This window comes from Nuphar pumila, chromosome 7 (assembly GCF_984573655.1).
Source record: "Nuphar pumila chromosome 7, dmNupPumi1.hap1.1, whole genome shotgun sequence".
NCBI lineage: Eukaryota > Viridiplantae > Streptophyta > Magnoliopsida > Nymphaeales > Nymphaeaceae > Nuphar > Nuphar pumila.
Genome location: NC_143255.1, coordinates 38,603,043 through 38,675,131, shown reverse-complemented (window position 1 = coordinate 38,675,131; position 72,089 = coordinate 38,603,043). Strand labels below are relative to the sequence as shown.

The following is a 72,089-nucleotide window of genomic DNA, read 5'->3' as shown; positions in this document are numbered from 1 at the left end:
TAGCTTTTAAGTGTGAAAGTGATATGCATATATTAACCATGCATGATATTATGAGATGATTGCATACACACGTTAGTTATGAAATACATGTTAGTTGTTGTATATCATGCATGTTTGAAAGATTATTTTGTGATAGCATATCTACGTGATAAATTTCTAATAGCATGCATTGTGACATGATTGTATTTAGACTTGAGTCTCATTTTATTCTATTTATGTTGTATGAATGAATATATTGAGATTAGCATGCATAACCTCTTAAATCCTAGAAGTGGCAACCTGTGGTAAGGGCTACCTAGTTCACGGCTAGAGTGCAACCACCATAGAGAGTAGGTCACTGCTGATTTAACGATGTGGAGACCCTACATCGTTGCATACTTATTATGAAATAAGTGTGAGTTCTAATGTCATCTTGAGATTAAAGAATTAGATCGATTATGATTATTTCATGATATCACTCATGCGAAAACAAGTAAAATATGAGTTTGAGAATGTGGTTGCATGTGTTGAACTTAGATTATAACCTAGGGTTACACTCATACAGTGTTTGGAGACTCTAGACGACCATGGATGGTTTGGATGTAGAATGAACTATACCAAGATTGAGATTGAGTCTAACCTCCTGGGTAGCTACCGGCGGGGTTTTCTTTTTGTTTCACTGTAGTGCCCAGTGGTCCAGAGATCACTGAAAGCGTATAATTCATTGTCTGACCAATATATAAAATTTGAATGTTCTACGCGGGTTGCTACGCCCATAGATGTCTATTACCAGTATAGCTGGCGTAGGATTAGTTTGGTGATAGAGTGATTGAGAGAGTTAGTGGGGGATAATTAAAACATACAAACTTGTGTGGTGTGTCAAAAACTAAACTCAGATTAGGGGCTTATAGCTCACTATAGTTGTAAGTTTAAGTATTTATTTGTTTATAATTATTTCTTACTGGGTTGTAAACTCACCCCTCTATTTAATTACAACTGTAAGTTCCAGAAACACTAGTACAGACAAGACTTGATCAACTACTTTGGCAGAGCACTTGGTAGTTTTTATCTTTCATGTCATTGAACATTTATATATTTATTATTTTTTTTTTGTTATGAATGATGAACATTATAAAGAAAGTGAATTATTAAAAAAAATAGCCATATTTTCTATATGTGAACTCTGTATGCTTTTCCTCTGGAAAGTAATATCAACTGAACTTGGAGTCCTGATGTTCTAGATCGGGGTGTTACACTTGTGTTGAGTTATCCAGATTAAAAAGTTGTAATAAGAGAGAAAGAAAACTGAGTCACAAACATTATTAGAATTAGTATAAACATCTTCAAATGTAAACCTATCATCATCATAATCATCTTCATCTAATAAAAAGAACAAAATACTCATAGTGAGCAAGAATCTATATTTTAGGGTTTTTATTTCCAAGATGCTTCTTGATTGCTTTTATGACAACTTTAGTGTGCCTGCAATCCAAAAAGATAATTGTGTTCAAAGATAATAAACCCATAATAGATATTTTTACTGAGAACAAAGCAATGAAAGTGCAAAAAAATATAAGTTATTGAACAAAAGAATAGGTAGCAGTGACAAAGAAACTACCTCTAAATAATCCAAATGAAATTTTGCAAGATGTAAATGTCTAATCTCAAGCAGTACACAAAAAATAGAACAAAATAAAAATAGAAGAAATTTTAACTAACAAGTGCAACACCCCCACCCTATTATGTTTTTTTATTTTATATGTGTCGACATTAATGTTATGCCATGTGAGGTAGCATGGCTATTATCTGAAAGTACACCAAGGAACAATGTGTTGACACATATGGCATAGGTTCATCAATAGAATCATGTATCCTTTGACTCGCTCCACCTGAAATTATTTCAAACTACATGTGATTCCACCACAAATGTGCTTGGCGTAGTGGGATGGGACCTATGCCCCTAGGCTAGTGGTCTAGGTTTAAATCTCATGGGTGTCACCCTTTGCGCATGCCGAAGCATGGTGACTCTCTGAAAAAAGGGTAATCCCATAGAGTTTTATGTTGTCAGGACATCGATCAAAGTAAGTCTGGCAGAGCGACTTGGTCTTTGATCCTAGAAGGTGGTTCATGTAAATGAAAAAAACTATATGTGAATCCCAATCATGTGATTGGAATCACAAGGGACCCTTGAGATCTTGTTTCTCTTGCACAAGTGGGCGTGTAAGTACTTACCACAAGTGAATAAGAGTTCTCGGGGTGTTTTTTGGTTTTTGAAATTCTGAACGGATAGATGTGATCAGTATATTCAATTTACTTAAAAATGATACTTGAATCATGTTTTTTTTTATGAAAAACATGAATTTTTAAGTTTGAATATTTATGAAAATTTTAGACCATTGGTTTTCAAACCTTACAAAAACCTACCACATCCTAGACTAACGGTCAAAGAGTCCATTCTTATAATTTTAGGCATGTAGAATGTGTTGGTGCATGTGGCCATGCGCTACACGTTGTGCTTTTCCATGAGTAGGCCTGCTCATGGATAAGCTAAGTCTATTTTACAAATCAGCCTTTTATTTAAATTTTAAAATCTAGTTTATCAAATACATTGGACTCACCGATATTCTCTCAATCGTCTGTTGAGCCGAGAGAGGAAATCTGAAGGCTATATAAACACGGGACTCAACCCCTATGGTGATATGTAATACAACACACCGTGAAGCCTTCGAAGCAAACCTCGAAGCTTCAAACTATCCTCTGCTCTTTCTTTTCCTTCTTCACTCTCTGATGTCGTACCTCAACCTCTCTACTACTGCCACCACCTGAGGACCTTTCGTTATGCCACTTCAATAGTGGTATCAGAGCTAAGGTTCGAGGATGCTCATCAGCACCTGCAGCCTTCAACCTGCAAAGAAGAAACAAACATAAAAAAAAAAGAGGGAAAGGTAAGAGCTACTACTCTTCTTACTGGTCTTTAAGCTTCCTATTTTTTGTCTCTAAAACAGAGACCTCTGTTTATTTTTGCCTGCCTCTGAAAACCCCAACAAGGAAAACAGAGACCTCTATTTATTTTGCCTGCCTCTAAAAACCCCAACCAGGAAAACAAAGACTTGCTTGTTTTTATATACTGTCTATCTCTGAAAATCAAACCAGAAAACAAAGTCGATACTTACCTGTTCATTTTTGTACACCAAAAGAAAACAAAAATGAGGGAAAACAGAGAGACAGACCGAAGAAAAAAAATAATATATAGGTTCTGTTGTCAGAAAGACATCGCTCGTCTGCCATTCTTTCTGGCAGCACCGATCTATTAGAGGTAAAAGGCCTCCCTGCCTGTTTTACTATTGCTCCCTGACTGGAAAAGAAAATCACAAACATAGAATTGAAAAAACAAAGAAAGGGAAAAATCCCAAACCATCAGAAAAAAAAAAGGGTTTGGCCTCTGGTTTGAGCGAAGGAAAAGCCTGCGTCAAAGAAAACAAACCTAAATAGGAAGTCGGCCCATCGTCGTCGGAGAATGGCCAAAAAAATTTCTAATCGTTTCATCTTCCAAAGAAGCTCCGTCGTAGAAAGAGGCCTCAAACCTGTGTCAAAGGGAGCCTGTAACGAAAACATTAAACCCAACTACAGAGTCGGGCTATCGCCACCAGAGATCGGTCGAAAAAATCAGTTTCCCATTTTTCTGGCACTCCGACAAAGAAGAGAGAGAAAACCTGATGCCCTTTTGAGTTGATTTCAACCTTTTCGGGGCTTAAATAGCTCGAGGGGCAAAAAGACCCCTTTGTCCCTAGATGTTTTACGTAATTTAAAAAGAGGGTTAAAATAAAATATTCTATAACCTGCATACCTTTTCAAAAGTATTTGCTAAAAAGGGTCTCCAACTTTGAAAATTTTGAAAAATTAATAGGAATAGTTATATTTCTCATTTAATACCTGAAATAATTTTTTAATTTTCAAAAAACTCCTTGCTCCTATTAAATTAAAAAAAAACTCGTTTAAATTCTGTTTAAGACCAAAATTAGGTTTATTTAAAATAAAGAAACTTGTTTAGTCCGAAAAGATCTTCCTTTTATTTTTTATTGTTCCTTTGTGCTAACTTGCCATAAATAAATTAAATTAAAATTGGTTAGTACAAAATGGCTAGTCGTGTTTGTGCCTCCAAATTAGCAAAAACAGACAAGCTAAATGGGACCAACTTTCTTGTCTGCAAAAGGTGGATCCCTTTAGCTCTAACCCTGGAAGGAATGAAATATGTCCTTAGTATGTTTATAGAAAAACCGAATGATGAATCATCTCAAGAAGAAGTAATCAAATTCGGAAAATTTTAAAAAGACAATCTGATGGCAAGAACCATCATGCTCACCTACATGGATGATGATTTGATCAGAGTCTTTGAAGATTATAAAACCGCTAAGGAAATGATGGAGGCCATCGCCATCAAGTATGAAACCACATCTGAAGTCCACATTCAATTGTTACTCAAACAATACAACTCATATAGGATGAAAGAGAGTGGCAGTGTGGTAGATCACATTAATAGGATGTTGGTCATGGCTAAAGACCTAGCTATTGCTGGAAATGTAATTTCAGATAGAATGCAGGTGTTCACCATACTGAATAGCCTCCCACATTCATGAAAAATGGTGACCAATGTGTTAAGATTAAATTCAAAGAATTTAAACTTGACTGAGTTTCCCCTGCAATTAGCTATAGAACAAGAACACATGGCTAAGGAGAAGAAGTTTGAATTGATGGTGGTTCAAGTCACACCATCTCATTGCCAAGTACCTGTTAAGCAAAAAGCATCATGAAAAAGAGGTCATGTGTGTTATATCTGAATGTCACTTTGAGAATGAAGAACTCTCAGGGTGGTGGGTGGACTCTGGGGCTACTCGACATATAGCCAAATCCATTGATGGAGTTGTGGATCTCAAAGAGCTAGGACCAGGAGAGCAAAAGGTCTACATGGGAAACAACTCCTACAGTGATGCTCTAGGAGTTGGGTCCTACAGACTCAATGTGGGAGGGACTAGTGTGTTACTGAAAGATGTACTTTATGCCCCTTCAATGAGGAGGAACCTGGTGTCTGTATCAGCTTTGACTGGGAAAGGTTTTGAGATTCGATTTATTCCTCGGAAGGTCACTATGGAGAAACATGGTAGAATCTTGTTTGAGGGTAAATTTGATAAAGAACATGAGATGTTTAAATTATCTGAAAAATAATCAGAACTTTTCCTCGTATATTGATTGTGCCTTAGTGATTGATGTAAATGCATGGCATAAAAAACTTGGGCATATAAGCCTAAAGAAAATAAAAAATCTAGCACAACAAGGACTAATCCCTAACTTCAATGAATCTCACTTTGAAAAATATGAATCTTGTATTTTTGGAAAGTTGGCCAAAAAAAAACCTTTCCACATAATGTTATTCGAGCCACTGAGCTATTAGAAATAATTCATACAAACATTTGTGAACCTTTTAGAGTCCAAACTCATAGTGGCATGTTATATTTTATAACATTTATTGATGATTTCTCAAGATATGGATACTTGTATCTCATCAAAAATAAATCAGAAGCACTTGAGAAATTCAAAGAATACAACAATGAAATTAAAAGACAACTTGGTAGAAACATTAAAATTATGAGATCTAATAGAGGTGGTGAATACACCTCAAATGAGTTCAACAATTATTGCAAAGTTCTTGGTATTAATAGGCAAAAAATTGTACTAAGGACACCACAACAAAATGGTGTTGCTGAAAGATGTAACAGAACTCTCCTGAACATGGTAAGATCCATGTTAGCAAGTGTTCATCTACCCAAAGTTTTTTGGGGTGAAGCTGTAAATACAACTATGTATACATTAAATAAAGTACTTTATAAGGCTGCCCCAAAGACTCCATATGAAAGATGGACTAGTATGAAACCAGACTTGAATTATCTAAAGAGATGGGGATCTGTAGCTCGTGTAAAAATCTTAGATCCAACTATGGATAAATTGGATAACAGATCAACTAGATGTATCTTTATTGGTTATCCAAAAGGGTCAAAAGGCTACATATTGTATCACTAGAGTCTGGGACTGATAGAAGGTAGAGATGTTGAGTTTCTGAAAAATCTCAACAATGAATCTGGTGATCCAACTGAGGATCCCTTTGATTTGCTAGATGATCATGATGATCAAAATGAACAGTTAGGTAATGAACCAACTGTAGAACAGTTAGGTAATGAACCAGTTGTGGAACGTCAGGCAATAAACCAACTGATTCTGAACCCTCTATCTCTCAAGGACTAAATGGTAGTAAAAGATCTAGAACTCCTCCATCCTACTTGGATGACTACTATGTGTATTTATGTGAGGAACTCTGCTATTCTGTAGATCTTGATGAGTTGACCGATAATCTCTCATATGCTAATGCAATTAATTCAAAAGAGGCATCAGAATGAAAAATTACTATGGATGAAGAAATCGAATTCATTAGAAAGAACCAAGTCTGGAACTTAACTGATCTTCCTGAGGAAGGAAAACTAGTTGGTTGTAAACAGGTTCTTAAGAAAAAATATAATGCTGATGGATCTATAGATAAATTTAAAGCAAGACTAGTAGCGAAAGGTTTTTTCCAAAAAGAGGTAATCAATTATACAGAAATCTATTCACCAATTGCTAAATTTACGTCCATCAGGATAATATTATCCATAGCTGCTCATTATGACCTGAACATATGGCAAATGAATGTAAAGACTGCCTTCCTAAACGATGACCTAAAAAAAGACATATATATGACTAAGCCAGAAGGCTATGCGATAAATGATGATAAAGTGTACAAGTTGAAAAAATCTTTATACGGATTAAAGCAATCGTCAAGACATATTTGACTTTTCACAAAGCCATAACAATGATTGGATATGAACCAAATCAGTTAGACCACTGTGTATATGTATGAAAAAGTGTGAGTCTTTTTTATATCTTGTCATTATATGTTGATGACATTCTGCTAACTGAGAATGATAATGAAAAGATAGTCAATACAAAGAAATGGTTATATACCAACTTTGAAATGAAAGATATGGGTGAAACTTTCTATATTTTGAGAATTAAAATCACCCGAAACAGAGATTCAAGGACTCTCTGTTTAAGCCAAGATAGGTACATTGACTATATTCTTAAGAGATACAGAATGCATGACTCTAAACCTATTAAAACTCATGTTGAAAAAGGAGTAAACTTAAGCAAAAGTGATTGTCCTGGTGAGGGCCAACCAAATCTTGAAATTTCTTATGCTCAGGCTATTAGAAGCCTAATATATATGATGTTATGTACAAGACTTGACATAAGCTTCGCCGTAAGTCTTGTTAGTAGATATCAAAGTAATCTAGGATGGCTTTATTGGCAAGCCGTAAAGAGAATTTTTTGATACCTATAAGGTTCTAAAGGCTTACAACTGAGCTTTCAAGCTGACAACCTTGATTTAATTGGATACTCTGATGCTAACTTTGCAAGGTGCAAAGATGACAACAAATCTATTTCTGGCTACATCTTCCTCTTTGAAGGAGGAGGAGTTGCATGGTCCTGTAAAAAATAGGGTTGTGTGACTCAGCATACTTAAGAGGCTGAATATATCGCGTGTAATGCAATCACGATATTTGCAATATGGATCAACAAGTTCATTAAAGATTTAAAGATAAAAATATTATGTGAGCCTGTAAAGATATACTGTGATAATCAAGCTGCTATTGATCTAATGAAAAGTGAAGCTAATAGCTTCAAGAGCAAGCACATAATGGTGAAATACCACTACATACATGATATGATTAAAAATAATGAAATATTTGTAGACTACCTTCCTACATTGGATATGGTAGCGGATCCCTTAACTAATGGTATTGCAAAAGACTTGTTTACCAAGCATGTTGCCCGAATGAGATTAAGATATATATGATTACGAAGAAATTCCTTAATAGAAAATCCGTAATCAATTCAAGGAAGTGTACAATAGTGGGAGCAAACTGAGCAATCTCATGTCCAAGTGAGAGATGTTGGTGTGTGGCCATGCACTGCACGTTGTGCTTATCCATGAGTAGGATTGTTCATTGATAAGCTAAGCCTGTTTTACAAATCAACATTTTTATTTAAATTTCAAACTCTACTTTATCAAATACGTTGGACTCACCGATATTCTCTCAACCGTCTGTTAAACCGAGAGAGGGAATCCGAAAGCTATATAAACACGGGACTCAGCCCCTATGGTGATATGCAATATAGCACACCGTGAAACCTTCGAAGCAAACCTCCAAGCTTCAAACTATCCTCTGCTCTTTCTTTTCCCTATTCACTCACTACTTCAGCACCTCAACCTCTCTGTTGCCTCCACCACCTGAGGACCTTCCGCTACGCCACCTCAACATAATACATATGTGTAGTCAGATTTGAAAAAAAAGATATATATGAAAATAAAAAACCCTCAAAAGCTTAGTACGCTCGAGGTAGGCATAGATCGAAGTCTGCAGCTACCCCTTGTGAAATACTATGTGAAGAATTATCTAAAGTATCCATATGATCCATCTTTTGCTCAATGGTTAACAAGCCAATAATCTTAACCCGGGTTGTTTAATTGGGTATGGACTGTTTGCATGTCATGTTTTGTTCATGCTCAGCTTGTCAAGCTCGACTTCATATGAGCCAAAACCAGATGAGCCTGACCTAGTAACCAAGCTCGAGATTATATGAGCCAAAACCAGAAAAGCCGAGTTTGAGCTCTTTGAAAAACAAAAAAAGGTTTTTTAAAGTAGGGTCCACAATGAGAATGATACCTTTGGCCTGTTGGTTACAAGTATATCATACAATCAGTTCAGCTAATGTATTATTTTTTACATAAATATCGATACACAAACACTATATGCTCATCTAAACGGGTCTAAATGAGCCAAGCTAACTTCCGCATTTCTTCCATTAACCTGTATAAATTTCTGCGGCCCGTGAGCTGTGGTGGTGCTTGTAAAAACTGTCACATGAACACACCTAACAAGACACAGAACACAGGACAAAGGACACTTACCCACCCGGGCTCCACTTGTTTGGTAGGAACTGGTAGTGCACGTCAGCATGTGTTGGGACGTTGCAAGTTCAAAACCCAATGGTATGTTGTGTAACTGGTGGGGTCTGCCTAACCCCAGGTTGCCTTTCAAAAAAAAGAAAACAGGACACAGGACACGTTATTTGTCTGCAGTTTTTCATTAAGAATGATACACAAGGGGCATGACACTAGAGTAAATTGAAAAGAGCATTTGATCAGGTGCAATGTGATACCCGTCTGATTCAGCGCAATTTTCTTTTTTGAACGAAAGAAAATTAAGCATTAAAAAAGTAAGTAGTATAATCCGGAGGTGAACAATCACCTCATTAACATGGAGCTAGGGATGACATTGGAACTGAGGGGAAACGGGACCGGCCCGGCCTTGCCTCATCCTGTTTGAACCGGGGATGGAGGACATGAAACGGGGATGAAGGCGGGGATGGAGGTTAAAATCAAAGCCCATGCGGGAATCAACTTATGCTTTCTCCGTCCCGATCCCCGCCTCGCCTCGCCTCGCCCCGCTCTGTCCCAAATCCTTCTTTAGGGATGATAATGGATAAAAAAAAATGGATTTTAGCCCCACCTCGCCTCGTTTGGACTGAGGATGGAAGATATGTAACGGGGATGAAGGTTAAAATCAAAACTCGTATGGGGATGAAGGCGGGGATGACGGGCAGGATCTTGAGACGGGGCAGGGGTGGAGACCTTGTCCCCGGATCCGGTCCACTGCCATCCCTACAATAGCAATAGAAACTCCAAAAAGGAAGCCAGGTGAATAAAACACAAAATATTATCAACTTAGTCCTATAAAATTAGCTTGCCCAAACCATATTCACATGACTAGCAAAAGAATAAATTATACTTGAAGTTGACTTTTTTATGGTCCCCTGTCTGCAGTGGACAGATGTCATTGAAGGAGATTGGTCAGTACATTTTTTGGTGCTATCACATTGCACCCCATCTCTGAACGTCAGAAAAGAACCTTGCATATTCAGCAGAACATGGAAGCAAAGAGCAAAAAATAAATGATGACTTGAAGACATAATGAATCAACAGTGGTCATGATCAATAGGTTTAGTCCTTGATTTAAGAGCATAATTTTCTAATAAGCGCTTGTAAAACAAATTATTTATCTATACGGAATATTCATTAACTTTTAATTCCTTTATTTGAAGTACTTTAGGGTTGTGTTTGGAAACATTGAATCCTTGAGTTTGGTGTTGCATTATGGTTTTTCACTGCATGCCTGAGGTGTTTGGTAAGTGGTGTTGCCAAAACCATGCATTGTGGAGACTCCTTTCCCAACAAAATATTTTGACTATTTCCCAGATAGGTAGTCGTAAACGCAACGATTGGACGCAATTTCAACGTTGCTCTGGTGCAGCTCTCGAGCACTTTCAGCACTCAGGTATGGCCTCTTCTATCTCTTCCTAAAAAATCTTAACCAATCGATGCTTCTTCTTCCTCTTATTCTTTTTCTTCCTCTTCCTTTTTATCATCATCACATTCTTCTTCTGATCTCGTTGGCTTGGATAGACATTCTACTGGTTTCCCTCTTCCTCCCAGCTTGTATGCCTCTGTCAAAATGTGAAGGCACACCTGTTTGGGAGCCAACACCAATTCATCTTGGCAACACTTGAAATCCACAACGATCTCCCAATCATCTTGTGGATTTGGCAATACCATGAATCCCAACTTCTTGTTTTGGAAATACATGGAAACCATGTGTCCGTCCCAACACATGGAGCCCAAACATAGCCTTATTTGCACACACACACACCCGCACACACATTTTAGGTACTTTTACTTGTTTTCCAAATCTGTTGAATATTTACAATGTCAACAAAGATATGTGGTTTTATGTGTGACGTATCATGGTTCAGTCTTTTTTTTGGGCATATACAACCCCATCGGGTTTCGAACCAAGACCCCTTGGTTATGTTTGTGCGACCTAAACATCTGACTGTTGCATTTGACCAGGAATTAATGGGTAATTGTATACCTCGAATCTATTTTTTGACAGGGCGACTTGTGAATGTCACCAAGTTGATGAGACGCCACAAGTTCGAAACCCACTGGTGGCGTCGTTTGTTACAAGGTCGAAGTTGAGTGTACTTCTAGGTGGGGTGAGAGGATCACCTCAAGGGTTTTACCAACCAGAAGCCAGCCAATATGAAGTTGGTGATTGGGGGGGGGGGGGGGGGGAGGTTTCTTGGACTATAAAAAAAAAATCTATTTTGAGCATTATTGTTTATGAGTACTTTGTGGTTGACATTTGATATTGGGATCATGGAGTAAACTTTGTTTTGTGGATCAGACCAAGCCCACTGCTGCCCTCGGCGCCCTGTTACAGTTGCCATAGGTGTCAAATTCACAGGCACTGAATCTTCAGCTTGTGCCAAGTGTCTTCTAACCTTATAACATGGTGGCAATTAAGTTCCTGTAGTTTCAATTCTATTTATATCTATTTTTTTATGATCAAGCTGGGGGATAAGGCCACCTCCTTTCCAGTAGACAAGCCCTACTGGTGGCTATACAAACCACCAATACCAGTGGGGTTCGAACTCAACGTGGTGACTTGCACAAATTACTCCTACCAAACAAACGTGATGTTACAGCACAGTCCGGATCATCTTCTCTTTCACCTGAAATGGGTAATTAGTAGCAGGGTGCACAGAAAATGGCCGGGCAAGGACATTCCCACCCTATTTTTCAAATCTATTTTTTTTTCATGTGTTCTGTATTTTTGTCTGCGTCTTTTTGACTGTTGAACTGTGATCGGTCTCCCAGACATTCTTGTATGTTGGATTCTCGAGGTGGTGGGGGGATTGCAGTGAAAGAAGATAACGGAGGAAATTTTTGGTGATTGGGAGAAAAAACAAAGAAAAATAAAATAAAATCAAAGATTGTCTGTGAATCCGGATAACGGTGAGATCCTGAACAAAACTTGGTCAGCTCTATTAGGATCCGGGTCAAAACCGGATACTTGAATCCTGCTTAGAATCGTCTGATCCTTCCCGTTGTATCCGTTCGTATGAAAGTCAATTTTAAGTGAATTTAGTACCACAGAGTCTCATATCTCAACCATATTTGGAACTTCAGTTGAATCTTAATATCAAACTGGATCCCTCACCGAAAATGAATCCAGTGTTGAACAAGCCTGACCCGACCCATTTACAAACATAATTAAAAGCGAGAAAATTATTGCAATAAAATAAATTTTTTATAATGTGTTTGCGCTTTCCCACCCGTGCGTGTGAGAGAGAGAGAGAGGTCTATATCATAGGGACACGCTATATGGGTCACACATGTACAGGAGGACATGACATAACATGTAAACACACCATATTCGATAATAAATATATTTATGTAAATTATAATATAAAAAATACACTTTTTAATTTAAAAATTAGAAATTATGCATGCTTATCTTTATCTTTGTCTTGAAGATTTCAAAACAATTTAGCATTGGTAGGTGTGTAATGTCCATGTCTCATCATTTGACACTAGCGTAGGGAATCTAATTTGATCTTTAAAACTCCTAAGTCAAAAATTTTGGGAACAGTGTTGATTAAATACACAAAAGGACGACTTGGTTAAGATGCATGTAAAGCATCTTTGCTAACCTTATCTTATTTTGGAGAAAGTGCAGTCAGTCGCGTCCGTAACGTTACACAAAGTTTCCCCTTGTTACGAAAACAAAGACAGGAGGAACGGTCGAAAAAAAAAAAAGGTTGAGGCAGAGGGTCCCCGCTCATTCTGTCATCTCTCTTGCAGCCAGGCGTCGAAGCCACCGTCTGCAAGTGGCCGGCAACGAGAGGCCCCGATCTCTCTTTCTTTATCTCTCACAGTCGGGCGTCGAGGCAACCAGCAGCAAGTAGCCAATGATGAGAGGCCCTGTCATCTCTTTTTCTCCTGTGGGGGTGGCTAGGCGGCGAGACCAGGTCTCTCTCTCTTCTTGTTCTTCTTCTTCGGGGGAAAGCGGAGCCCAGCCCCGCCTCGCCCCGTTTGGACCGAGGATGAAGGGTATGAAACGGGAATGGAGACGGGGACGAAGGTTAAAATCCATCCCGGTTCAGGGATGGAGGCGGGGATGGACGTACCATTTTCCCCGCCCCGCCCTATCCCCACCACGTCTCATCCCTGCCACTTTTCCCCGCCCCGTCCCTGTCACTTTTCCCCGCCTCATCCCCGTTTGAACCAGGGATGGAGGACATGAAACGAATATGAAGGCGGGGGTGGAGGTTAAAATCCATCCCCGCCAGGGATGGAGGCCGGGATGGAGACCTTGTCCCCCACCCCACTGCCATCCCTATTAGGGCTCTAGGGTTTTAATTAAGGCTTTTCTTTAAATCAAATTTCTTAAATTAGGACTTTGAATCAAAAATTTTATATTATGACTTTATAGTTAATTTGATTAAGGCTTTTTATTTGTTTTTTTTTATTAGGATTTTTTTTATTTGATTAGAATTTTTTTATTAAGGCTTTAAATTAAATTTCTTAAATTAGGACTGTTTATAGTTAATTTGATTATAGTTTTTTATTTGGTTTTCTTTGATTAGGGCTTTGAATCAATTTTTTAAAATTAAGAACTTTTATAATTAATTTGATTCGGTTTTTTTATTTGATTAGAGTTTTTTCTTTGGCTTTTTTTTATTAATGGTTTGAATCAAATTTTTGTAATTAAGTTTTTTTATAGTTAATTTGATTAGGGATTTTCTTGTATTTGATTAGGGCTATTTTTTTATTTTATTTTATTAGAGTTTGAATTAGAGTTTTTTTTTTATTTAATTTTATGGTTTATTTTTCTTGTAGTTTAGGGTTTTGTTGGTTTATTTATGATTTCTTTTCTTTCATTTTAAGGTTTTATGATTTATTTATGGTTTTTAAATTTTTATATAAAACTATGAAATCTTATTTTTCTTAAATTACCCAAAATTAAATTTTTTTATACTTGGATCTAGTTTGAGATCCATATTCGAGGCTCAGATCCATAATTTTTTGATAAAATTTTATAATTAGATATAATATAATATTAATGAAAGCATTTATATATAAAAAATATCAATTATTATTTTTTCTCAAATTAAAAAAAATGATATTTAAATTCAATCCCAGATCCATATCAAAAGTTAAAATCTATAATAAACATGTTGAAACACTCATATGGCTGGGCGGATGAAGTTAAGATTTAAAACCATGTTTTCCAACCCATTATCCATGTGTGTCCATACAAATGTTGAACTTTGAAACACAACGTCTGTGTATGGTGCAATTGTGAACATATATTCTATATGTGCGTTCTATCGATTCATTTCCTTCAATCCTAGACAGGCCATCAAGCAATTCCTAAGTAACCTAAGTCAAATGTCCATTCATCGAGATGATACGTGGTTGATAAAAAAATTATTTAAATGCCTGCCTTTTGCCACTAATTTCAAATATGAGCTTCAATTTTTTGAAATTCAAAATATGGGCGAAATTTTTCCTATAAACTGCCAAACAAGGGCCTGCATTTTAATATTGTCTTAACTCGGGTTATATCACAAGCCAAATTACGGCAGTGACCAGTATTATTTTTTCTCTTTTTAATAGGATGAATGAGTATTTTTCAAATGTCAAGGATTGCACAACACAAGAAATAAAAAAGCAATCACGTTTTACAAAATGACATGTCATCTCTCTCTCAGATGACTTTTTTTATTTATTTTTTATCTGCCGTGTCTGAGACACCAAGGACATGTTTTGAGAGTTCCATTAGCGTGTGGCACACCAAAACGTGTAATATAAAATATAATGGATGAATGTAATATATTTTAATTTTTTCGTTTCATAGTGGTTTCATGCTTATTAAAACATAGAATAAACAGTTTATAAAAGGTAAAATCATGGCCAATCCAAGTTGCTGGCTGGTGCTTGGAAAAATGTAAAACACGGGAGAAATGGCATTCCTTGCATCTGATATGGTATACGATATACCTGCCCCAAGGGGGGTTTGTGTAATGGGGAGGGGCCTCAAGGTTCGATTCTCACTGGCGTCTCCCCTCTATGCAAGCCAATGCTCAGAATAAGCACCAGGGCAGGGATCTTAGCCTCGAAAATGTATGCTGCCGGCATGACAACCGTACCGTATGTAAGGCAGCTTGAGCCACCGTGATCAGGTCTTTGTGTCCGGTGCAGTTTTTTCATGTTATAAATAAATAAACTATGTGCACATACCCATATTTATTTTTGTAAACATCCCTTCCGTTTTCTTGGTGATTGTAATAAAAATGTGTGCCGACTCATCTCACACACTAGCACCTGTCTGATTAATTCCACTTGATATGCAATTTGTTGAGCAAAACCATCTCACTCGTTTGCGTGCACACAGTGGCCCAAGGCTTACCCATTAAAGGGAATTCACCCAGCTTCAACTCATAACATCCCTTCAACTTGGTGACATTACCCTGCCAGAAGAGGGGGTAACACGAAGCTTTTACATGCCATAGCAGGCAAGTGCAGTGTTACAACTGAATGAAAACAAGTGCTATTTTCTATATATGATGTCAGAGCACCTTGGCCAATTACAACTTTATTATATGTACTACCACTGAACCAAAATCTAAAGATATTAATTACGTACATCCAGCTTACTCATCATAACCTGAATTAATAGTAAGAAGAATCTAAATGCTCAGATCCCACTGCCAATATTGACCTCCCATGACATAGAGAACTTCTTCCCCAAAGGCAAAGCTAGTCCACCAACCTGGACCATCATGCTATCCTTCCTGTCCAATATCACCTCACTCTCTGCTTCAGCAACCCTCATATGTTCAATCCGAGTCTCATCGAAGGACAATGCATCTTTGGCAGGCAAAGATAGAGGCTCGCCATCAACCTCAATTTCAAGACCCTGTCCTCCTCCAGCCACACCAAGAACTACCACCTTCTCAATCACTAGACCTAGTCCCACAGCAAACTGCCCTTGGTCAACTTGTGACCAGACCTTCACCTTGCCCTTGCCCACACTAGCGTGGAAGTCCACATATGTAGACTTGCCACTTCTCAACTCCATAACCGGATCTTCATCATCATCGATAAAGACCTTTCCGGTGGCATCACCGTCTTCGGCACCGGATGGGAAGGCAATGACAAGGGTGAAGGGCGTTGCCCTGGTTTCTCTGGAAAGGAGCCCTCCACGCTGCATGGGAAGTATGGTGTTCTGGTAGACATGGACATTAACAACATTCAAAGGAGCATAAAGGGTGAAGTAGTTCCCTTTGGACACAATTTTCTTAGAGAAGTCAAATAGGCTGTACCATGTGCCCGGAGGGAAAAGGGCCCTGACCTTGGTGACATTGGCCTTGAGGACAGGTGAGACTAGCACACTGCTTCCAAGCAAGAACTGGGTGCTGAGTCCATATGACTCCACAAAATTGGGGAATGAGAAGAACACAGGGCGTGCTATGGGTGCCCCAGTGGCGTGTGCCTCATAGCTGAGGGTGTAGAGGTAAGGGAGCAGCTTGTAACGCAAGCCAAGTGCATTGCGAGCCGATTCTGCAACTGAGGCCCACTGATACAGCTCTTGGCGAGGCGAAGCAAAGTTGGCATGGTCCCTTGAGAATGGGTAGAACGCACCAAGCTGGATCCACCTGAATTCAGCAGAGTTCTCACCATTTCAATGATTGAATAAGAGAACTGTTGTAATCAAACTGAGGTGAAATTGAACAACATACTGCATTAGTTTAAGACCAACAACAAGCATACAATTCAAGCATCTTTCATGGGATCATTTTGCCTTTTCTTTGCTTATCATATCATACTATATCAACCACTTGGATTTAAAACTCACCTACCACTGGTGCAACACACCCCAATACTTCTAACACTATAATTAACCAAAAGAAATAAAAAAAAAGGGGAGCATTATAGAAAACAGGAGAAGATGATTCAGGTAATTACAAAGCATAAATGCAGAGACAGAAGAAAGTTACAGGGATGTGTAAAAAAGACAAGATCATTGTCTTAAGTATAAAATATAGCAAGTGGTGTTCAACCAACCAAATAAAGGATTGTAGGCAAGGAAGCCCCACCAAGTTTTTTGGAGCATAAAAATTCTAGCTTGAAATTTCAAAACCATCAGGCAAAATTTTAGAAAGACACGATATCATAAACTTTGTGATTTATCAAAAATGTAACAGGTCGCTTACCTGGAATTAGTACGTACTCCTATATGGCCCGGCTTTAATAAAGCCATGGATTTATAGATAAGATTAAAATTGAGAACAAAATAAACAACTAAAACCTATAAATATTTACTAATATTAAAAACACGCTAATAAAAAAAAACGAGTACATGCATTTAGAGGGTGTGTCAAACGGATAAAACATGACATGACCCCGATCCAGTGATACAGATTTAGAAATAAAGATGTCCAATTAACTATTCGCATCAGACCCACAAGGTCCAATTAGCATATGGACATGGGTATGGTTTATGGAATTTGATATCAAACCCAAGTCCAATCTTAGTTCGGATTAAGATACAATTTTTCTCATGCAAAAACAGCAAATTTTTATATTTTATTGGTTTTTTGGATCAGGTCCGGTTTATGTTATCCTTATAGCGTACCTAGGTTTGCTTTTTCATATGATAGGTAGTCAAACTCAAAGCTGATACTAATAAATCAAAGTTACATCTGGAACCATTTGTTTGATAGGGAAGAGGAGTGAATGAATTTCCACATAAAAAGTGGTAGGTGGTAAAAAATAAAATTTATGTGTCAGCACAGACACTTTCTCACCATGATGATTTGATGTTAGTTTCTTTCATTCATGGTAAAAAAGGATTAGGATTAATTGTCGGCTCAGCACTTTACCATGAAACAAACGAGGTCAAAAAGTCTAACCCATTTACCTGGGTAGGAAAAAGAAAGACGAGGAGGAAAGGGTCATTATGGTTATATCTACTGTAGATAAATTATATAAATTATTGCATTTGAAAAGGGTCTAAAATCCGAAAAAAAAAATTAAGTCACAAAGACACATAGACATGAGGGGGTGTGAGGCAGGTTTGACTCGCAAGCTCAATTATTTTTTGAAAAATAGGACACAAGGACCCATATTTTTAAATTTTAATGAATGAAAACTATTTTTTAATATTTTAATGTTAAAAAATACATTTTTATTAAAATAAAACATTATCAAATAACGAAACAATATTAAACTATTGTCCAGATGTGTTAGTATCCATGTACAAGTGTTCGTGCCACCCAAGACACGCCACCAAAAAATAGTGTCCCTGTAACATAGCAAAAAAAAGCGATTGATACATGAGTATCCAGAAGGTCCACATTTGATACATGAGACAAATCATACGTGTGGTCACTGCGGTCCCCGCACCAGCTTCTTCCGCGTTTGAAACGTGGGGACACTACAGTCCCCACGGGACAAAGCTCATCCCATGGGATGCCTTTTTAATAAAGGCATGCGGGATGCGATGTAGACCCCGAGGGACCCGAATCTCGCGTCCTGGATAAACGCCACCCAGTGTGCCCGGGCAGCGTTTGACCAGCCTAATCAAACACACCCAAAAACAACGTTTTAGGAATCAAGGGTAAGATATCATTTTATGATAATATCAAGGATACAACAAATTTAAGATTCACTAAGTCGCCTTTTGAATGTCATGTTTATATTTAGAAATGTTATCGAAGCAGCCTCTTTTGGTCATGGGATTAGTCAGCAGTCGAGTCCTATACGGGTAGTCGATACTCTTGCAAAGAAGAATTGTTCACACACACACACACACAGGTGTTAAAGTCCAGAGGTTACCTATTGCATAACTGCTCAGATGGGGCAGGATAGAAGCCGCAAATATCCGATCCAACCATTGGCATACCAAAGAGGCCAAAATTGAGAATGGTGGATATGGAGTACCGAAGATTATCCCAATCTCCCTTGTTATCACCCGTCCAATGGGCAGCGTATGCACCGGATCCAACGAAAGTCGACCGGGTGAGCACGAAAGGCCGCTTGCCGCCAGTCGACTTAAGCAATGCCTTGTTGGTGGCAATGGCTTGCAAGAAACCATACAAACTATGCGCATCGTACTCGAGAACACCTTTATAGTGAGTAGCACTAGTGGCAATGGTCTTGAACCCAATGGGTGCACCCATTCCAGAAGCATTTATCTTGTAAGGTGGGTTGTCCCATCTTGTCTGGGTGAGGTTGGTGCAATCCAAGCAACAGTCCCACGGGTGACCCTTTGGGCTTGGACAAGAATGGTCTTTGGGTACAGTACATTTTCCAGTACAGAAGTTAGATGGCTCATTCATGTCAATCCAGAGACCATCCACAGGCAGTAACTTCCTAAAAGTGGAGATCTCGTTAGACCACCAATGGACCGTCTTGGGGTTAAGAAAGTCGGGAAAATATACCATACCGGGCCAAACTTGGGCCAGGTAGGGCTGGCCATCGAGCTTAATGAAAACATCATCAGCCATTCCCCTAAGGTAAGTTTTGTAAGTTTGGTTGACGTTGATTCCTGGATCAATGAGGACTATATACTTGAGCCCTTGGCTGTGTAGTTTGTGAAGAAAGGTTGCCATCTTGTGGCGGGGGAAGTTGATGTTGCTCAGAGTGAAATCCTTGGCAGCATCCATGTGGTCATCGTCGGTCCACATTACGTCTAGTGGGATTTTGGCTTTGCTGTACCCTTCCACAACTCCTGCTACCTCTGAGACATTATGGTACCCCCATCTGCACTGATGGAATCCTGCAACCAACCCACAAGTAAATTGTGAAGTTGCATTGTAAAAAAAGAAATCATCCATAACCAAAGTTGTGCACTTCTTGTTTATTGAGCAAAAAAAGGATTTTATTTGTCGAGAGAGAGACCGTATCAAGTGAGAGGTGGCTTGGATCAATGCCCTTCATCCGAGAGATGAATGGCAACCCAAACACCACCATTTTTTCCTGTTTTTCAGCAGATCATTTGTTGTGCTTTAGATACCGTTCATCTACAAGATCAATGGCCCTGAAAACTTTTATGGGAACCATTTGAGAGGTAAACTACCCAACTAAGGTGTTTGGGTTGCCAAGATGAACGGCATCTAAGGCACCTCCGACGGCAATCTGTCACAAGTGCCTATGGTCTTTTCCCCGTCTCTTTATTGTCCTAGACACCAAGAAAAGAGAAACAGCCCATACACCGTAAAGTAACAAGAAAAGACTTTGAATGTTTAATCATAAAAGGAAAAGTTGGCAATGACATGACGTGATGCTGGGTCCATCTACTTAGAAGTTAGAATAGGAGCATGGCAGTCCTGATCCAACACCATATCATCAAGATTGAACCATAACTCTCCTGGACAGATGGTTCAGAGCAAGGGCTAAAGGAGTTGGTTGATCTTATTCAATAACTTTAGAACATGGCCATGGGTCTTGGTGCTTATTAATGAGAATCAAGAAAGAAGTCAGGAAAGCTACACATTTTGTACCTTTTTCAACCATGTAATAAATGCACCAAGCATTTATTTTGGTTCATCCTCTCTTAAATGAAGTGCAGAAAAATAGAACCTAAAGTTGGCAGGAAACACCCCTCTCTGCAACAATCTTAAAAGATAATACATAGTTCTAGTTCCTCTTCTTAGAAAAACTAGTTAAGGTGTTCATTGTTCAGTCTAATTTCTCTTTCAGAAAAAAAAAACTGCAAATTTAACTACAAAAATGTAAATAACTCGTTTGGTCTCACCCAAAATCTAGAATTTCTAAATCATGATCAGAACAGCAAAACTCCAAGCTTGCATCCATGGAAAAACTTTTACCAAACAATTCCTGGATTTTTGGTATTCACACAAACAATAAAAACCTTCTTCTAAGAATGAAAGATAAGAAAAAAAGGTGTTTTCTGCTTACCAAGAGCCCAGTAAGGCATAGGAGCAGGGCGACCAACAAAAGAGGTATACTGATCCATGAGCCCCAGAGGTGTTGGGCCAGCAAAGAAATAGAAATCAAACACCCCACCAATGACTTTGTATGTCAGTGATGAACCTCTGTAGAAGACATCCATCCCATTGCTGTTCAGCAACAGGGCTCCATGAAAGGACACCTCCCCTCCATTGTTTCTGAGCTCCACGTAGTAGGGATGATCTCCATACAAGTCTGTATTGAGGTTGATAGCAGATATATCAGTAGTGTACAGAGTGTATGCATCGTTTGGCTGAATCCGAATTCCCTTGCCCTGTGTGTTCTCTCCCAAACCATACAAGGCAGAGTTCTGGGGCAAGCGGGTGGAGATCTCCAAGTACTGGTCTTTGAACACCATGTGGCCATAAGGGCTGTGCTTATCTGCAGTGGAATTGAAGAGGGTCTCCCCATTTGATCTTCTTCTCACATAGAAACCAAATGGGTCGGCGGTGAAACCGAAAATCAGTTCGTTTCCACCATGTTCAGAGAGCATCACCTCGAAATCTCCCCTTCTTCCCATTGTGGTGACTCGGCTGGTTGATAAGAGCGGGGAAGGAGGGGCAGCTCGAGGAAGAAGGTTATAGGGCACCTCCCATCTTTGGTTTTCAGCGTCTGTGATATGTACCCTTAGCCGGTCCTGTGTCTCATGCCTGTATAAGATATGCACAATCAATCACATCACAATTTGAGAGAGAGAGAGAGAGAGAGAGAGAGAGAGAGAGTACAAACTTGACATAAAGCTGCAGCTTTGGAATATCAGGGCCATAAACATGAGTCTTCTTCTTCACCTTGAGAAGGCCAATGAGGCCTCCATCTGGTGATTCTTCTAATGAGACCAGGCGATAACCTTTTCCTATTTTGGTATGATGATTATGAGCGAGGACATGGGGAGGGGAGAGAGACAAAAGCAAAGAAGAAAAGAGTAGCAGCACGAAAGGAAGAGGAGACATGGTTGTGTAGTGGAGGAGGGTCGAAGCCAAGGAAGGAGATTTATAGAGATCTAATGGGGAGTGTTGGATTCAAATGTTTAGAATTGGCCAAAAGTGCAGAGACTCTGCATGTGATAGTGTCGGTTTGGAAGGATCAACTTATAACGGATAGTCAATCCTTTTTTGCTTCTCTTTTGCCCTTGTCATTTACCTATGCATTTTTTGAGATTTTCCTTAATTTTTATTATTTAATTTTTATTCCATATGTTTTCCATTGACATGAGTAAAATGGGATGAAAGCTATTTTGTGTTTCGTTGGATTGACTTTTACGTAAGACTCCATGAAAATCTCAAAATAGGTTTTATCTTTTTCATGTATTTATTATCTTATAAAACATGAAAATCCAACTCTTTTTATCCCCTTAGTAAGTAGCATCGCCACCAAAGGGGTTCGGGGCAGTGGGATTGGGGCCTAAATCATTTGGCAGGCAGCCTAGGTTCAAATCCCATGGGCATCACTTCTTATGTAAGCCTAAGCGTCACAACTTTTTGGGGGTAAGGAGTTTTATGCTGTCTGAACAGCGGCCGTAAGAAATGCAGGCAGAGCTAACTCGGCTAGGTCTCTGATCTTGGGAGCGTCGTAACTATAAAAAAATAGCACCACTTAACATCTTATCATGGCCTTTAATTATAATATTTAGTTTTAACTGTGATAATAAAATCTGTAATTATACAAGATTGGAAAATTAAGAATTTAGTTCTTTTCATATAGTTGAAAATTTTCCTTTATCTAGATAGGAAAAGACTGATCATGTCTATGGGATCTATATAAAATAAAGAAGCCAAGTTTTTTTTTCGTTTTGCAATTATGATTCAAAAAAATGGAATAGTACAGATAATCTTTTAATAACAGAATTTTATAAGATTCGTGATTTTTTTGTCCACCGCAACCTTTTATATAGATAAAAAATAATTTATTGCTTTCCTGATTCAATAATTTATTTAAATAACGACAGTTCAAAGGCAACAAAACAGCCCATGATTTGGTGCCTTTTACAAGTGTGAAACCAGAACCGTGCTTATGGCTCTGTCAGAAACTCTCTCTGTCCGAGGTCACCGGAGAGGTTTTGTGGAATCCACTGCGCGCGTTCTTCCCTGTTTGGAAGACATGGAAATATGTGAAAAATATAAAGAGGTACTGGCACAGCTCCTGTTCTTCAAACCAAGTACCACCATGAGTGTCAGCTGCTGCACCAACGCCTCTTTCGATGCCAGTTTCAACGCCTCACTTTATGGGCCCGATGATTCAGAGAGAAAGAGAGATTCGAGAAGAAAACAAGCACACACAGAGGGGCCAAAGACCTACCTTCACCGCCAGCATTTCAGAAAAAAAAAAAGATTACAAAAGTAGATGACTCTCTTCTCACATAAAAACCTTAAAGTCGTACAAAATACTCACAAAAAAAGTTACATCAACAAGAAAACATTAAAAGAGTATTTATAACAGCCCAATATTTCTGTTACCACCATGGACTTCCAAAAATTTTCTTCAATATAGTTTTCTTCAACATATGTCAAGGTTTGTAACATGAAATTCAAGGCACGTCTCAACATATCAAGAGTTAGATATCTTAGGCATGTGTTCCTTCCCTTAAGGCTGAAGCAGTGGGCTCTCCAGTGAGCAGCGGGGGCAGCCAAGAGGTAAGCCATGCAATTGACCAAGAGGTAGGCCATATTAGTGTCATAGCACACTCTGACCTGATATGCACCCTAAAGAAAAGATATTGTAGGGTAATCTATTAATGGGCAAAGCTAAATGCTTTTTCTTGAGTTACATCCATTTCTACCGGTCATTCAAAAGGATCTTTTATAGGACTAAAAAAATAAATAAAGAAAAGCAAAATTTTAAAAGTGATGCTTCTTTAATCTAAAGTTTAAAGTTAGAAGTTCATTGACAAGAACTCAGCACATGGTCGAACTCTCTTTATACCTCTATCATGTGAATAGAGACAAGACTATTACTTCCTACATCTTGGAACAATTGGTCATGTCCCACAGCAATAATTTTAAGCACCCAAGACATAAAGCAGTTCAATCCATATGATGAATCTGCACTATTGTTTTGTTGAATTTGAGGTCATTTTTGTGATTATGATATGATATGCAATGTAGGTTTCATCGCTGTAGAATCTTTGAACTTGGATAGCTGTCGCCATAATTAGCTAAAAAGACTTTCTCTCTCCCAATTTTCAAGAGAAAAATAGCAATTTTGGGGGTACGAGAGAGACCTTTAGTTCTGGTGCTAATTCATTCAGTAAAGTTTGGCACAAATGATTTGGATAGGTGAAAACCAAGAGTCATATTTTCACAGTTGCAAGCCAATACTAATTTCCCAATTCAGTGCAAAGAGTTGAAAAACTCATTTTCAATATTTGTCCATTAAGCATGTAATTGCACAAATTTTGGTGGGGAAGGCCTGATGGAGGGCGATCAGGTGCTTAATGCACAAATTTTGTACCATGTAATTGCACCTGAGACCGTGACTCCTTTCAAACTATGATAGCTTTCTCTCTCTTCTTTTTCCTGTGATAACCAATGTTGTCAGTATCGGTGATTATCGGCTATCATATCTGCAGAAAATCGATACACTTCACCTTTGAATTGGCTTTTTTTTTATTAAATATAAAAAAATACTTAAAATTATTATTTTAATGGCTTTAACACTTGTCACGTTCTGATTGACATAATATTTTTTAATTATTTTTTGGTCATTTGATTCACTTGAGTATGGTATCTGCCGATTCACCTAAATATTTTGATTACTTTTGATCACTAATAATGGACTTGTCTGATTCACAATTGAACTACAAGTAAAATATTTTGATGACTAGATAGGAGATCTGCCATGCGGTTTCTCATGGAATTCGCATCCCCAAACCCCAGTGCCACGCACATCCATGCCTCTAAACTAAATCCCGACTCTTATATGTCCATACGCAGAACATTGAATGGCTCAATGGACCAAATAGAGTTATATATACAGGTGGTCTATTCTATGATATGTAAATGTTATAAATAATCAATATGTAAACTTTTGGCTTCCCAAAGAATTGTGGTTTTTTCTTGTAAATGGGGAGTCCCCACCGTAGATTGCCTTCCCCTTTTGGCTTTATATTTCCCATGGTTTCCTCTGTCAATTGTTGCCTTCATTTCTTTCCTTGTGCACATTTGTTACCCATGTTTGAAAATAATAAAGGACCTTGTAGTACCCTTGAGCTTGGGAAAAGAGAAGTATATAAATAGAAATATATCCAAATATAACCTTGGTAACATCCTACTATACAAACCTCTAAGGATTTATGCAATATGCCCAATACAATTTGACACCATGCCAAGCTTCAAGGTTGTGCCCATGACAAGTGGTGTCAGATCCATGTAGGCAGAGCCGGACCTGTCAAGAGGCCAATGAGACTTGGGCCTCAGGTCCCTGGGCCAAAAAAATTTTTAGGGGCCCCAAAAAAATTGGAGGCGCTGCCCTCGAACTCCTACTATTAATAGGGGGCTCAAAAAATTCCGAGGCGCTACCCTCAAACTCCTACTATTAATAGGGGGCATATTTTTAAAGAGCCCATTTTTAATAGGAGCTCAAAAAATTTCGAGGCCCTGCCCCAGAGCTCCTGCTATTAATAGGGGGCCCATTTTTTCCCTCCGCCTCAGGCCCCATAAAACACAGGTACGGCCCTGCATGTAGGGCAGTATATCACTGGAACTGCATGCCATTGGCACACGCAATCTATTATAATATTATCTAGTGCATCTATGGTTCTAGTTCACTCAATGGTTTTTCACCTCCCTCCTGTCTAAGAAGTCCTCATCACCCAAAACATACATAATCAAAGAATTAGAAGGTTGCAATCTTATCCTATGCAACATGGTAATGTGCAGCCCAAGAGGGCTCTGTATTCCTGGCTGGGTGAACCGGATAAAGAGGTGCGAAGTTGAAGATGCCGTTTTGTTCGATGTTCTAAGTGTGTACCCCACATTTCAAGGATGAAGAATAAGAGGGAAGCATTCCCGGTGGGCAGGAACAGGGTGCCCGGAGGTTTTACATATATATGAATGGTAGCTGGTGAAAAGAGAATTGAGGCTCTTGAGGTGGCGAACAGCTCTAAGCTTGTGCAATGAACCTTCAAAGGTACAATATAACGTATTCTTTAGAGCTGAGGGTTTGAGGATAAATTGTCAATTTTGTCATTGACAATTAACTAATTGTCAATCATAAAAATTCATACTCCATTGATAGGTTTATTATTTTGGCCATATATTTTTATTGGGATGTCCAAATGAGGCGCGATTTAGTGTGTTGAAAATTTAGTATTCTTTTCTTTGAAGTGTAAAACCTAAAAATATTGTTTTGGTGGTCAAAGACATGCTCACAATAAGCCCTACCTGAAAAACAATATTTTTGTCAAACAGATCACCTTGTCAGGTATATTTGTATACTCTAATGTTGGAGTGACCTGGTTTTTGTGTTGTTTGAAAGCTAACGCTTTTTACTTCAATTCATTTTTTAGACAAAAATCTTAAAGATGTAGTTTAGGAGGTCAAAATTGTAATTGGACATATATCTACCTTATTGAAAATTGAAACACTTCGCTTTAAAAATGGATTTATTAAGAAAAACAATGTGTTCAAAATCAGGGTATATACAGCCAGTAGGACGTTCTTTTAGTTAAAGCAAAGCTCTTCCACTTTATGATGCAATCAATTTCATACTTAAACCATTTCTCCCTTTGTTGCATGGCTTTAATTTCTATTTAATTAGGTAGATGTGAACTGGCCATGTTACAGTAACAAGTTTGAAAAAGGATAGCTAGACATGAACCTGGTTAATTAACAACCAAACTAATAGCCATGAACTTGGTTAATTAACCAATCAAATCAAAACCTTTCAATGGTGAAAAAATTATCCAATTCTGACAAGCTGGACATTTGTTAGTAATAGGATCTATCAATTTGCTCACCTGCCAAACATGAAATCTCACTCAGATAATCTAGATTATCAGTGAATACTTGGATCATTCTATTGCGTCTTAGTGTGGGCTTGTGGTGCACATCTTATGTCAATCAGAGTGAACATAATTTATCTTGTAAGTACTCCAACCTGTCTTCTAATGAGGCTATACAGGAATGCTACATAAGAAATGTGAAGTGGTTCCTCTACAGTCCACGCTGAAACAGTTAAGTAGGTAATTGCATTTATATGGTTGTCCAATGCTCCATCTGTCAACCTGTTGGAACCTGAGAGTCTAAAATTCGTGAGAAAGCACAAACGGAATGGTGAACTTGCACTATCTGCAGACTAGGGAACGAGTAAGAGAATATAACTCAAAAGCTTATTATGAATATATGGTATGTTTCCAATTGGTACGACTAAGAAGAATATAATTTTGTGAGGGCCGGCTTCATTGGTTATACAAAGTTAGGCCAGGCTGATGGTAGCAAGTAATATGAACCACGCACACTCGCACACTCAATGCACCAAATACACTTACATACACAAAACCAATTTAACGTGGTTTGGTAAATACCAGCGTCCATGATAGTCTTTCTATTCAAACTTGAATAGGGTCTCTTTTCTTCTTACCTTTATATAGATTACAATGAGAGTCCAATTTAATACATTTGGAAAGATCTAGAGTAGCCTTAGAATTAAGAATACAAATCTTGGTTGGAGATCTTTTCTTTCTATCATGATCTTCAATATTAGTTAATATCAACTGAATTTTAGTAGGTGACGGTTTGAGATCGCTTATCATTATCGACTTTTCCTTTATGTCATGATCTTGATTAGATGACTTTTCTTTCATATGGACACTACCTTGAGAGTTCATTTGAAAATGAGATGTGGTGATCGATCATTCTGAGATCTTATCTCTAACCTCCCCCCCGCAAACACAATAGGCTCGGGCTCACATTGAGTTTGAACCGCAACAATGAAAACCGTTGAGAAGATAAGGGTTTAGTGAACACGTCAGCAAGTTGATCATGAGTATGCAGATACCGAACTTATAATTTCTTCTTGGACACTTTGTCACGAACAAAATAAACATTGATTTCAATGTGTTTAAAGCGAGAATGAAAAATTGGGTGAGAAGCAAGGTACGTGGCACCAATATTGTCACACTAGATAATTGAAGGAGGACCAAAGAGACCTAGTTCATATAGTAGATAACCAACCTAAGTAACTTCTGCAGCAGAATTGGAGAGAGCTCGATATCCAGCTTCGGTGCTCGATCGAGATACGGTAGTTTGCTTCTTGGAGCTCTAGGATACCAAATTGGGACCAATGAACACTGCATAACTACTTGTAGATTTTCGATCATCTGGGCACCCGGCCCAGTCCGTATTAGTAGACCGACAAGTCAAAATTAGTGGAATGAGTCATAGTCAAGCCATGGGAAATCGTGAACTTGAGATAGCGTAAAATATGCTTTACTGTCTGCCAATGATCAATAGTGGGTCGGTGCATAAACTGACACGCTTTATTTACTACAAATGAGTCATCGGGCCAAGTTAAAGTAATATATTGCAGGGAACCCATAATACTGCAATATAATGTGGGGTCTTCAAAAGCAAAACCACTGAAAGCTGAGAAGAAAAGATTGGTAGCTATAGGGAAAGTAACGGGTTTGGTGCCCAACATGGTAGTCTGATTGAGAAGCTCCAAGATATATTTGTGTTGACATAGAAGCAACCCGATGAAAAGAGAGAAAACTTCAACTCCCAAGAAGAAATGAAGCGGTCCCAATTCCTTGAGGGCAAATTTATGGCCCATATCAGAGATAAGAGAGCGAATTTGAGAAGGAGAATTCCCAGTGACAATGATATCATCTACATAAATTAACACAAAAATAAGAATAGAAGAGCTCCAAAAAATAAATAGAGAGGTGTACATCTGGAACCAACAAAACCAATACCCAAGAGAAAGGTGCTAAGCCGATGAAACTATACATGAGGAGCTTGTTGGACACCATATAGAGCACGTTGAAGCTTGGACACATAATGAGGAAACTGAGGATCTTGAAAGCTAGGATGTTGAGACATATAGACCTCTTCGTTTAGAACACCATAGAGAAAGGTGTTTTGAACATCTAGTTGTCAGAACGACCAGTTGTGTCCAGTAATGAGAGCAAGAATGATTCAAATAGTAGTGAGTTTGACAATCAGGCTGAAAGTTTCAAAGTAATTCACACTTTCTTGTTGACTAGATCCCTTGGCGATGAGATGAGTTTTATAGCGTTCGAGGCAACCAACAAACCTTCTTTTAACTTTATAAATCCATTTGCACCCAATAACATGATGGTGAGCAGGAGAAATAAAAACCCAAGTATTGTGGAGGTGGGTTTACAAGAACATGAATTAGAAAGAAGGGTGGTGAGGAAGAGGCAGGAAGGGAAGGTAGAGTCATAGGGGCAGCCGGATATGAGTAAGGAGGATAGGGTATGGCAATTGGAACAAGAGCAGGATATTGAGGGGCCGAAGAAGGAAAGTGAGAGAATCGGCTAGGTGTGGAGAAAGAAAAACGAGTTTCATCAAAGACAACATGTCGAGAAATAATAATTTTGAATATGGTCATGTTGAGGCACACATAGTCCTTGTGTTAGAGACTATAGCCCAAAAACATGCATAGGGTAGACTAAGCATCTAGTTTGTGATGGCGATAGGATCATAGGAAAGGAAAACATGCACAACCAAAGACTCTCAAAACTTTGTAATCAATAGTTCTTTTGAAAATAAGCTCTAAAGGAGTTTTATGAGCAATGGTGGTTAAAGGGAGTCTATTGATGAGGTATATCGTAGTTTAAAAAACATAAGTTCAAAATTTCAAGGAAACTCCAACATGAGCCATGAGAGTGAGGCCAACATCGACGATGTACCAATGTTTGCATTTGGCACTACCGTTTTGTTCATGTGTGTAAGGGAAAGAAACCCGGTGGCCAATCCCACAAGCTTGTAGATATGTAGAAACATTATGATAATCACTGCCCCAATCAGTAATAAGAAATTTAATCTTGCCATTACAAACATTTTCAATATACACCTTGAACTGCTTAAAAACATCAAACACTTGCAATTTTTGTTGTAGCATATAAATCCAATAATATCTAGAATATGCATAAATGAATCTGACATAATAACGTTCATTATTAACTAAAGAAATAGGGGTTGGTCCCCAAACATCTGAAAATATTAAGTCCAAAAATTTAGACACTCGATAAGAGGAAGAAACAAAAGGCAAGTTATGACTTTTGCCAATTTGACATGCCTCACATACTTTATTTTTAAACATTTTTTAAAAGGTAAATGAAAATGATGAAGTACATGCTGAATGATTTTAGATGAAGGATGGTCAAGACATTAGTGCCAATGAACAAACATGGTGTGTTCACCCATCATTGCTTCTTTATTTCATCTTGCTTTTAGAGAAATACGATAAAGGCCTCCAACACTCTTTTCACCGGCTAGAAGTCTCCCCAAAGCCTTGTCCTTGATATAACAACAATCAGGATTAAACTCAACAAATAAGTTATTATTTCTAGTCAATTTATTAACTGACATCAAATTATTTGTGATATGAGGAACATGCAAGACATCTTTAAGAAGAATGTGAGCTTTAGGAAAATGAATCATACCAACATTATGAATTTGCAAACCTAAGCCATTGTCGACTTTCAGAGTGTCATTGTCTTGATATTCAGAATGTAGAGACATGTTGCTTAGATCATTGGTGACGTGATGAGTCGCTTCAGAGTCAGGATACCAAAAAGCATCATCATACATCATAGGAGCATCATGATAAGCCTTGATTGATAGAGTAAGGCATATTAAAAATACATCCCTGCTGTGTGACCCAGTTTATCATATGCTTGACAAACAACTTTGTTTGATTGATTCTCATTACCTTTAAAGTTTTGTTCACTTCGAGGTTGATTATAGTTTGGAGAATATCCTCTATTTTTTTATCTATAACCACCTCAATTTTCATTATTATTTTTGCTTTTATAGCCACCACACCAAATTAAGTTTTAATTTTGATTTTGGCAGGTAATAAGATTAGCCCTGGGCATGGTTAAATCAGGAACCAACTCATTTTCACTTAGTTGTGCTTCATAGATCAACAAAAGTTCATGAAGTTTGTTAAGTGTGATAGGTTTGATACGAGCTCCAATGGTCGTACAAAACAAATTAAATTTAGAAGGCAGTCCACGAATAATATGTGCCATCAAGTCATCTTCAGATATTGGCTTGGATATAACAACCAATTGATGCAAAAGTTTTTTTGCATTCTGTATATATTCCTTAACACTTTGAGAGCCTTTTTTTAATTCAAATAGACAAATTTTTAACTGCATAATTTAAGCCCGAGACTGGGCAGCATAAGCAAGCTTCAACGAAGTCCAGACCTCATAGAACGTTGAGAGTCCTACAACATGGGTATGGACCAATTCAGATAACGATGAGAGAATCCAACTAAGTAAAAGTTGGTCTTGATGATGCCATAACATGAAATCGGGATTGATTTCATTTGAGTCTATTTTGAATTTCAATGGATATGGATTTGTTCCATCAATAAGACCAATAAGGTCATATGATTTTAAGATGGGAAGAAATTGCAATTCCCATAACAAATATTTGTCGGCCGTTAATTTGGTGGTCAAAAAATGATGAAGCCCGGATTGAAAATTTGGTTGAGGTAAAATCATATTGAGAGTACCTGAAGCTTCTGACTAGCTTTTGGGCTGTCGAGTATTGCTGGTGGATGATGGTGAGATTGCCATTGATGATAAAATCGTTACGGCTCTGATACCATAATATAAACCACACACACTCAATGCACCAAATACACTCATATACACAAAACCAATTTAACGTGGTTCAGTAAATACCTACGTCCACGATAGTCTCTCTATTCAATCTTGAATAGGAACTCTTCTCTTCTTGCCTTTATATAGATTACAATGAGAGTCCAATTTAATACATTTAGAAAGATCTAAAGTAGCCTTAGAATTAAGAATACAAATCTTGACTGGAGTTCTTTCCTTTCTATCATGATCTTCAAGATTAGTTAATCTCAACTGAATTTTAACAGGTGACAGTTTGAGATCTCTTATCATTATTGACTTTCTTTTCTATCATGATCTTCATTAGATTCATTAGATGACTTTCCTTTCATATGGACACTACCTTGAGAGTCTATTTGGGAAGGAGATGTGTTGATCGATCCTTCCATGATCTTATCTCTAACACCTAGAATGACATTACGAATCAAATTTACTTAATAGATGACAACCTTCTAATAATTTAATTTCTTACATAAGAAAATGACTTATCTTATTAGACATTCTTGGCCATTAAGCAGTATATTTTCACCATTGGATTTCTATGCTTCACATTTCTCTAGTTGTTTACAAACTGATTATCTTCATGAGCAAAAAGCTTGAGTTTGCAATTTTGAAGGTATTGGCCAATTAACTATATTTTACTTTTTGGTGAAATTAATTTGAACAAATTTTTGGTGAAAATCCTTGGGTACATTTTACTTTTAGATGAAATTAATTTGGAGATTTTTTTTGCCAAAATCCTTGGGTGGAGACGAGTTCACCAAAACGAGATAGGCATTGGGTTTCACTCTTCTTTCTCTAAATAGATTCATAATGCTTGATCATTGTCTTTAATTGATAATTCTAAAGGTTTGACATCTTGACAAGTCATATTCCTGAAAAAGAAAAAAGACATCTTGACAAGTCATCCTGTCACTAGGAGATTATCTCATGGTTACAAGTCTATCCATCCAACCAGTTGAGCTATCACGCTTCTTTTAACATGTATATAGACGAATACTATGTTGGGCTGTGAAACAAGATGAGAAACTTGTCATTCAGCACAACTTGGCTCATGAGAAGCTCAGCTCAGCTCAAAAATTGAGTTCGATGAACTGAGCCATGAGCCAACTTGTTTAGTTAAATGAGCCAAGCATGAACATCACAAGCTTAGCTTGGCTCATATAGGCTTGCTTTGCAAATTATATATATATATATATATATTATATGTATTGCCCATATATTATATGTATTATATATATTTAAATATTATCAATCTTTAAAAATATATTTAAATAAATGAGCCAGCTCATAATGAGCTCATTAGTTGAGCTTGATCTTGGGTATACCGTATACCGTTAATGAGAGCCCGAACAATCCAAGCTTGGCTTGTTTACCAACGTTATTATTATATAAGCTATATAAATGTGACCATACAAGCTGAGCCGAGATGATGAACAGGCTTGTATTAGTTTTGCCTTCTATGTAAGGTTATGTGCTCGTAAGATGATTGTTGGGAGGCCATCCCAACAATCACAACTGTTCATATATGTGATAGTTAAATTATAAATAGATTACATATAAAATAATCAGATAATAAATCATGCTTAAAATATAGTTACAAGTATGGACTAAGTCCAACAAAAAAGAGTATTAATCTATTTTTATAGGGTTTTCACTAAAAAAAACTTTTTTTTTTATAGAAAGACACATTTCTTGATACATATAATTTTTCAGATTTAAGGTTAAAACATCTATAGCCTTTTTTGGTGACTTGCATATCCTAAAAAGATACAAGGAATTGCACGAGGGGAGAATTTATCATTTTTATCTATAAAAATAAAACATTTACACCAAAAAACCCTCAACTTAGAGTAATCTAGATTTTGTTTAAAAAGTTTTTCCACAGAAGAAATGTTTTGTAATATCGTGTATTTTGGTACTTAATCATTTTATAATTTTGACGAAAATTTGGCCAAGTCTGGGAGAAAGATCGTTTGAGGCTCAATTTTTAGACTGCAGTCTTTGAGTCTGGGCTTGATCTAGATCGAGGCGAGCCAAACGAAATGTGAGAAAAAGTTTTAATTTCGATCTTTAAATTCAAGCAAAATTCAAGTTATTTTCAGGCAAAATTCAAAATTTGATATTCGTGTACTGAAATTTCAAATATGAACCAAACTTTCTTGAGAAGTGTCAAAAATGGACCTCATGTCAACATCCATCATATTGGAAAAACATGAGTCCTTTTTTGTTCCATCTATTGTCCCTTGAAGATTAAAAGGTACTCATTCATCCTCCTAGAAAGAAAAAGTAAAGAGTTTGAACCAAGGTTTTTCATATCGTATCGTATCATACATTATGATACGTATCATTACTTTTGGGGTTTACAATACAAGAGGAAGTAGGAGCGGAAAGCGATTCGAGAATAAGAAGTGTAAAGCGCGATACTTTTAAAATTTTAGAAACTGGGAAGCATAGAACGACTTAGAAATGAACCAGGAATCATCTAGAAAGCAAGAAGGGAAGCAAATCAGAAGCAACCTTGAAAGCAAACCAAAAGTGAAGAGGGAAGCGACCTAGGATTCAAGTGAAAAGCAAATAGTAATTGAATTTTCCTAATATTGAAAAAAAAAATTGTTAAAGGCTCCAAACCTAAAAAAGAGAAAAAATTGCATCCTAATGTTGGGAAGTGAGTGAGAAGCGATCGGGAAGTGATTGAAAAGCGATCAGGAAGCGACTGGAAAGTGATCGAAAAATCGAGTGGGAAGCAAAATAGAAAGTGCACTTCCCAATCAAAATGGGCACTTTCCCACGCGTTTTAGAAGCATCGTGGTTCGCACTTTCAAAGCATGTTTTGGGGTAGGACATTTTTTCAAGCCCATGGGGCTTATGGTTACCCGGGTGTATCGTACCCGTATCGTATGATGCATCCCTTTATCGTGTCATATCATACGATACGCCTTCAACGCACTTTACAAAGGCAACAATTCTTTTTTTTCATTTTTGGTTTTAAATACCTTTTGAGGGCCAAGTTCTCCATTTGTCTTGAGGCCATTAAAAGTGCATTTTCACCATTTTTTTACTTAAAAGAAAGTGGGTTAAGAGAAAAAAAAATGCATTTGTACTGCTTTTTCACTCAAGAAAATAGGTCAAGATAAAAAATATTTATTATGAGTAAAATTACAAAGCTACTCTCCACGAAATAAAGATTTATAACAAGGTAGAAATCAGACTCCACACTGCTCTAACAAAGATGACATCAGATGATCTGACATGACAATGAGACACTCAAGTAATGAGTGGAAATCGATTGAAAATCGAGTGCAACTATTGCCATAATATTTTTGTTTATTTAGTACGAAAGTATAAGTCTTGTAGCATGTACTTAATTGCAAGATATTTAATATTTTGCATTGTTCTTGTGATAATTGGAGCTCATAGAGACATAAATCTTTGATATGTAATTTTATGATTTTATTTTGTAAATTCATTATTATTTCATGTGATATAATTTTTTTAGAATTTTTATTAAAAAATTTTATTATTAATTTTTGAGGATTTTTTAAATTTTTTATTAAAAGTTTAAAATACTTTTACAATAGGATACGATATGCTGTTATTATTGACCCAATCGATACCCGTAACGGTATGCTACTTACAACCGTGGTTTGAACTCTTAACGATGAAAGTCACTATTGTAATTTGACATATGATTTAACATTAAGTTAAAGAAAAACTATAAATGCAGGCCCATGTTTGATAGTTTTGAGGAAAAGTTTGGAGTATATTTGGAATTTCAGACCGTGGCCCATATTTGGAATTAGGGGCAAAAGGTTGGCCCCGAAATGGAATTTTCCCAATAAAAAAAACAATAAATTTTTGGCCAACAAAAAAATCATTAAAACACCATTTGTGTCCTGCATTAACAGTTAACGAGAGCTAAAGTTTCTAAATTTTTAGACATGGATCCTCCATGTTCCGGACCGCCATGTTTTTCACCTTTTTGCTCTGATGTATATACCTCTTTGGCACTCTAGAGTGCTCCACAAGGCCTTACGGCCTAAGAACCCCGTGTATTCGGACCCTCTCTTCCCCTCTTGATGTACTTTGCTTTCAAGTATCTATAAAGAAGCTTTTTGCATCTCTCTCGCTCTCTTGTGCTTGTGCATACGCGTACTCTTGCTTCCGCTCGTGCGCGTGTGTTGTGCATTGCTTGTGCGCTTAAAAGGCCTGCCTTCGGTGTGTGATTGCCCGAAGCTACGTCACGGGGGCCTTCGCTTCCCAGCCCGTGAAACTCCACATGCGTATATGATGCCTATTAGGAATATATACACTAAAATTCTGACATTGATGTTGGTTAAGAGCTGATATTAGTCCTCGAATAATGTATTATTCAAAGGATGGCTTTTTCTGTAAAGACAAACTTTCTATATGACAGAGATGGGAAGTGTTTTTCTTTTTTATGGAAAGAGGAAACTAGTGTTATTAAGCGCACTGCCTCGAGGCATGAGGCATTGCACATCAAGGCAACGTGCAAGGCCCATGAAGCATTTGCATCATGAAAGTAGCCATGCACCTTGCATCAAGGCTGCAAGAACCTCACTTGCAATAGGTCAATGGAGGGATACACGCTATATTTGACCTTTAATTCTTGCACAAATTCAAACCTTATCATCCTTGTCTCTTCCTTTTCAACTTACTATCTTTTCTTCTTCCTGTCACTCTGTTTTTTGACAGGAACCAAGGAGTGGCCAAAGACCATTGGAGAAGAATAAGGATTAGGGTAGTAGAAGAGGACAAGCCTCCCGCCCTGTTGTAGCAAAGATGCAGCAAACTCGGAAAGGAATTAAAAATGGACTCTTGGTTTAACTTAACATCTAACACAAATAAGGCCAAGGTAACCTAAGGTTAGATGGGTACAAACTGCATCAAAACAGGGATGGACTTTGTTGGACAAGACATTGACCATGTCTATCATGAGGCTATTTCCGAGGCAGATTGACAGGAAGGAGTACGAAGGAAAAAAAGTGCCAAATTTCTGTCCGGATTTGTTTTTCCAGCATGTTGGGCATAGGTTTTACTAGTGTTTTAAGCATATTGCCTACACTTTTTGTTTTCTCTGTCTTCGTTCATCGAAGGAAGAAGATGTGGCTATGGACTTCATGCATTTTTGAACTTTTAATTTTAATTGACCTTTGGGCTACGACAATGATGTCTTCTTTTAAATCGTTGTAATTTTGAAAAGATTTTTATATAAAAAACATGTGAAAACCAGACATCAAATAATAAAAACCGGTTCTCACTAGTGGATGAGACCGGGTCGAACTCAGGGAACGGGAATATTTTGTATTCAAGCACACAATTCTAAACTATTCTTTATTGCCGAATTATTTGAAATGTAAAATATACGAGAAAATTAAAAACAACTAACTATTACAACAAATGAATACCCTTAGCAGAGGGCGTAAAGTGCAATATTTACAAACCCAATTAAATTCCTAATTCTAAACTAAAAAGTAAAAAGAAGCTTCATTCTTCGTACTTTGTGTCACGTAATCTCTTCCGCTCCACTCTCGTGCAATCCTGCACAAGTCAAAAGGACACGAGCAGTACAAGAGAAAGAAGTAGACAATAGCTAAAAAGGAACACGAGCAGTACACCCAAAGTAAAATGATTACTAACTACTAATTGACTAATTACTCTAATGACAAAGTAATTAACAATGCTAATTATTAGATTTAACTAACACTAACTAATGGTTTAACTAATTACTAATTATTAATGGACTACACTAACAATTAGTAGATTAAGCTAAACAATGATATACTAATGAACTAATCAATTTAGCTATGAACTAATACTTGTTTAAACAAGGCATCAGCAATTTAAAACTCAACAATTCTCAGTAAAATAACAAAAGTCAAATATGATCTAATTATCTTTCAATGAAAACTTTGTAATGAACTCATTAAGAATTAACAGTGAATTTTAGAAAAAAATGAACAATGAAACTTAGCATTTCACTGGATCTTATCAGTAGACGACTATTCTCAATACCGAGTGATTCAATTCAATGTAACCACATAACAAAGAATTCATTGAAAGTATTCAAAATATGTAGTAAATCTGATCATATCAGTATTCTCCATTGAAAATTCAAAAACAGCAACACATGACTCAACTAGCAGCCATTCTCCATTGACAGTTCAAAACAGCAATACATCCTCCTTTGAAAACAACACTGAGGTCAAATATCTTCACGATAAATGTGAAGTTTTCTGCTTAAACAAGAGATTCCTGCAGAAGGTTAACAGAAGAGGGATCCACCGGAAGATCAGAAAACTAAATCGAATTTCAACAATCGATCATTGAGTAAACATCAATTAGCCACCGGAGAATCAGAAAACTGAATTATAATTCAGTCACCGGAAAAAAAAATAGTAAAACTGATTCAAAAATCAGTCTCTCTCTGGTTAACGCAGGGGATTCCGGCAACATCTACAGCAAATCCATAGTTTCAATTGCATACAACTCTCTTTTAAGAAGATTTAAAAAGTGATCACCGGAAAAGTTATCGCCAAACAAAAAAAATCGATCCAGATGATCGATACTGCTTAGAACAAAAAAATTTTATTTTATTTTCTGATATAAAGAAACTAATTCACTAAATCTGGATCAAGAATTTGATCAGATCATCAACACTTATTCATCAGAACAAGCATTCCGGCCGAATACTTGTCAATTGCCGGATTCCTTCACAGAATTTTTTTCTTTTTATGTTTTATTCTTTTTTTTCCAAATTGAAATTCAAACATTATGCAAATTATCATTCAGAAAGAAAGAAATAAAACGAAGAAGAAGAAGAAGAAGATTTGGAAGAAGAAGAAGAAGAAGAAGAAGAAATTTCGGTCACTTACCGTGAACTGGAGAAATCAGAGAAGAGGTGGCCTCCACCTCGTGCGCTGCCGCCGATTGAAGAAGCTCCACCACCGGATGAAGAAGAGGATAGAAGTAACTGTCAATGGAAGAAGAAGAAAGGTAGTAGATGAAAAAAATCCGGTGACTGGAAAAGGAAAAGGAAAAGTGCAGAACACCAGAGAGGGAAGGGGAAGTTTGACGCACAAATTGAAGGCCCCGATTTCTCTTTTTTTTTTGGGTTTTTAAAGAGCTCAAACTGGTTGGAACCGGTTTGTAACAAAAAATATTCAGTTTCAAAAATTCCAAACCGGTTCCAGCCGGTTTGGTTTTTATTATTATTTTTTTTTAATTTTCTATTAGAAATACAAACTGATTCACGCTGGTTTGTATTATTATTATTTTTTTCCAGTTTTCCTTTAGTTTTCAAAAATTACAAACCATGCAATGGTTTGTTTTTATTATTATATATTTTTTTCATTTTTATTTTCAAAAGTCAAGAAAACCGTATAAATCGGTTTATTATGAAAATTTTCAAAAACAAAACTATTTATTTATAAAGAAACTTTAAAAACTAATCTAACTATATTTTTTTTTTCTAAAAAAAACAAACACTTAAAATGAATATAAAACTATTTTCTCTATTTTTTATTTTTTATTTTATTTTTAATTGAAAACTAAAACTAAACTACTATGAATATAACAAAAACTAAAATATGTATAAAAATGTAAAATAAAACTATTTTTCATGCATTTTCTATTTTTAAATCATTTTAGCACATTTACTCGAAAACTAACATAAAATTTGGTTTTTGAAACATTATTTTATAAAATCATGCATATTTAAATGTTAATTAACCCTGAATTATATGCATGATCAGACAACATTGATCCACTTGCTAGATTAGCATCTTTTAGGGTTTTTTTTTTCAAATTTGTTAGAACTAAACCATGAGTTGTTTGTGTGAAGGTAGTTCTCTAGTCTTGTTATTGTAAATACACTTGCAGTCAATTATTTTTATGTTATGTTTTTGTATTTTTTTATGTATTATATTTTTTATATATGTTTTGTTTCTTCAGCTATGTTTTGTTGTAGTAGGGCATACAACAAATAGGGCGACATCCATAAGATTTTTTTTTGCAGGTTTATAGCCTATAACGATGAAACATTGGTATCGCCATTATAAGCAAGATCATTGTCTTGTCGTTATAGCCTATAACGGTGAGTCAATTCTCTTCGTTATAACAGCAAACCAAGAATCTCGTTGTTATATCATATTTTGTTGTTAAAACAACCTCATCGTTAAATATTGCCACACCGCTATTGGTGTTTCTAGTTTCGGCGAGATTCGGCAACAACAAGCTATAAATATCACCGTTATTACTCAACACAGGCTAATTTTTTTGATGACTTATCGGCAAGAATTCTTATTGTTATAAGCCTATAGTGACGAGAAATAAGGCAATAGCGGCGATATATATCGTTGCTATTGACCCACATCCTTGCAGTAGTACACCTGAGCTCATTATGAATTAAGGTTTATAAGCCAATCACGAACTGACTCATTTTCTAAAAAAACTATGTATAATGTATATAACATATATGTAATATACATTTTAAATATATAATATATTTATGTATAATATATAAAATAAGCCTATATGAGCTGAGCTTCCCTTTTCATAGTTAGCTTGTATACCTAAACGAGATAGCTCGTAGCTCAGTTTGTCGATCTGAGCTGAGGCGAACAGCAAGCTGCTCATATCGTTTCCCCTATTAGCCTTTGTAAGAAAAGATTTTTCTAGAGTATAGGGTATCAGTTTTTCTACGGGAAAATTTTAAAACCATACCTAAATGTTTTATCAATAATCAAAACACACCCAACTTTCAGAAATTGTTACTAGCAAACTAGATGTGTAACACAATTACCATTTTACCCTCATAACCAGTTCCACCGCCATCATTAACATGTTCCTTGCCCATGCAAAAAAAGTGGTGGTTGAATCTCTATGCAGTCTCAAGAGCTTTAGAAGGTCATGATTTTCGAGTGAAGGTTGAAACGACGGCGATGCAGCTCATGCTTAAATAGGTTCAAGTGTGTGGGTTCCTAAAGAATGTAATCACATTCCTAGAAATCTAACATGAATTAGGAATCATGGACGAGTAGGGATCCAAGAGTGGCAAGCGCCATGGCTATTTGACACAAGCAATCACATGACAACATTTCATGTGGGGCCTGCACTATATAGTTGTGGGCCTATGCAATACTGTCATGTGATTGACTAGTGTTATATAGCAATGGCACTTAGTTGCTTTTTTTTTTATGTATATTTTATATTTTAGAGGTTTTGCATTTAATTAATATTTTATAATTTATTGAGTGAATGCATATTAAATCTGATTTGTTTTTATATATGATTTAGAGTTTAAGTGTTTTGCATTTTAATTGCTAATTTTTTAATTTATTGAATGAATCCATAGTTTTCTTTGAATACTTATTCTATAAAAACTTTGTATCTTTCTTCAAACTGGTTGGAGTCTGCCTAACCCACCCCAACTTGCCAATAACACAAAAAAAAATTTGTCCCTTACACAATCTGAAAAAACCTCTCACAACCATCTGATTAGGTGTAAAGGTAAAACTTGTTTGGAAGTCTTAAGGTTTCAACAACCTTGTCAATGTGAATTCAAGATGATTTAATATCGTAATTGGTTTAATTTCTCGTGCATATAGCATTTAGTATTAAGGGCATAACATTGAATTGTCTATCTATTTTATAAATAATTTTTTTCTCTCAAAAAAATAAATTAAAGACAACATTACTTGGTGGCATCACACTATTCATGGATTGTAGTAGTATTGGGTGTCTGAGTATGTGAAAGGCTTGCCAGTAACTGTTGGAAGTACGTTAGGCATTGTTAGTATGTCATGAACCATGTTAAAAAAATACAGGTATAACCCAATTTGCACTTCAAGTTCAACGTACAAGTTTGAAAAGTTTTTGAAAAATAGCACAGGTAGGCACACAACATTTAGTTTTTTTAATAAATAACAAAATTAAATTATGATATTTTGATATAAAAATATATTTTTATTAAAATATTATGAAACTATTTAAACAATTTTTGTAGGTGAATGTGCGTGCATCAACATTTAGATTCTCATGAAGGCTAAACAAACGTGCCCATAATCTTGCACGGTTGGACCTAAACATGTCATTTACCTATGACAGGAACGTGATTCTCATTTTGCTCCCATGTTCTCATGTCTAAGCAAACACGAGAAAATGGGACATGAGAGCCTCTGTTTATCCTTTTTTTTGGAAATGAGAGTCCATTTCTCATTTGCCATGAGAATCATTATTCTCTAATCTGCCCCCATGCGATTCCAATTCAGCGGATTCCATTTCTCATTAGAAGTGGACTCTAAAATGGTGGGGTCAAGTAAACATGCCCTACACGATGCAACTTTTGTACAGAATAGGCTGCCAAAGAGGAGTTGTCTTACCTAAACATATGGGAGGATCAATTAATTAAGGTCGGCAATAACCCTAGTCATGTAGGGACACTTTGAGATTCTGTCGCATGTAGCACAATGGGTGTAGGAGTTCACACCTAAATATTGTAATCCTTCCATTGTACATAAATGTTAGGCTATCTTTGGCATTAAGCTTGAATGTTAATCCTAGGATGAAATAGTATTCGATGCAGTGAGCCATATATCCGATGTGTTTTTAGGCTTTGGTTGGTGGACTTAAAGTTATCACTTATTCAACTTCTTTTACTCTCTATTTGGAGCCTTGATTTGGAGGTGTGTTGTGGTTTTCCCAACATCCTCTGCTGTTTGGAAGAAGTGTGTTGTGGTTTTCCCAGCAACCTCTGTTGTTTGAGAGCAATAGCGTTTCAAAACATTGCATTAGGAATGGAGTTGGCAACCAACACCATAATTCAACACAACTCACGAGGATTTTTTGACAACTCCATCCCCAACACCACATTGGCAAAATCACATTTTGCCAACACATGCAGATAGTGCTTCCATTCCAATGCAAGGCTCCCAAACAGAGGTTAAAATTAGGGATCACCTCTTGAAACAGTCTTTCATTCAGGCACTTCTCAAGAGGCTAGGTATGAGAGCTCTTACATTATGGATAGTCAGGCTGAATATGTGCATAATGGGGGATCAGTAGGAACACCATTGCCTCAATCAGTTGAACAGCCCCAACACAAGAGACCTCCCTTTGATGGCACTATGAAAAGAATAAAAGATTCTCTAAAACTGCTTTGGAAAAATGAGACACATATATATTGGGGCTTTAATTATTTGCTAATCATTTCCAGTTCGGTAGTTCTGTCTATGATTTATCATTCATGAATGTTGATAGCACCTTTCCATTTTATAGCACCTGAGGATGACATAGCCATAATGTTAACATTGAGGCTTTAAACAAGTAAAGACTTATAGTAGATACCTAGGCATCCAGAGATGAGGAAAGGGCATAGCAACCGATGAAATGCTTGGAACGGTTGAAAATGAGTTGCATATAACATGCAAGTGTATTCACAATTAAGGCAGTGGAAAGCCCTCTTTGGAAAGTAAGTACCAGAAGGTGCCGCACCTGGTCTTTATAACAGTTTCCAAGAGCTAAAAGTTTCTGGTGAGAAAAAGCTGCAGATTACAAAGTTTGTGTTGAATAGGACACTTAAAAGAGGTTTATCTACAAATGAAAAAAAAAAATTAAAGAACTGTAAAGAAAGAAAAGGCCATTAATTGGAAATTGCAGTGTCTTGGACAGCACCTTGGGATAGTGCATGACAATCATAGAAGTATGGATGATAGAGTGATGGACTCGCAGCATAGACTTTGACAGAAGATCCAGTGATCGGACGAGTACCTTGCATCAGTGCAATCAATGGATGCCAGGCATCCAACTGTGGGAGGAGCTCTAGGCAACGGGACGGGATGCATGGCGTCTAGACATTCGGCCAAGTATGTACCTTTGCATGGTACTGAGCTGAGTATTGGATATGCTCTCCTAGATTTTACACAATGCAACCTATTCCTTGAAATGTGCAAAGTTAACAGATTATTCCACTTCTTTTCCCATCAGTTAATATCCAGTGATGACCACACCATGAGTGGATCCTTTTGGGAAAGGAAGAACTGGGGTACTGCAAAAATGTGACAAACAGTTGAAACATATCTAACTGAGGGCCTAATTGGTGACTCTCATACAGTACCAAACAGTCAAACCTAATATGAATACAATTGATGATCAACAACGAGTAACAACTCAAAACAAACATTACACTGGACCAGCAGATGACGTCTTAACTATGCATCCAAAATCATAGGAAATTCCTCTTTGAATGGAAGTGAATAATTGGTCATGAAATAAGTCATCTCGTGGTTTTTATACAAGTCATCCTCTAGTTTAGGATGGTGGGATCCAAAAGGAAAAGGTATGCAATGGTTACCACAAAACGTATAAGTGGTTTACATGCATCTTAGCCAGATCACGTTTCTCAATCCCTCCACAGGATCCAGCTCTGGCGGATGGAGCGCATGAATGCAATGTGCTAGGAGATTTGGGCCACAACATAAAGGGATTATCCACACATTTTCATCAATGAGGGAAAGCAGAGAGGAAGCCCATTTGTATTGTAACAAGGCACATTTTCTCCACCACAATTAATTTTATTGAATTTACAAGGCAACACTTCAGCTAATGTTCATAGAGCATTCGGTGTTTCCAACATGTAAATGAGCACGCTCTTTTATATATATATATATATATATATATATATATATATATATATATATATATATGCTAAATGAAACATGAAAAATAGGTTTTTTGGCTTCTTCGGTGTTTTTTCGTGGCTCCCACCACATAAATGTGTTGGGCATAGTCGATTTACTAGAAACCCATACCTGGATCATGTTTTTTCGATGAAAAAAATGATATTTAGAGCCTTAAAAATTTATAAATATTTTAGACTGTTGTTTTTTTAAAAACTTATATAAACCCACCCATGTATCGGAATGGAACACTTTGAGAGCTTATCCATATAAAAGCAAGTATATAGATCACATCTGTCAGAATTTAAAAATAAAACAAAAAAAGCCCAAAAAATCCATTTAGGATGTTTTATTTAGCATATTTCACTTAAAATGTATATATATATATATATATATATATATATATATATATATAGAGAGAGAGAGAGAGAGAGAGAGAGAGAGAGAGAGAGAGCTTCAGTGACAATCCACGAAGAAGAAAGGTATATGAATCCCTAAAATTGTAATGGTGTAAATCATAGTAACAAGCATTTTAAAAAAGTTAGTGGCCATTAAAATATCGTGTCATTTTCACGTTTCTTTATTTTATCACTTTTTGTTATTAAATTTTAAGCAAATATAGATAAATTAAAAATTAAACTATAATGGAAAGAACAAAAGCATTTGAATAACATGAAGAGAATATAAAATAGCAATTTTTTATCAATACTACGCTGCTATAAATGTAAATGTAACGATAAATTCATGATTTTTCAATTCAATCTATAATCAGTATCATGAAAATATTGTGATATTTTAGCAGTTCACAAAACACCACCAAGCTGACACATTTTCTCAGGATACTTTCAAATGTCGCCAGGGTACGGCCAAGAAATAGTACCAAATGTGGTCCTAAACTTTAACAAAATACAAATGGGTAGGGCTAAAACTTTAAGTCGAGCTAGGGGAAGCTGGCCACCTGTCCTGCACATACTTACCTCGTCGACAAGATAAGATGCATGAGCTATTGACACGTGGCACTCTGACATTAGGGTGTAACGATAAGGATATCATCCGGATAGTCTGTCCCAGTGTGTGGCCACGGTGGTGAAATGTCATCACCTTAAGATCCAACGGTGAGATTTGTCTCAAGATTGGCAGGATTGAATGTGGGCCGTAGGATGTACAGCAAAGCTGGAGGAGGGGAGAAGCAAGTTATATATAGCAAGCAGCAGCAGGGCAAGGTCGCTTAAGCACAGCCAGCAATCCGAAGCGCTCGAGTTGGGAAGGGAAAGTGAAGCAAGGAATGGCTTCCTCCATGATGGTCTCCTCCACAGCCATGGCCTCGACCGCCGCCATCAACAGGGCAGCGCCGTCTCCGGCGAACTCGGTCATGCCCTTCAATGGGCTCAAGTCCTCTTCAGCCTTCCCCGTCACGCGCAGGCCTGCAAATGACCTCGCCAAGCTCCCCAGCAATGGTGGCCGTGTGCAGTGCATGAAGGTAAGACTAGAGAACTCAAGTTTTTAATTGTCATTTGAAACCAATCTTTTTGGTTTAGTTGCTTGGTATAGGCAGAATTGAGCTTAAGTGTTGATGTGGGTAAGCTGCTGCTCTTTTCTGTGTGTGTGTGTGTGTGTGTAGGTGTGGCCACCCTATGACGTCAAGAAGTACGAGACACTTTCCTACCTTCCTTCTCTCACCAACGAGCAATTGGCCAAGGAGGTTGATTACTTGCTCAGGTCGAAATGGATTCCCTGCTTGGAGTTTGACAGGGTGAGTCTCTCTCTCTCTCTGTGTGTGCAAATATACAAAGGCATTCTTCTGGTTTACAGAGCGTAATTGATTTCTTAGAAGGAACTATGCAAATTACATAGCGAGGGATGGTATGAATTAGAAGTAGAAAGCTCCCCTGAAAAAGAGGTTGGGTGGTTAACTGAGAGACCAGTGGTGGGAAAATCTTTCACCTTTGCCTGAAAATAAGTACTTTCCTATCATGGATTCATGGGTGAAACAGAGGGTCATAATGTGAGGCGCGTATGTTTTCTTGGGAAAGCACACTTTGCATAGGAGAAAAGGCAGTCGCCTTTCGGGAAAGATTTTCACCCGAAAAATACACAATGCTTTTCACTTGCTCCTCCTCTGAAACTAACTGGCGTTAAAAGTAATTGACACTTGTCTTTGTCATGGATAGAAACTTTACTCAGGGAGTAGGTAGTCCAAAAAGCTTTTGGATTGCATATTGTCGATACTACCACAGATCTGAGATCCCTAGGGATGAAAACGGTTCAGAAAATACACTGGGTAGTCGGATCGGTCCGGATCCTGGACAGCCAAATTTACAAATGCCCATTCCTGAATCCAACCCATTTGCAACCCTAGAGATCCCTCGTTTGCTTCAGAATTGGATCCCTATGCCAGACCCGACCAGTTCTATGGGGCAATCAAACGTGCCCTTGGGGGGTCACCTTTTGAGCTCCATAGGGATTATGCCAAATTATATATTTGAGTTTGGTTTCAATACTGGGCTGAGATTTTATGTCAAACTGTCAACTCCCAACTTAAAGTGTGGCTCTATCCACATTATGCAAATGCTTGGAGTTCATGAACTTGGGCAGACATTGATAATGTGGAATATATGCCAATCAAGTAGAGTAGAGTAACCATGGTTGGCAACTTTGCAGCAAGGTTTCGTCTACCGTGACAACTCCAAGGTTCCCGGGTACTACGATGGCCGCTACTGGACAATGTGGAAGCTGCCCATGTTTGGCTGCAATGATTCTGCACAGGTCTTGAGGGAGCTGGAAGAGTGTAAGAAGGAGTACCCCAACACCTTCATCCGGATCATCGGCTTCGACAACGTTCGCCAAGTGCAGTGCATCAGTTTCATTGCCTACAAGCCCCCTGGCTACAACTAAGGAAGAGAGAGCACCTGCTCCAGCAAATGGTTGAGAATCGTTGTGTTTATTTGAGAATATTAAACCAAGACTGGTGCATGTTATGTTCTTGAGTGATCAAGCGTTCCGGCTATGCAATTGTTGCTACTCTTTATTAATAATTTGAAAATGAGAAATCGTTTTCTTCACCTTTTATTTACTTGATTCTCTCGTGGGTACCAATCAAGGATATGATATGAAGTATTGGGAAAATGCACTCCCTAAGGAAGCAGTCCTTGGTGTGGGAAGCATGAGGAAATGCGCTTGACTCTGTTTGATAGGTGGTAACTGAGGGGAGTTGCTTGGCTGTGTTCTTCCCCTCATTCTATGTGAACAAAGAGAGGCCTTCAAACAAGATAGAGAATGAAAGAAAATTGTGTAGCCTAATCTTTGAAAGAGTTTAAGGTGGTACCAACAAAAATTGGTTCCTCTAATTCTTTCCAAATCCATTCCTTGACATTTCCTTCTTAACTCAAAACCATCAAATTCCCTCATTTATCATCTCCCAAACCCAGCTTGAAGGCAAAGTTGATGGATTCAGATTCGGAGCTTGTGCCCAGGATTACACTTCACCTTCTTTAAAACCGAGAGATCACTTTCTCTCAAAACCAAGAAAAGCGCAAGAGAGAACCTCTCTCTCAACATCAAGAGAGACCTCACCTTCACACTCACATAGGTAAGTCCAAGACTGTAAACATTTTTGAAACACCAGAACTATAAGGTTTATGGATCTTATTAAGAGTTCATTTTAAATCTATACACAAATTTTGAGTATTTGACATAAGGAATAAGAAAAATTAAGTGTTCAATCCAATCACTTAGTGACTTATTTTTTCTATCGAACTACTAGACTTTATTTGACCCTTATCATGTGGTTAGGTATTCATCAATGATAATGACTTAAACACAATTTATCAAGAAAGCTTCTTTATCAACAAATCGGCTAAATTTTGATAAGATTTTGCATACTCAATAGAGATTACTTCTTGCTTGAAAAGTTGTTCACATAATTATGCTTTAAACTAATTTTTTTGGATTTTTCACCATAAATATTGCTTCTTGCTCTATATATAGTTGTTTGTTTATCACAATACATAGCTATTGGGGGTACCAGCTTATCTTCTACTGGTACTTCATTAAGAAATTTTTTAGTTATTCAGCTTTCATACTAGCTGTAGAATGGGTTATCATAATTTGTTTCTTAGATTTTCAAACAATTGTTTTAAATCCAACTACTTATAGATAATGATTTATTAGAATCAAAATTTTAGTGTGTATCACTATACCCTTCAAGTAAAGTAAGTTCTTTCTAATAAAATATCTCATAATCTAGAGTTTTTCTCAAGTACTTCAGGACTCAATGAATGATATCTCAATGCTCTTGTCTTGTATTACTAATATATTGGCTCAACTTCCTCATGAAAATTGTTATGTCTAGTGTAGTTTCATTCATAACATAAATAAAACTGCCGATAATATTTGCATACTCTAAATGAGATGTGTGTCTTTTAGTATTAATCGATAGCTTAACATTAGGAGCAAATGGAATAGCAACAAACTTGTAATCATAATGATTATATTTTCATAAAATTTTCTCACTATAGTACGATTGAGTTAATGCATATTCATTCTCATGTCTAATCAACTTAATACCAAGTATTATGTAAGCTAAGCCCATATCTATTTCATATGAGTGTTTTAACATATTTATTATGGATCTCAGATTGGATCTAAAAACTAAAAGATATTTAAAATTTGAGTAATTTGAGAAAAAATAATAATTAATATTTGTTATATATAAATGCTTTAATCAATGTCATATTGAATTTAATTATAAAAGTTTATCAAAAATTATGGATTTTAGCCTCAAATATGAATCCAAGTATGAAAAAATATTTAAATTTTGGGTAATTTGAGAAAAAATATATAAAAAAAACTATATACAAATGCAAAAATTATAAATAAATCAAAATGCAAGAAAATAAATCACAAATAAACCAAAAAAACCCTAAACTAAAAAAGAAACCATAAAATCAAAGAGAAAATAAAATATAAAAAGTCATAATTCAAACCCTATTAAAAGATCAAAGAAAAAAAAACCTAATCAAATTAAGTATAAGAAGCCTTAATTAAAGAAATTTGATTCAAAACTTTAATTAAAAAACAAAACTCTAATCAAATTAAATATCAAAAACCTTAATTAAAGATAGTTGATTCAAATCCCTAATCAAAGAAAATCAAAGAAAAAAAACTCTAATAAAATCAAAGAAAAGCCCCAATAAAATTAAATAACAAAATCTTTAATAAACAATATTTAATTCAAAGCCCTAATCATTGAAAATCAAAGAAAAAAATCCTAATCAAATGAAAATCAAAGAAAAAAACCTAATCAATGAAAATAAAAAAACTAAACAAAGAAAAAAAACTAATAAGAGAAGAGAAGAGAAGAAGAAGAAGAAGAATGAAAAATGAGAGAGAACGAAGAAGAGGGAGAGTAAAAAACAATTGGGAGAGAGAGAGAGAGGTGGACCCCCTCAGCCCAAGCATTTTTTTTTTAAGTAGTGGTGTCCCATTCTCATCGTAACACGGGGGTTGGAACTGTGAGTCCAACAATTAATGGGTGCGGCGTCCCGCGCAATGCACCATGGATCACTTTTTATGCATGTGTTGTTTTTTTGAAAAAATAGTGGGTCCCACAAAATTTATTACAACCTTTTCCTTTTTAGAGATATTTTTCCTTGTACCAAACGGGGCTAGCTAGGAAATTCTGGAAGCAAATGAAGGGAAAGTAAATCAGCTAAGGTCTTAAGGTACAAATGGATATCGGACACAAAACTGCACTGTGGCTGATCCAAAGAGTGGACTCAGTATTTGTTACCTGAACGTGCTGTGGATGTTTTTATTATGATTTTGATGTCAAAATTGTGGCTTGGAAATGCTACCTCACATTGGGCAATGCTTCTAAACATAATATGTTTGGTTGCATTGGAATTTCATGCAAATGAGGGATGCATCTCATTTGCACAGCTAACCAAACACGTGATGTGGAATCTCATGCAAATGAAAATCTCATTTGCACATCTAACCAAAATGTGATTTGGAATCTCATGCAAATAAGAAATATAATCAAGGGGCACAATCTCATCTCGATATTTAAAAACTAAATCTGAAATGAAGAGATCGAGAACAAATTGGTTTCCTGTCAATTCTTTTTGCATTTCCTACATATCAAAATATTAGATCTATAATCAAGTCTTTTTGAATCATATTTCTTCAGTTGAGAATAGAAAAGAGGTTATCCATCATAATAACCCAGACAATTAAAAAGAGAAGACAAAACAACAATCGAGTCCAAGTCACGAGACTCCAATAGTTGCATTGATCAAATAGCAGGCTGCAAAATGTGAATATAAAATAAAATTTTAATTCAATACAACCAAGCACTTGTAACTGCTAAAACCCATCATTTAGTTAATCCCAAAAATCATCAAATTGATCCAAAGCACATTCGTTGGCTTCTTGAGATCAAAAAATCAAATTACTCGTTAGATCAGAACCCCATACGGGCTAAAAATTCAACAAATCAAAATGCAAAAAGAATCAAGGCGCACAATCTCATCTCGATATTTGAAAACTAAATCTGAAATGAAGAGATCGAGAACAAATTGGTTTCCTGTTAATTCAATCATGGAATCTTGGATCCTCCCATATAAAAGGCCACCCCAAGAATTGCCTTCAGATCGGAAATTAAATACCCACAAAAGCTTCAGATTTATGTGTAGGAACCCGTATGGGAAACAATGATCAAACCGATTGATAACAAATGAAAACTGACCAAACATCTAGAATTGCATCGAGTTCAATGAGAACCGTGATCGAAAACTTACCAGTGGATGTACAAACAAGGCCAACATGGTACAAAAGAATATGCACACAAGCAAGGCTTCTTGCACGAGCAGCCAAGTTCAATGGTGTGGCTCCATGTCCATCTCTAACAATGATAAACCTTGCAAATCCCATGCATGACAGATAAATCTCGGAAGTTCAATCATACTAAACCATAAATCAAACATCAAATTTGCAAATTCTTTTCCAATTCACACTGATCTGATAATGGAAAGTACAATAAAAAGTGAAAAATTAGAAAACCTACCAAGAATCTGTAACGGGTGGAATGAGCAGCAGATAGAATGGCTTGTAGGCAATCTGAATGGTCATGATACCCAGCATAATGCAAGCATGTTTTGCGGTGTAATGAGTGGAATTTGAAGATCTATAATTTAAGATCCAAAAAGACAGGAAAGGAAAACCAATCTCAAAGAGATGCAACCAAACACCACCTTTAAAGAAAAAGAAAATTGTGTGCATATGAGAACCGAGAGATTGCATAACCAGGTTTCTTTCGAAAAAAAAGAGAGATTGGATTACCAGGTGTTCAATGCCAGATCCAAGCAATCCTAATATAGGATTCATTTTTTAATGCAAATTCACAGATCCCTTGCCCAGCTGAGGAGTCTGGGTAGAGATATGTAAATTTAATCCTTTGTTCTCTAGCCCAACCTGGGGGATCAAGCCAGAGATATGAATCATCTCAAATCCTCGGTTTTCTAATTAAAAAATAATAAAGATCATGACCAGATATTATGAGGGAGTCGGATTTATCATGCAAAGTTTGCACACACAAGTTTCTGGTAGAATGAAGTGAAGTTAGCTGTAGTTAATACATTTAGCTAGTGGCGAAACTCATGCAGAAACATTTAAAGATGTGATGACGTGAATAGTTGAAACAAAGCTTTGTTGTGAATTGTAGAAATAAAGGATTAAAATAGCACAATCCCAAACCAGCAACCTGCCACATAACAAATCTAACTGTTGTTGACAGTAGAAACTACAAACAGATGAAAGATTACACCTTCTTGTTATGCTCAGGCCTATGGCTACACTCAAAGTCTAAATGCACAAATGCACGCTCCACTTGAGGAAGCTGCTCCAGCTTCTCTTGAAGGTTTTCTCCAATGTTATGGGCCTCTCTCAAAGGCATGTCCCCAGGCAGCACAATGTCAACCTCCACAAAGTAGTGGGATCCGAAGGTGTATGCTCTTACAGTATCAATATTATTAATTTCTTCATGATGATTCCATATAAGGTATGTTAGCGTCTGCAAATACTCTGGTGGTGCTGTCTTCCCTACCAACGACCACACATTCTCTAGCACCGTCTTTGCCCATGTACCCATGGTGTAGAGAGCAATCTGCAGATCAATTTATACAATATTTGGTGACCTCAAAAATCATTAGGAACTATAATGAAGATTAGCAGCAGAAACTTAGGAAAGAAGTAGAAATATTAAACATCAATTTTAAGTAATTTGCTCAATGTCTTTGAGCAAGAAGACTAAATGGTTGCCTATAACAAAAAAGAGATAAGGCAGCGGCAACTAAATGGCCTTTAATGGTCTATTCTAGATACTTATTTGGATGTGCCTTAAGCTAATGGGGTGACTGCTAGTCCCCTGATCAGTGTAATCACTGTCTATTTAATAAAATTCTTCTTTCATTATAAAAATGAAGATTATGCATTTTTCTTATTATGGAACTAAATGGTTCGTTCAACCATACGAGTCAGGACATTGCTGGGTGATGATACGATTTGGAAATCTGATATGCACCTTTGCTTTTATAAAAAGCATCTCAAATGCATAGGGAGCACTCTGTAAACAACAAAGATGTGTGTGTGTGTATATATATATATATATATATATATATATATATATATATATTGAAAACAGTGAGCAGTGAACATTACCAATATGGCTCCAGTTGCGTCGAGCCACCAGAGGAACCTAACTGCCAAGACTGCTGTGGCTAGGCCAACTGAGTTGGTGATGACATCAAAGAAATGGTCTTTGGCATAGGCTCTAACGATCCCATTTTGGAACCTTTGGCAGTAAACCATGAGCGCAAACTTTACAACAGTAACTGACACCATGATGCCAATCAACCATCTCTCCTTTTCTCGATCCAGGGTAGGGTGAGACTGCAGATTTTCCATTTGTTAGTAAATGTGAACAGTTCCGAGAGCAGATCAGACCATATCACTTGGAAAGTATGAGAACGGGGCCCATGGACTTCTGCAACAAGTGAGATGTGTTGTGAGGATTGAATATAACTGAAGAATCAACTATATACAATATGACCTGATCTGTCCTCCATACATCCTCCTTATCACTATGCGCATGCTCACACACACAAAAGAAAAGAAACACACACAACCTTCATTCATTTGCACAGAACTTAGGCTTTCAAAATAAGCCGAAAGAGCCAAGCTCCTCTTGTTCATGCTTGCTTGTTTAGGCTCAACAGCTATCTTGGTTTCGGCCTTTCATTAGCCAAACCGAGCTGAGAGTCCCTTGTTCAGTACTCTGTCTGTTAGTCACAACTGTCTTATGCAAAGATCATATTGGGCTGTACAAGTTCATCTATCTCCTATTTGAGCCAACTGAACAGAATTATGAGCGGCTGGGTATGTCCCAGTCCTAGACTTGTATGTGGTTTCAAGTTGTCCCGCACCCAAGGGTGCCCTGTCATGGCCATGTACTAATAGAGAGATCACAACATGGATTTTATCTCATAAAATGTCGATATGAAACGGTGAAAAACATGCTTACTGATTCAAGTCCTCACACAAGCATCAGTCCTTCGCGACTATTACTGGCTGCTATCCTGGCTGGTTCCTTGTCATCGAAAAAACATGACCACTAACTAAATGGTTCACAATTATTATTAAATTACCTGTGTAATGATCTCTCGACCAGACTCCAATAGTATCTGGAAACCAAGTGTAGCCATTACTGATGCAAACACAACAATTCCCTGCAAAAGCCAGCAGGCTCCAAATATTATAAACAAAAGGAAGGATAAGTATTCCACACTAGTTCTTATTAAGACAACTAGATGCGGCGACAAAATGAAAGGCAAGGAAGGTCTGATCAAGAAGCTTACAACAGGCTGCATTCGGTTCTTGCCAATGGGATATCTGTACTGATTGGGCTTTCTCATTGCATTGGCAGTGAACCAGAGGATGAACCCAGAGAGCAAGTCCAGCAGGGAGTCAAGTGTTGACGCAATGACTGCTAGTGACTTGCTCTCCACTGATGCATAAACCTTGGCTATGAAAAGTACCACATTGGCCGCGTTGGACATGTGGATGGCACTCCTCTCCCTCCTTGCTAGCTCTTTCATCTCGTCCTTCATGCACACGGTCATCAAAATATCCAAAATATGACTTAGTTCCATGCATCGAGGGAAAATTTTGAAAAAAAAACACTTTTGTCCTTCCAACTATACTGTAAAATATTAAGAATATGGTTACAAGAAAAACAAGTCTTGCGCAGGTTAAAATAGAATTCTATTCTCAGAATATTGAATACTGATGTACAAGAGACATGTATTTATACAAACATATCCATGAAATTAGCTGGGATATCGTTATCCCAATCCTTATCACATATCCCAAATTACGATAGAGTTTATCATGATATGCTCATCCTAACATGCTCCCCCTCAAGTTGGAACGTGGGGATTGATGACGCCCAACTTGCTCCCCCTCAAGTTGGAGTGTGGGGATTGTTGACGCCCAACTTGCTCTTGAGTTAAAGAAACTGATCTTGTCCCAATAGTTTGGTAAACATATCTGCGCATTGTAAGTTTGTTGGAACAAATTGAGTTCTGATTGAGCCATTTTGATTTTTTTTCTCTTATAATGTGACATTCAATATCTATATATTTAATTCGTTCGTGGAACATTGGATTTGCCGCAATATGCAATGCTGCCTGGTTATCACAGAATATCAACACAGGCTGGAGATGCTTGATTCCTAAATTTGTCAACAAATATTTTAACTATGTTAATTCACAACTTGTGAGTACCATCAATATGTACTTTGCTTCAGCTGACGATCTTGATATTGTTGTATGTTTCTTTGTTTTTCAAGAGATTGGACTCTTTCCCAACACGGTACAATAACCTAAGGTAGATCTTCGATTTTCTGAACATGATGCCCAATCTGAATCACAATAGACAAACAAATGAAGTTTGCTATCAGATGATAACAATATGCCATATCCTGGCATGGACTTAAGATATCGCAAGAGCCTCTGTATAGCATCAAGGTGTGGCCTCCTTGGTGTATGCATAAATTGGCTTAAAATATTGACACAATAGGCTATGTCGGGCCTTGTAATGGTAAGGTATATCAATCGACCCACTAGTCTTCGATAATAAGTTGGATCATTTAGTAGCGCTCCTTCCTCTGAATTACGTTTTTTGTATTGTTTCATGAGAAACTCTGATGACTTTGCCCCCAAGTACTCGTGATCTCCAATGATGCTCAATGTGTATTTATGTTGTGATAAGAAGATGCCCTTATTGGATCTTGCGACTTCGATTCCCAAGAAATATTTGCGTACTCCTAGATCCTTGATGCGAAAAGCATTATTTAGAAGTACCTTTAGTTGGCTGATTGTTGAAATGCCATCTCCGGCTATAATGATATCATCAACATATACGAGAACAAATATATATATATCCATGCTTTATGAAACAAGAAAATAATGAATAATCCACCCTAAACTAAGTAAAGTCAATCCATTTAAGAAAGTTTGAAAATTTTGCAAACCAATTTTGAGATGACTGTTTGAGTCCATAAATGGATTTGTTGAGTCGACAAACTCGTTGCTCTCCCTGTCAGCGAAATCCAAGAGAGAGTGTCATGTAGATTTCTTCATCAAGATCACCATATAAAAATGCATTGTTGGCATCAAATTGATGGAGGTCCCAATGTTTTACTGTAGCTACAACCAAGAGGCATTGAACAGTGAGAAGCTTAGCTACGGGAACAAATGTTTCATGATAATTGAGACCTTCAACCTGTGTATAACCTTTCGTAACAAGGCATGCTTTGTAACACTCAACAGACCCATCTGATTTGTACTTAAATTTATAAACACATTTGCAATCGATGGGTCATTTATCTGGGGGAAGATATGTAACTGTCCATGTATGGTTGTCTTCAAGGGCATGAATTTCGGCCGTCATGGCTCCCTTCCAATGATCACACCTTATGGCTTGGGCAAAGGTCTAGGGTTCGAGGTTTTTTGTAAGGGCTACTAAAAAGGCATGGTGAGATAGGAAAAAATTATCATAAGAAAAGTAATGAGAAAGAAGATACCTTGTACCTTTCTAGTAAGCATTCAGAGCATCTGACAGGGGTAAGCAAAATGCAGCATAGTATTTATAATTCTAAAGATGAGCAGGTGGAGCTTGTGCCTTGGAGGAGTGCCGAATAGGAATAGTGGAACCAAGAATTGTCAAAGAAGGACTCAAAGTGTCTGAAGGTAAAGCCATAGGAGGTGATGGACTTAGACAATTTTTGGAAACCGGTAAATTGGCCAGAGTATCAATCGTTGGGAGTGGATGGGAGACATCTAAAGAAAGATCAAAAGAGAAAATGGGTAAGACAATATCTCAAGAATTAGATGGTGCACATGAAGCAGATTAGAAAGAAAAAACGTGTTCATCAAAAATCATGTCTCTGCTGGTGAAAATAGCATGTGGGTCAAGATCATATAAACGGTAAACAACTTGACCATATGGATATCTAAGGAAGATGCATTTTCTTACTCTACTATCAAATTTGTGAGAGTGATGAATGTTGTGAGCATAACACAAGCATCCAAAAACTTTGAGGTGTTGGTAAGTAGGACTTTTATGCAATAAAACATCGTGTGGGGTTTTTCCATGAAAGGTTGTGTTGGGAACATGATTTATGAGATATGCAACAGTCATAATATATTCCTCCTAGAATTTTATAGGGAGATTGGCTTGAAAATGCAAGGCTTGAGCTATGTTAAGAAGATCTCTGTGCTTGCATTCTACCACTCCATTTTGTTGAGGGATATATATACAACTGTGTTGATGAAGTATACCCTAATTTTGAAAAAATGTCTGCATATCGGTTGAAAAAAATTCACTCCCATTATCACTTCTAACTTTTTGGATTTGAGTTTTAAATTACATTTTGATCATGAAAATAAAATCTTGGATAAGAGAAAAGTTTTCAGATTTATAACGTATTAGGTATATCCAGGTAGAGCGAGAGTAATCATCTATGATGGTTAGAAAATAATGTACACCAGATAGGAATGAAGTTTGATATCCTCCCCATAAATCAATATGGATGAGTTCAAATGTTGATGTTGAAGTAATGGAACTGTTCGAAAAAGAAAGGCGAGATTGTTTAGCCAAAAGACAAATTGAGCATATTCCATCAAATTTGCAAGTATTCAATTTATTAGAATTAATAAGATATTAAAACCGGGAACTTGAAATATGTCAAAGTCGATAATGTCAAAGATGAGCAGGGCTGAAATTAGAAAGAGTGACTCCACTCTGGATTTCAATTATATAAAGTTCATTTTGCATCTTACCCACTCCAATCGTCTGCTCCGAGCAACAGTCCTGAAAAGTACAAAATTCATTAGTGAAAATGACACCAGACTGTAAATCTTTGATCAACTTACTAAAAGATATCAAATTGTACTTAAAACTAGGGACACATAAGACATCAATGAGAGATATTTGTGGATTTATGTTTGCACTGTCAATGTGAGTGACAGAAGCATATAGTCTGGTGGGTAATCTTATCGGTGGACAAACCCGAGAGTGGGCTGCTGAATGTTGCGCAGAAACCCGAGCTGTAAAACCCGTGAAATTTATGGAATTCTAAACGAATGAAAGTGAAGCACTTATGTGAAATAGTAAGATTTTATGCTATGCAATACAATTTTGATGACTTGAGGTTTCTAGAACGAAACCGGTAACAAACTCTCAAAAGTGGTATTTGGATCCGGATCTTGGCAAGATCCGATAATCCGACCCAATTCATGGGACCCAATGGTAAATTCAATGGTTTCGGGATAATAGCGTGAGATCCGAAACACATTTAAGGTAAGAGAGGGCAAGTTTAGAACCAACGGGTGAAAAATCCACTTGAAAATTGAAGAAATCCATCAACAAGGAAAAACGTCCAAATATGACATAAATAGATTTTTCTTGCAAAAGTAAACACCAAGTGATGGTGTGGTGTAGTGGTAGGACGCACGGTTGTGTGGAGCCACAACCCAAGTTCAAAACCCCGGAGCGCTCACATAGAAATAAAAATCATTGTTTTTTCATGAAATCCGGAACAAAACTGAAAGGGTTAAATACAATTTAATCCACACACTTTGCAACGAAAAGCAATGTAGCACAATTGGTGGGGCTGGTTACCCCTTAGGTTGAAGACCTCGGTTCAAAACCCCTTGTGCATGGATTTTTCCTTTTTGCACAAAAAGAGGATGTTGATAAATGAAAAAAAAAAAAAGAAGAAGAAGATGATGATAAAAACGTAGGATCTTGGCCAAGCCTACTTCTTAGGCCTTTTCAGCTCACTTTACCAACATTGGTGGGGAATCCCACCAAAAAGGGAAAGGGGTACCCATAAAGCAAAAAAAAAATATAGTTAGAGGAAATTTTGCTAAAGGAGGAGGGGGGGGGCGAAATTGGAAGTGCATTGTACCCACCTCAAAAATCGTGGGATTGAGGTTGGGTTGCATTTAAAAAAAATCAAAAACTCCCTAAGTAGTAGGGGAGTTAAAATAGAGCACCAAGAGAGAACCGTCAACCCACTATTGACGTCTCTCTCTCTCTCTCTCTCTCTCTCTCTCTCTCTCTCTCTCTCTCTCTCTCTCTCTCTCTCAACATTTTCTCTTTCTATCCCATTGTGGTGCTCGACCTCCATAGCCGAACAAGAGGGTTTTCTCCCTTGGGACGTACCGGGCTCCAACGTGAAGGAAGGAGAACGCATTATCGCCAGCAGGAAGCTCTGAAGAGGTAAGGGGTGTTATATATTGTGTGTAAGTGTTCATGTCCTGTTGCGCAAAAATGTCGCAGCAATACCCACCTTGTTATGAACAACACCATCTGCCTTCTTGACCATCGATGTTGTGGCTCGTGCTCGGAATGGGTCGAGTCATCCCTCCAACGAAAAAAGTAAATTCATGGTGGTTCAGCGAACCGCCCTTGTCTTGGCTAACGCAAGGGTCCCGTGTTGTACACGCCCTTGGGTGTTGGAGTGCCAGCTCCTTCACGTATGCAGTTTCATAAAAGGTTGGTGAGCTGCTCAAAAACCCTCCACCCAGACAAGCTATGTGTCTTCATATAGATATAAGCTAGTTCAAGTTGAGAGTGTTTAACCCGGCGAGTCTTTTGATATTAGATTATGTTCTAATGTTTATTACCATGATTTGAGCATCTGAAAATGGTGAATTTACATATTTGATGCTGAATAATAATTCATAGTACTGAACTAACTCTTATTTTCTTAAGTGGAGACATGAGCCTTCACGTTGGTTTAAGTCAAAAAAAAAGATGGTTCTGTTAACTTGACCTTGTAGAACACAATAATGAAGACTCTAATGTGGATCCAATTACATTGAATCGGACAGAGTTACGGAGTCCAACATCTTAGTTTCTATGCCCAACTTTATTTACAACAAAAGCATTTATATACATACTAGTTTTTACTTACTGTGTTGATATAATTTAAAACCAAGTCAATCCTGTGTGCGTATTATTTACTATTTTTATTCCTTTTGTGTTGTTTTCATCCATTTTTTTATGCAAATCATCTCTAATCATTCATTTATTCCTTCAACGAATTCTTGTTGGTTCATCATCTATTGCTAACTATGGGCCTGGGGAGTAGATAGCAGTACAGCCTGGTGACTGGAAGCTACAGTTTGGTTCACATAATAATTTGTTTGGGTTTGGACATACTAGTGAGGAAAACACGTCGTTTTCTGGTTCTAATTATATGTTGTGTACTCATTAGAAAGCACGTCATTTTCTGGTTCTAAGAAACAGAAAAATGTATTCTTGATATATGTTGTGTACTCATTAGAAAGCACGTCATTTTCTGGTTCTAAGAAACAGAAAAATTTATTTTTTGATATATGTTGTGTACTCATTAGGAAGCACTTCATTTTCTGGTTATAAGAAACAGAAAAATTTATTTTTGATATATGTTGTGTACTCATTAGGAAGCATATCATTTTCTGGTTATAAGAAACAGGGAAATTTATTTTGATATATGCAGTGTGCTCATATTAGGAAACACGTCATTTTCTGGTTATAAGAAAGAAAAAAAAAATGAGGATGGGCTGGGGTCGGCTTGACCCCAGCCTCCATCTTGTTACCCTCATGACTATGGACTTAGCCGACCTTAATGGTCGTCCTGTTCCCAACCTGATTTGGTCCCAACCAATGGCTAGGCCACTCCTGTCTAACCGGGTTGGGCCAGGGGTCTTGTGACGTTACCATCTTCAGTTGCGAACTGGAGGAGCTGGCATTGCGTACTACCTAGGAGTGACACTCGGCTGGAGCAAAACCGTAGGTTACCTCTCCTTGGTGACCGCAGCAGTGCAAGCCTTTAAGCATTATTGGGGTGACCTTTCGGGGTCTGCCATAACTATGGGACCCGATGGTAACAGAGCACCATTGACTCGGGTACTAGATGGATCCTACATACGTAGGTGTAACAGACGGGACCAATGGGTCCTGTTTCTTGTCAGACAGTTTACGACAAGACGAGCACTACTATAACGACTTGTTTCGATAAAAGTAACGGGAGGCTATTGTACCAAGGTCTTGGGTAGTCGCCATGACGCGATGAGTTGCGATGACCATAATCGGAGAACACTCTAGAAAAGAATGTATAAAATAAATAATTTATGCCACAAAGTTGGCATAGTTCATGGGGTACAAATGCCTACACCCTAGCTCATAACTTCAAAAAAAAAAATTGATGATTGTGGGTTCTGAGTCGAGCCATGTTTCGAGAAATGCTATCTTGATGGTGCTCATGGCACCCTGACAAAAAAAATCATACAATGTGTGTGAACCCCAAAGCGGGTTCGGGATTTTGAGAATCCTCTGTGGTGTGATGACTCGCACAGGAAAATAATTGAGAAATCAAATATGAGATTTATGAGGCTCTGGGTATACCTGAAAGAAGGTATATCTTACCGGACCCCCTCTTAGTGCGATAGCTCGCACTTGGTTATAAAAAAAATGTAAAATGAAATATAAAACATAAAACCTTTGAGACTCTGGGTATACCTGAAAGACGGTATATGTTACCGGATTCTCCGGGCTTTGGGTATACCTGAAAGATGGTGTATGTTACTGGACCTATGGTCTACCTTAGAGAGAATAGGTGGTACAAGCTTCGTGGACATTCTTGTTTTCGTGAGAGCTAGGCGTCTCACCAGGTCCTCAGTCCACGAAGTTAGGGACAAGGACTACCAGTGTATCCTAGGTGGTAGATCCAAGTCTTCTACAGAAGTGTCAAGGGTGCATCCTAATTCTTGTTCTAGCCACTGGGGAGTTCTCTCTCGGTCACGGACTGTCCCCTTTAGATATCCGTACGGCTAGTCATATGGGTTATTAATTAATAGACACCTGTATGGTCTCGGTCCGCTACGAGGTCTATGCCTGTGCGTACCCACAGGGTAAGAGTAAGATAATCATTAAATGATTTAAGTTGACAGAAAATTTATTTATGAAGAATTATGTATTGTTGATATGACCTTCATAAAACTTGTGGAATCTACAGCTTATGCTAATGTGAATAAATGTACCTTTAGTTCAGTTATCTTTTGACACCGTATCATGAATTAGAAAGCATGATTATTTTCTTAGAATGATACAAATTTTCATGCTAGTTATATCTGTAGTTGTTGCACATATTTGTACACAGGACACTGAGCACCACATATAAATATAATGCTTCTTACGCAGACAGGGGAGTCTGACCTTTTTGCTTTAAATGTTTTTCAGATAGTAACTAATCGGAGCATCGGGGTGTCGTTTTGGATAAAGCCAAGAGATCTCATTTATTCAGTATTTTATGTTTGAACTCTGATTAATAGATTTACATTTCTGTTATGAGATGTAATTAATGACATTAATGCTTTAATCAATGAATGGTATGCTTTTAGTACTTCTTTGTTTTACCTTGTAATGCTCCCAACTCTTGTTTTCACACTTTCGCTATTAAAAAAAATTACTCCAAAATTTTTACTATAAAAAGTTGGGAAGTTACACGAGCAATGGACTGATGGGTACACAAAAGGTTGCGCATAACCTGCAAGAAATAACCAGTTCTGTTGGTTATTGTGCAGAGGTCATGAGCAGTAGAGAGTGTCGACAGGATATCAGGCACCGAACATCGGTAGCAAAGGACGTCAAATACTACATGAAGATGATGAATCTTGCAGAACAACAGAGGGGGTGAATAGCAGAGAATTGTTCAAGTTGGAATCAAGGAAAAAAATAGGACAGCAACAGTAGCTCGTGCCTGCTCTTGATGATGGGTTGAGACTGTATTAGTTGGGCGTCTGATAGCAAAATAGATCTTGCAAAAGAACCTGCAAAAGACGAACCAACCTAACAGAACAAATCTTGCAGAAGACGATAGCTAATACCAAATCCCTGCAGAATGAGCACTGAATGAAGAACCGATGAATCACGATAGAACCGAGCTTGTAGTGTTGATCTGCACAAACACAGTCATGATAGAAAAGCCACGAGTGGGGGCATTGCGAGAGAACAATGAAGAACCAAGCTTGTGGTGTTGATCTCCTCAAACACTGGCACTGAAAAAATCCCAAATCAATTAGGATATCGATAGCTTTGATACCATATTAAGAATATGGTTATGAGAAGAAACACGACTTGCGCAGGTTAAAATAGAATTCTATTCTCAGACTATTGAATACCGATGTACAAGTGACATGTATTTATACAAACATATCCATAAAATTAGCTGGGACAACGATAAGATTATTGTTATCCCAATCCTTATCATATCCCAGATCATGATAAAGTTTATCGTGATCTGCTCATTCTAACATAAAAAACATTGACAAGGAGAAGAATAGAAAATGACTACCACTAATGTCACAGTCGCACATTAGCATTAACGTTTGTTTCATCAGAAAAGTGTTCCTCAAGAAAAAATGTTTGCACATGAAACCCAATCCACAGGGGAAAGTTTACCTATGACAACTAATTTATTAATCTTCTATGCTTACAGTTTTCGGATGCAGATGAGCAAATTGTGTGGAACAGCTGCCACATCAAGGGGGATGTAACAATATTTTCTCACTAAACTTTGGTCAATGAGTAGGTATTCGTTACAAAAAAATCTCTTGAGCATTTGGCCCCAAGTGGGTGCGACCCCATTATCGTACAAAAATGAGACAGCCACATTTAGTATGTGGGCCCTGAATCCACTTTCCCATAGGTGCATTCATTTCAGCACCGGTAGGGAAGAGGTCCCCTTTCATGCGAAAATGAGCATTTTTCGTATGTGTGAAAGAGGCCGAAACGAATGCCCCTGATAGAATTGTTTTAAGGAAGCTCATTCATTGGGCATAAGTAGGGGTGGACAGTGGGTCTGGGAGCCTGATGGACCAAGCTGACCCGACATGGGCTGAGAGTGTGTCAAGGTTTTAAACCATGACTAGTTAGCTATCATGCTAAAATTCAGCCCCTTATATAAATGGTCCCAACCTGGTCAGCCTATGGGCTAATGGATCAACCCGATGGACTTGAACTACCTAATTATGATTATGTATGGGTAATTTTTATGGCTTCTCCAAGATTAGACATAATGAATGAACAAAATGTCTATTCTGTAACAATCGTACCAAGTCCAACATTTGTTTTGATTGTTTGCCTCTGTTGTATTTCAAATGTTCATTGGTTGATTACGATGTGCGACAACTTGGACAGACATAGATAATGGGTCAGATTACTTTGTTTTGGATTGTAGGACCCTAACAGCCCACCATTATCCATGTTATTACATTTTGCAATATTTACCACCTAAAAATTTTATAAAAACAAATTTAGCATTCATTCACTAAAAAAAGGCAAAAACAGGGTTTTAGATTAAAAAACACTCATTGATTTACCATGCATTTACTAAAATAGTTGCAAAAACAAACATTAAAATACAAAACCTTAAAAAATTGCACAATGTTCATCAAACCCACATGCATTATGAACAAATGATATTAAACTGCAAGTACATGTCAAGATTTCCTAAAAAAATTGCATTAACAGATTTAACATTTATTCTATAACAGATACAAAACCCTAACATCTAAGCATGCATTCACTTAATTTGTTGAATCGATAGGGTTTAAAATACAAAAAAACCTAAAAAATTAGATTGAACAAACCCTAACCCTGAAATCGGATTAGGGTAGAAACAATCGGATTAAACAAACAAAGAGAGAGAGAGAGAGAGAGAGATGTTCACGCTCGTAGAGGATCAGAGAGGGTCTCCAGAGGTCCGTCGCTCATCGAGGGGCATCGATCGCTGTGAATAGACAATCGTAACAAAGAAACTCTGAGGTTGAGGGGTGAGAGAGGCAGCGAGAAACGGTGGTGAGGCAGCGAGAGAGGGGTATCGCTCGTCGAAGGCCGAAGGATGGCAAGGGGAGCACCGGGGTCGGTTGTGAGAGGGGTAGTGAGAGAGAGTGGGGGTGCTCGGGGTGAGGCAGCAAGATAGGGGGAGCATCGAGGGTGAGACAACGAGAGACGGTGGTTGCTCGCTGGATGGACACTGGACGAACTGTGCTAGTCGCTCGTCGAAGTGAGGAGGGAGGCAGTGAGAACCGAAATCATGCGGGGGGTGTGCAAATCATTCAATTTTCTGTTCCCCTCTCCTTTTCGAAATTACAAACAAATAAGGACGTGGTGGATGTGTCTGCCTCGTCCAAAGTTTGTTTCATCAACCTGTTCCTTATGCGATGCGATTTTTGGCTGAAATCGTGCAAGGACAGAATAATTGTATTGAAAATAATATTGAACTGTGAATTTTATATTTTTTTTATTAATTCATTGCTTTTAGAATTAATTTGTTACCTTAATTTTCAAAATAACTTTCAAATGTGTTTGAGCCGGTCAGACAAGCCTGCTAAACATTAAGCCCATTGGTTCAATGAGCTGGGCCATGGGTTGCCTTTCAAATCCGAACCCATTAAGAACCAGGCCAAAACCCAGGCAATTAATAAGTGGGCGGTAGCCGTTTCCGGGCTGGGTCACGCTCAAAACCCGTTGAGCCAAACTCCAAATGGGCCTCGCCACTCTTCCGGGCTGGGCCTCGCCAACAGTGTGATTTTGTTGTTATTGTTCACAACTAAAATGTACCGATAAAGATGCAGATGGCGCTAGCTTTATGCACAATACCGAGATAGGCCCCGAATTAGACAATATGATAAATATGGTCAATTGATTTTTTTTTTAAAGGTTTTCCCCTTTTATTGCCTACAGAATAAGACGTGTTGGTGAAAGCCACCTTTCTAAGTTTCTCACCTGAAAATCTAAGGTGACTTTTGATAAAAGAAACATCAGGTGCAACATAAGTTATCGCCTGAAAAAATCAGGCACCATGAGTAGGCAAAGTTTTTTCGACCAAGGCTTCTGATTTTTCAGGGAACAAAAAGGCACTAGTGTCAAAAGTTAGTGCCATCTACTTCATTATCCATTTAATTTATAAACCCTTCATAAAGGTGATATATATACAACATTTAGGATATCTATTTATTTAAAATGTTCTTACTGGTACCGATCATATAGAGCTCGAAAATAAAATTGTTAAGAATTCAGCATGAAATGTTTTGCCACTACCAAAGTTTTAGTTGTGAACAATAACAACACAATCGGTGCAGTGGGATACCCAAAAAAGGATTGCATCCTGTGACATTAGGTCCTAGCTAGTAGTAGTACCAACAGGGGCTCAGCTTGTCTGGTATGAGCAGCTAATGCACGCCACCTTGTGTAGGGACGTTGCAAGTTCGAATCCCAATGGTATCATAGTATACTGGTAGGGGTCTGCATAAGCAAAGCTTGCCTTTCAAAAAATACAAAAAGAACCTAGCTTGCAGTCCAACCAAATGCATCTGGACGGTCAGGACCATATGACGAACAGGTGAGAATGTAATCGGCCAAGATGCATTCGGTTGGATGGCTAGGATCGACATCTACCTTGTCAGTATCGGTATGGGCCCTGAATCGTTTGGTCATCAGCTGTATCTGCCGATATCGATACTCAAGTGAATTGTTCCGTATCAGCCCAAAAATAATAAAAAATTATTACATGGCAATCATAATGTGACACATGTTAAAACCATTAAAATAATTTTAAAATAATATTAAATTTATTTATTTTTTTGTATATTTATTAAAAAATATAGCTTATTGAGGGTTGCAGCGTATAGATTTTCTGTTGATACGCACCGATACTGATAACATTGATCGACATATAATGCAACATCATGTGGGTAGGGATGTCATCAGGTCGGGTTTGGTTCAGACCCATGTGAAACTAGATTTTTGGGTATGGTATTGGGTCTGAATCTGGGTCTAATCAGGTCTACTGAAAGAGAAACCATACCTGGACCTGATAAGAACTACATGAACCAGCAGACCCGAAACATACCCGGTAAAATAACATTTTTTATAGTTTTTACATTGAAAAATTGCTGCTCATATTGGAACTCAGGTCGGGGTCGGGGTCGAGGTCGGGTCTGGTATAAAATTTCACAAACTATACCTGGGTCCATGTATTAATCAGACCTTCAATCCGGACCTGGGTCTTAACCATATATATGTCACTGCATGTGAGTAGAAGTTCATATAACTATGGGAGAGTAACCAACCTCTGTTAGACCAGGTAGGCAGCCCAACTCGATTAGGGTCTCCATCTCGGTAAAGCCCTCAAGAATCTTTCCTTGTTTCTTGTAGTACTCTGCAACCTTTTTCTTCTTGCCTAAATTAAACGCTTTGTCATTGGTAAGCAATTTCATGAATATAAAAGTAAGCAGCATAGAGTGCCTATGAGCTAATGTAAATTACCAACCTAATTTTAGTGAACAAAGTTTGAATATACTAAGAAAATTAGATGTAATATTGATCAAATAATTTGAAGATGGATCCTTATTTGATAATCTTGAATTTGGTTCCTCTTTCATAAAAATAAAAAATGGTTTGATTCTTTATTATCTGTATTTGATAATTGTCTCCGCTTTAATTAGAATGATATCATTTGCCTCCTTCGGTCTTTCAAGCATCATTTTCCACCCAAGAAACATTGTTAAAAATGTAACCAAAAGTTCATGAACTCTCTCATTTTTCCTTCGAGTAGAAGGTTCAGGTTTGAAGTGCATAAAAATGTTCCTGCAGCACTAATGTCATATATTTTCTTCTTTCTATAATGGATGTGCATACCAAATCCATGTCAGATGTGTGCCCCATTATGTCCCATAAATGGGTGGAAAAGAAAAGGAAGAATATATGATCTCATTCGATTCCAATATTAAAGCTCAAATAGACTGTAGAGTGCAGACTATTAATGTAGCATCTCATTTTGCGAGGTTACTGTTGGCAAAGTTGATGAAAAAGAAAAGTAGGAAACCGCATGCAGGTGCTCTAATATTGAGTTCCACTGTGAAGATGGTTTTGATCTAAAAGCTTGGACAATCAAAATAACAAAAAGCTTGGATTAGTATACTTCTTTTTCTTTTTCTTTTTCTTTTTCTTGATGTTTCCTTTATGCTACTTTTGAGACGTCGGTGCAACCGCCACTAACACACAGTTCAACATCTTAAAAATGGAGTGTTTTTTTAGAGGGTGTTTTTTTTTTGTTCAACACAGTCATGAAACGCCTCCTAGCTTAACCAGGTCTAGCTACTTCAACTAATTACACAAGGTGAAGAATTTCAAAAAATTTCTTGTATTATCTAGAAAATTTGAATTATATCCAAACATAAGAATAAGTTGAAATCATCGTATGACATGTCTCATAATTAGAAAAAGCCAAGTCTCTCTACCTCTCATGTACTCATAGATGAGTGGTGTATAATCCATAGGTTTTATCTTCCTAAGTTGAGTATACTATTTAACTATAATAATAAGCATTCTAATTCAAAAAAACTTCCTAATTCTCATAAGCTTGATCATTCTGAATATGGATAATATGAGTAGGTGGTAGATGCCTACCACTTTTCTAGCCTACCACAGTTCACCAGGCTTTTGAAGGGTTTTTTCATGTTTTTGTCAATCTGGCCATACAGATGTGAAATACATGCTTGGTTTTATAGGAATCACACATGCAGATTTTTATAATATTTAAAAATTGATGGTCTAAAATTTTAATAAATATTCAAAACTTAAAATATATATTTTTTATAAAAAAAATGATCCAAGTATCGTTTCCTAGCAAATCGACTATGCCAAACACATCTGCAAGGTCAGATTTGCAAAAAATAACCCGAAAATAGGGGTGGGCAATAGGCCGGGTTTGGGTCAAGGTTTTAGGCCTTGACTCGTTAGCTACCAAGCTGAAACCCGACCCATTATATACATGGGCCGGGCCTGGGTCGCCTCATGTGACACAAGAGGCTTGAGTTACCTAATTAATTTTTTAGTAGATGGTTGCATAAAAACTCGGTAACAATTACTATTTATCTAATTAGTTGCATTGATTATATGGGAAATAGAAATATTATTTGATGGGTGAATTAATCTTTCATTTAATTTGTTATTTTTTATATTATAGGAATTAATTTATAAACATCATTCAAAAATAACCTGCAAATGGGTTTGGGTCAGGTTGGATTGACCCACTAAGCATTGGCCCAATGAGCCAATGGGCCAGGTCATGAGCTGTTCTTCAAACTTGAGCCCATTAAAAACCGGGCCAAAACTCAGCCCATTAATAAATGGGCCGGGTCATCTTCGGGTTGGGCCATACTTAAAACCCGATGGATCAAGTTCTAAACGGGCTTGGGCCGCCGGGCCAACCCGATGCCCACCCCTACCCGAAAATGCATGTTTGGGCTGCTGGTAGGCTAGCCTGCATAATATACAGTCATATAGATTAAATATCCAAATACACTCTATAGATTAAATAGCCAATTATGCCTTGTGTTTCTCTAATTCTCGGGCTGCCTTTCATGCAGAGCTTACTTTAAGAAAAATTCTTCCATCATGCATGATAGTACCTAATCATATTGAATCATTTGTCTTGCTAGAATTTATATTTGAATGATAAACTGTGAGTGGTAGTGAGCCTAGAGAGAAGATGCTGACTCCTGCATCCTAGGTTCATCTCTCATCGGGTGCCTTTTACTGATGGGCTCCATAAGGGCGGGCTTGGGCATCGGTGACCCCACTTAGAGATTACCTGCTTCTGCAAAAAATCACTTTTTCTTAAAAAAATAGTAAAGTCTACCAAACCAACGTTTGTTATCCAGTCCTTATTACACAGAGAGCAACAGTGCCTTATTATACAGAAGGATTGGAACTCTTCACCTTCCTCATTACATATTTCCTCTGATTGAAAGTGGAAAGTGGCAGGGCCACAAGTGAGACAACAATTTTGCCCTCAAATGGTAGAAATACCTAATCACGTTTGGGTTGTTGGTCCACTTTCTTCAAAAGGGTGCGGTCTGACAAGTAATGCCACTTTGGGATGCTCAAAGATTATGACATTCGGGTCCCCATGCGATTGTCATAAGATTATAATAAGATAAACCAATTATGGAAGCAAGTTTACTTAACTGCATCAAGCATATATATATATATATATATATATATATATATATATATATATATATATAGTAATGATGTGGTGCTCCCGGATCACCTACTCCCTAATTGAAGCTTCAAAATTTTAAAATTTGAGTATTTTTTCACTAATCCGACTCTGTAAATATAATCTACAATCATTATTTAGTGGAAAGCAAGTTTTGGATCATGTGATTATGGCATGCATGTAGGTTTTTCAAGATCTTCAAAAATCAACGGTTCACAATGTACCAAAATTTCATGACTTAAAAAAACCTATTTGGATGTCCAAAAAATATGATCCAAAACATGATTTCTATCAAATAAACTGTGTTAAATACATCTATAAGGTCTGACTGAGAAGATGCAACTTACAACTATGATTCCTTGTAGGTGGGAGTAGGTGCTCCTGAGGCACCGTAACATTGCTCTATATATAATTCACTTGCAAAGAAGAAAGAAAGCAGAGTGATCAAGGCAAAACACTTATAAAGTGTTCTGCCAGTTAACCAGGGGAAGCTATGGCTACCCCGGGTCACAAGGAGCCTCGGACAGAGACACCGTCCAAGTCACCTGGATGACAGTCATCATGAAAATGAACGGCACCCTGAACCAACTTAATAACCCTTATTTTGGATGATTTCTAGCCATCCATTAACTTTGTTCCATTGATGTCGTTCATCAGCCAAGTGAACGGTATCAAAAACTTTTGTGGGTTCTATCTAAGTAAAGACCATCCTTTTAGATGAGACTTTGGTGTCATCCATCTACATGAACAATGGTATCCAAGGCGTCTTGGACAGTTTTCTGTCCAAGGCTCCTTGGACCTGATCTTCTCTCCTTACTAAAGAGGGGACCCTGAACACAGAACCACCCCTCGCAAAGATGGCATATAACCATATAAGCATTTCTTGCGAATATTTAAGAATGTCAAACTTTACCATTTAAAAGAAAAGAAAAAAGATATCTTGTAAGTTTTTATGTTCAGTTTGGTGGTACTTCCAAAATAGGGTGAAAACTGCACGCTGAAAATTTGTATACAGTAGCTTGGCTTATCATTTATCAATACCAACTTGTTGATTAGAAGAAATCATGGCTTATCTTTCTGAAGTTTGCGTTCTATCTTCAGGCTTTCTTGGTGGCTTACCAGCCTGAAATATGATTATTACGAAATCATGATTACTACAAAATCAAAAACCTCAAAATTTCCATTTTTGTTGTTTCCTGCTTCCTACAAGTTTTTAGAATTTGAATTATTTTGACGTGAATTTGGTGCATGAGAGGCTGAGCCTGTCTTTTTTCTCTCTCAAGAAAAAGAAAAATGAAAACAGAGGCTGGGAGCCTATTCTCCTAATAGGACATTATTTGCCTCAGATATACATGGAGAAAGCCCAAGAGGAGCCCACAAGGGCTCCGCGCACCTAGCTAGGTGCCTTAAAGGCGTATACATTCAAGCTGAAGGATGTCGAAAGTTTGACACCCAGGGGTGTCCCTTGGCACATGATCTAAGCAGCAGGCCTCTTGGTGGGTGCCCCAAAGGGGGGGTTGGCGTAGTGAGGTGAGACTCAAGGTTCGATTCTCATGGTCATCGCCCCTCTGCGCAAGCCAATCCATAGCAAAGGTCCCGGGAGCAGGGGTCCTAGCCTCGGAGTTTTACGCTGCATGCTGGCATGACCACCGTAGGTATGGCAGGCTGAGCCAGCACGATCAAGTCTTTGTTCCAGGTGTGGTTTCTTCAGGTTATAAATTAAAAGAATGGCCTCTTGGTTGGCAAGGGGGGTAGCCTCAGAGTTCTATGCAACCAAGTGTAGTGACCACATCTTGGCATCACCAACCTCACATTGGCTGGCTTCCGGTTAGTAATATTATTGAGGTCCCCCCACCAAAAAATATA

General features: G+C 37.5%; 3 protein-coding genes across 4 annotated transcripts; 1 reads left to right on the top strand and 2 right to left on the bottom strand.

Moving 5' to 3' along the window:
• Positions 1–15,413: 15,413 nt before the first annotated feature.
• On the bottom strand, positions 15,414–21,974 carry LOC149831977 (alpha-xylosidase 1-like). Of its 2 annotated transcripts, XM_090014237.1 has the most exons (5): positions 21,740–21,974; positions 20,960–21,660; positions 18,875–19,817; positions 16,389–16,692; positions 15,414–16,262 (listed from the first exon to the last, which is right to left on the bottom strand). In XM_090014237.1, the coding sequence occupies exons 1-5, from the start codon at positions 21,958–21,960 to the stop codon at positions 15,732–15,734; spliced, it is 2,700 nt and encodes an 899-aa protein (XP_089870363.1). In that variant the 5' UTR covers positions 21,961–21,974; the 3' UTR covers positions 15,414–15,731. The 2 variants fall into 2 exon arrangements, with proteins under 2 accessions (XP_089870363.1, XP_089870362.1); XM_090014236.1 differs by having other exon boundaries at positions 15,414–16,692.
• A 23,809-nt stretch (positions 21,975–45,783) lies between these two features.
• LOC149831976 (ribulose bisphosphate carboxylase small subunit, chloroplastic-like) lies at positions 45,784–47,604 on the top strand. Its single transcript, XM_090014235.1, has 3 exons — positions 45,784–46,022; positions 46,164–46,295; positions 47,204–47,604. The coding sequence occupies exons 1-3, from the start codon at positions 45,828–45,830 to the stop codon at positions 47,435–47,437; spliced, it is 561 nt and encodes a 186-aa protein (XP_089870361.1). The 5' UTR covers positions 45,784–45,827; the 3' UTR covers positions 47,438–47,604.
• A 4,594-nt stretch (positions 47,605–52,198) lies between these two features.
• On the bottom strand, positions 52,199–54,708 carry LOC149831975 (metal tolerance protein 10-like). Its single transcript, XM_090013128.1, has 4 exons — positions 54,457–54,708; positions 54,247–54,327; positions 53,261–53,491; positions 52,199–52,706 (listed from the first exon to the last, which is right to left on the bottom strand). The coding sequence occupies exons 1-4, from the start codon at positions 54,706–54,708 to the stop codon at positions 52,362–52,364; spliced, it is 909 nt and encodes a 302-aa protein (XP_089869254.1). The 3' UTR covers positions 52,199–52,361.
• Between the last annotated feature and the right edge of the window lie 17,381 nt (positions 54,709–72,089).

Coding starts and splice junctions, on each gene's coding strand:
- LOC149831976 (XM_090014235.1), top strand. CDS start 45,828: ATGGCTTCCTCCATGATGGTCTCCTCCACAGCCATGGCCTCGACCGCC. Junction 46,023..46,163: donor GCCGTGTGCAGTGCATGAAG/GTAAGACTAGAG, acceptor GTGTGTGTGTAG/GTGTGGCCACCCTATGACGT. Junction 46,296..47,203: donor CCTGCTTGGAGTTTGACAGG/GTGAGTCTCTCT, acceptor GCAACTTTGCAG/CAAGGTTTCGTCTACCGTGA.
- LOC149831975 (XM_090013128.1), bottom strand. CDS start 54,708: ATGAAGGACGAGATGAAAGAGCTAGCAAGGAGGGAGAGGAGTGCCATC. Junction 53,492..54,246: donor GTCGAGAGATCATTACACAG/GTAATTTAATAA, acceptor GAAAATCTGCAG/TCTCACCCTACCCTGGATCG. Junction 52,707..53,260: donor ACGCAACTGGAGCCATATTG/GTAATGTTCACT, acceptor ATTGATCTGCAG/ATTGCTCTCTACACCATGGG.
- LOC149831977 (XM_090014236.1), bottom strand. CDS start 21,960: ATGTCTCCTCTTCCTTTCGTGCTGCTACTCTTTTCTTCTTTGCTTTTG. Junction 19,818..20,959: donor TATGCCTTACTGGGCTCTTG/GTAAGCAGAAAA, acceptor GGTTGGTTGCAG/GATTCCATCAGTGCAGATGG. Junction 16,693..18,874: donor TCTGAGCAGTTATGCAATAG/GTAACCTCTGGA, acceptor TGCTGAATTCAG/GTGGATCCAGCTTGGTGCGT.